This window comes from Macaca nemestrina, chromosome 9 (assembly GCF_043159975.1).
Source record: "Macaca nemestrina isolate mMacNem1 chromosome 9, mMacNem.hap1, whole genome shotgun sequence".
Lineage (NCBI taxonomy): Eukaryota > Metazoa > Chordata > Mammalia > Primates > Cercopithecidae > Macaca > Macaca nemestrina.
The window spans coordinates 19,955,700-20,012,903 of NC_092133.1; the positions used below are offsets into that span (position 1 = coordinate 19,955,700).

At 43.3% G+C, this 57,204-nt stretch overlaps 1 protein-coding gene across 2 annotated transcripts; it reads right to left on the bottom strand.

Moving 5' to 3' along the window:
• Window positions 1-253: 253 nt before the first annotated feature.
• On the bottom strand, window positions 254-51,298 carry LOC105466939 (caspase 7). 2 transcript variants are annotated; one of them, XM_071069098.1, is made up of 7 exons: window positions 51,062-51,298; window positions 33,550-33,659; window positions 9,655-9,791; window positions 9,045-9,173; window positions 5,297-5,472; window positions 4,486-4,615; window positions 254-1,499 (listed from the first exon to the last, which is right to left on the bottom strand). In XM_071069098.1, exons 1-7 carry the CDS (start codon window positions 51,281-51,283, stop codon window positions 1,270-1,272), a joined length of 1,134 nt encoding a protein of 377 aa, XP_070925199.1. In that variant the 5' UTR covers window positions 51,284-51,298; the 3' UTR covers window positions 254-1,269. The 2 variants fall into 2 exon arrangements, with proteins under 2 accessions (XP_070925199.1, XP_070925200.1); XM_071069099.1 differs by lacking the exon at window positions 51,062-51,298 and adding an exon at window positions 39,058-39,171.
• Between the last annotated feature and the right edge of the window lie 5,906 nt (window positions 51,299-57,204).

Genomic DNA, 57,204 nt, shown 5'->3' on the forward strand with positions numbered 1-57,204 from the left:
AAAGATAACACCACCTTGAAAATAAAGTGCCAAAAATCTTTGCCATAAATTCTTCCTCACTTATAGAACTAAAATTAACAAATATTTACTCAAAATAAGGCTTGGAATTATCTAAAAAGTTCCAGATATATTTTAAAGCTATAACAGATTTTGCACATAAAGCCAAAACAGATTGTTTTACACATACATAGACTATCTGACAACCCAATGAATAAATGATTGAATGGATGAATTGTTGAGCATTAGTGATTACTTATGTTCACATTATGGGCCAGGCTTACATCCATTTCTTGTTCTTCTCCTGCCTCACTGTCCCTTGCTCTTCCAAGGCCCTTGGTAAGGTGGCTTCCAGGTAGGCCTGGGCGGTAAGGTGCTGGTGGAAGATGTGAGGGCAGGAGAGGTGAGACCAAGGTATTCTCTGTATCTGACTCAGTTCAATCCATCTCAGGCAGTGGCTTTGTCCTTGTCATGGCTCCACTTTCCACAATCCATTAGTGGTCCTACCTCCCACTAGGCAGCCCCCACCATGGTTCCAGCTCCTCTGGATGATCCTACTACTAGACTCAGGAAACCAAATCTCTTCCCATTATCGTCACAGCCCTGGGTGTGTTAACAGCTTCTTGCTATTGGGCTTCTCTTTTATCATCTATGTAAGTCAATTTCCTGTATTAAATTCTCTCTGTTAAAACACCTAGAATGGTTTCTGTTTTCCAGACGGGATCCTGATGGATACATATCAGAATCATTTAGCTTTTTCTCCTCTTATCTGGAAATTTTTGCATGAAAATCTGCCCTAAGCCAGTGAAAAATCATTCAAATCACACTCAATACCCACATTCTGCAATAAAGGTCAGTAAATATCCCCTTGGCTGTGTTTTGTCAAATACTGGGATTCTCTTTGCCAAGTGCAAACATGACTCTGCCTACCACTGTTACCACCAATTACAGAGGACACAGCCACAAGCTTTCTCCAGAGGTCACTTTTGTTGCATGTATTAAGTCTAATAGGTAAAAGACATACAAAGAGAAAATTAATCTTAAGAGAAAGTTACAGTTACCAAATGAATAACATTATTTTAAAAGTCTCTGAAAATTCAGAGAACAAAAGACAGCACCAGAAAGTTTCTTCCCTGTTGAATCAATACATTTTCCCGAAATGAAAATTCTGGAGAATTTCTGAATACTTCAAGAGCATCAAAAAAAAAAAAAAATTCTGATTCATTAGTGAGTGATCCATTGCTTCTCAGCTAGAATGCAACCCTGATATGGCTAATGACTGAAGTAGAGTTCCTTGGTGAGCATAGAGACCACACAGGGGATCTGCTTCTTCTCATGGAAGCATGGGTCATCAGACTGAGACTCAAAGTGCCTGGCGACTCTGTCATTCACCCTGGTGAGGATCTGCATGATCTCCAGGTCTTTCCCGTGCTCCTCCAGGATGGAGCAGAGGGCTTGCACAAACCAGGAGCCTCTTCCTGGGCTCCTCCACGAGTAATAGCCTTCAACAGGAAAGAAAGGAGATAATCAAATCAGCTAATTCTGACAGCTGCTCCACTCACCAATGAGACTGACTCTATGGGGCTTTTACACCTGCTTTTCAGAAATGATTTCACTCTACTCTGCACACAAGTCATTAATGAGAATTATGCTGGTGTGCTCAGAGAGCAAACATCTGAGATTTAGAGGGTTGGCATGAAGATGCTAGAAAATGCTTTGGGTATTTCACTACGGAAATCCTATGACAGACAACATCACTAAGGGCCAGCCTTGGTGGATGGTGCCAGGGTACTCTCCTGTGTTAGCCTGATGGAGGTACCCACCTGATATATATCAGATACATGAGTGTGAAACAGATCTGCACATGCAGACTTCCAAAGGAAATGCTGGAGGTCTATTCCATAACTCTGGAACTCCTCACTACCCTTTGGGGGTCAGTGCTACTTTCGAATCCAAATCTACTAGAGAAGGAATTTGCAGGAACCTTGAAGAATTCTGAGATGTGTTCCTGCTGCTGGGGTACATGGGAGTAGAGTTGGACCTTGCTGAAGAAATCCAGAGGCACGAGGAAGCTGAATGCCCAACTGTCTGAGGGGCAGGGCCAGGAGAGCCTGATGCCCTGGGAGGACAAATCTCATCCTATAACTCCCTAACCTAAAACAGTTTGCTTGCACCACTTTATCTGGGTCAAGTTCAGGCTGCTTGACACAGCACACAGGGCCCGCCATGACAGGGCCACTTGCCTACCTGTCCTGGTTTGATCCTGGCCATGCCCTGTCACATCCAATGCTATGGACTGAACTATGTCTTCCCAAAATTCATTTATGGAAGCTGCACTCCATAATGTGACTGTGTTTAGAGGCAGGGTCTTTATGGAGGTAATTAAAGTCCGATGAGGTCACTAGGGTAGGGCTCTGATCCAAGGGGATTGGTGTCCTTATAAGAAGAGACACGAGAGACCTCACTCATTCTTGCTCTCAATCTCTGCCATATGAGGCTATAGCAAGAAGGTGACCATTTATGAGCTAGAAAGGGAGCCCTCACCAGAAAGTGACTTAGCCGACACCTTGATGTAGGACTTCCCAGCCTCCCTAACTTAAGAGAAATAAATGTCTGTTGTTTAAGCCACCTTGTCTAAGGTATTTTGCTATAGCAGCCCAAGAAGACTGATATACGCTGCGATCCAGCCCCGAGTTTTACCAAATGCACTGGGCTATCCGGCCCCTCAGTACTCCGTCGACAAGCCCTTCTCTTACCCATGTCGTTTGGAATTTTAGGCTCAGTTACAGCAGCTTCTTTTTTTATTGAGACAGAGTCTCACTCTGTCGCCCAGGCTGGAGTGCAGTGGCACGATCTCGGCTCACTGCAAGCTCCACCTCCCGGGTTCACGCCATTCTCCTACCTCAGCCTCCCGGGTAGCTGGGATTACAGGTGCCCGCCACCATGCCCCACTATTTTCTTTTTTTTTTTTTTTGTATTTTTAGTAGAGATGGGGTTTCATCATGTTAGCCAGGATGGTCTCAATCTCCTGACCTTGTGATCCACCTGCCTCGGCTTCCCAAAGTGCTGGGATTACAGGCGTGAGCCACCGCGCCCGGCCCAGCAGCTCCTTTTTAACATAGCTTTTCTCATCTGCCTCCTTGCTCAGAGCACCTACAACTCTACCACTGGGTTTGTTTACACAGACATAGCCCCCATTACACCTCCTCCCTCTCAGGAGCAGAAAGACCAAATTATTTTCTATCTTACGCCATCCTTAAAAACTTGTGAAGTTATCGCTCTCACAAAATCCCATCTGTAGATCCTGCCAGAGCTGGTTTTCCAAACACATCAACCTATTTACTGTAACCAGTACCCTGGTGCCAAATACTTGACACAACTACTATTACAGCTGGGAAAATTCTAACTTAGTGCTGGTTTGTACCCAAAACAAAGGAACGACTTTCATTGAACAGACTCAGTCAAATGAGGTGCTCGGTAAATAGTGAGGAGGTGTGCCCATTGCTGGCATTTTCTGGTACCTGTGTACAGGCTGCAGTGTAAAGGAACCTTGGCTGAGCCACAGCTCTACTGTGCACTGAAATCTCTCCCTGACCTTAGGCGTATCACTTAGGTTCATCCAAACTAAAAATTATTTTATTTTATCTGTAAAATCAGGACAGGAATAACACTTCCCCTAAATACTTATGGTATTATTGTATATGAGAAAAAATACATGCAAGACACTCTATATTGTAAAGTACTATAGAAATGTGTGTCCTTATAATTTCCAAAACACTACTAATAATAAATGAATAAATCATTTGTTTATGAATCATTCATTTATTAATGAACACATCATTCATTTATTTATGAATGAATAAATCATTCATTTATTTATTTATGAATGAATAAATCATTCATTTATTTATGAATAAATAAATCAGCTTTCCTGGAGAGAAAAGTGAATGCATTTCTGTGGTAGGCAGAATAATGGTGCCCAAAGATGTCCATGCCCTAACCCTGGAACCTATGAACATGAAACCTTATGTGGAAAAAAGGACTTTGCAGATGTGGTTAAGGGTATCGGACTGACATGGGGGAGATGAGCCTGGGGTATCCAGGTGGGTCCCATCTAATCACAGGCATCCTTTCTCAGCTGTGGTCAGGAAGCGAGCACTGTTAACGACAGAAGAGTCAGAGAGATGACAAGGTGCTGGCTTTGAAGATGAACAAAGGGGCCACAGCCAAGGAATGCAGGCGGTTCTAACATGCCACATAAAGGCTGGGAAATGGATTTTCCCTTGAGCGTCCAGAAGGAATGCAGCCCTGACAACCTGTCTCGGAGTTCTGACCTCCAGAACGGCAATATAATACATTTGTGTATTCTAAGCCACGGTGTTTGTAGTAATGCATTACTGCAGCAAGAGGAAACGAATACTGCCCCCAAGTCTGTGTTTTGATGACGGAATGGACTAAAGTATGCTTGGCAGACAATGGACGTGATACCTGGAACCGTGGAATAGGCGAAGAGGAAGTCAGCTTCCACTGGGATCTTATATCGAGGATTAGCATCTGTGTCATTGATGGGCCCCGAGTCAGCCTGGATGCCATCATCGAGCTCTGTCCCTCGGCAAGCCTAAGTATCAAAGTAGACATCATTCCACGCAGTTGGGAGCAGAAATGTATGTCCTGTTCACTGCTGTGTCCCAATACCTAGAACTGTGTCTGGCATACTTAGGAGCTCAATGATAATGTGATGAACAGATAAATGAATGAATGTGTGTCAAATTACTAAGCAAAGCAAATAAAAGTATTGCAATGTCTTAAAGAAACCTTCATAATTTGTGGCTGGGTATGGAGGCTTACACCTGTAATCCCAGCACTTTGGAAGCCTGAGGTGGGTGGATCACTTGAGGCCAGGAGTTTGAGACCAGCCTGGTCAGCATGGCGAAACCCCATCTCTTCTGAAAATACAAAAATTAGCCAGGCATGGTGGTGCGTGCCTGTAATCTCAGCTACTCAGGAGGCTGAGGCAGGAGAATCGCCTGAACCTGGGAGGTGGAGGTTGCAGTCTGCCGAGATCATGCCACTACACTCCAGCCTGGGTGACAGAGCGAGATTCCATCTCAAAGAAAAAAAAAGAAACTTTCATAATTTGTGATCCAGTGGAAACACATATGCTAACCATTCAGAGATAGAAAAATTAAACCCTAATTTGAATACGGAAACAGCATTTGGATTTGTAAAAATGATGCCATCCCTGTCACTCTATAATCTTTTCCCATTTTCAAGTGTAGTGGCATTGAAAAGAGGTTACCTGAATGAAGAAGAGTTTGGGTTTCTCTAAAAGGGTTTTGCATCTATCCCCCCGAAAATGGGCTGTCAAATCCTTTATTGGTGTGACACCATCTTTCCCATAAATTAAATTTTCTTCTCCGTGGCTTAAGAGGATGCAGGCGAAGCAGGCAGCATTTGTATGGTCCTCTTCAGAAGCTGCAGGCAAACAATACGAACATTGAAGAGTTAAGGTGTAAGTTCTGGGGGGCCTCAGATGCAGCATTTCCAGAGGCAGCCTGGCAGCTGCCTCTGACTACTAGAGGGGTACAAGGAGGGGGGAGGAGAGGAGCTGGGGACTGGGCTCCTTTCAAAGGATCAGACTTATCTAAGAAGTTAAGAGACAGGGATAGGTACAATGTATGGGGGCTGATAGGTGTGGCCCTGCTGTTGGCTAGTTTTGTGACATCAGGAGTGTTACTGAATCATTTTGTGCCTTGGTTTCCTTATCTGTACATTGAAACATAATAAGCATCATGCAAGTATTTGTTAAAGAGAATAAAATATTATACTAAGTGCAATAAGCCAGTCACTAAAGGGCAAGCACTGCATGATTCCACTTTCAGGAGGTACCTTGAGTAGTCAAGATCACAGAGAGAATATAGAACGGTGGTTGCCAGGGGCTAGAGGAAAGGGGAAATAGTCAGTTAGTGTTTAACAGAGATAAAGTTTCAGTTATGGAAGATGAAAGAAAGCTTGGAGATGGATGGTGGTGATGGTGACACAACCATGTGAATGTTGTTCTGATCTATACATTTAAAAATGGTTACAATGGTAAATTTTATGTTATATTGTATATTTTACCACAACTAAAGAAAATTAAAGAAAAATAAATAAAAATGCTAGATTGGCTGTCCATTTAGGATACTGAGGAGAGGAATCATAAACGATGTAGCCAGCTGGCCCAGCTAGAACTCACCAAAGGCTCTGTGATACTAACTAACCAGCTAGAGGGTAACTAACCATTACTTTTAATGCCAAAAACCACAATTACTTTTGCACCAGCCCATAACTAGCTAATATACATATCCTTTCTTCTTCTGTATGATTAATGAGGGGGAGGAATAATATTTAGAATTTCTTGAGCAAATACTACGTGCAGACACTGATCTAGGAACTTTACATGAGTTATTTTTAATTCCTACAGGACTGGAAGTAGGCCTCTTTTACCTTTATTTCACAGATTTAAAAAAAATGGAATCTCGGAGAGGTTTCATAACCTTCTCCAAAGGTGGTACGACACGTTGGAGCCTTGGGGCCGTTTTTCAAGCCCAGGACACTGTGAAATCCAGCTACCTCACCAGTTCCAGGCAGAGCAAGAGTGGCCTCTCCCATTCGAATTACCAAGACACTTTGCATCATCTGCACAGTGATTCTTGTATTAGTTTTGATAGTAGAGGTATAAGGCAATGGTGATGAAAGTTGGAGTTCTTAGCTTATTTTAAGATTACACAAATTAGGACAGTTAGAAAATGGAAGTTTTGTCTTCACTGGAACTGACTGCATGTAAAGTCAGAAAAAATAAATGCTTTACTAGTTTCATAGGACAATAAACAAGAATTCTCTGATTGTGACATGCCCTGGGCTTGGGCAGAATGAATCACCTTTCAAAAGAACAGAAACGGCCAGGCGCAGTGGCTCACGCCTGTAATCCCAGCACTTTGGGAGGCCAAGGCAGGCGGATCACGAGGTCAGGAGTTCGAGACCAGCCTGGCCAGCATGGCGAAACCCTGTCTCTACTAAAAATAAAAATAAAAATAAAAATAAATTAGCCGGGCATGGTGGCATGCACCTATAATCCCAGCTACTTGGGAGGCTGAGGCTGGAGAACTGCTTGAATCCGGGAGGTGGAGGTTTCAGTGAGCCGAGATTGCACCGCTGCACTCCAGCCTGGGCGACAGAGCGAGACTCCGTCTCACACAAAACAAAACAAAACAAAACAAAAAACAAACAGAAACTACAACTGTGACAAGTTCATATGCCTATCTGGGCCATTATACTTCTCGAAGCATGCTCACAAAATTCCTCTTGGCTCATATGCTTCCTCACTCCATCCCTAAGAAACAGCAGGAGCTGGTATCATAATCTGCCTTTCAGGAAAGCAAAAAAAAAAAAAAAAATCAGGACGATGTGGTTGCCTTGCCTGGGTTGCCTGTTAGAACCTGGGCCAGACCCAGATCTCAGACTCCTGACTTCTAGTCTGGTCTAGGACATGACCTACTAGGGTACAAAAGGTAAGCTTGTAAGAGTCAAGTTGGAGGAAATTAGGAAAAACACCTAGTTTAAAAGAAAAAAGATGGTGGGGACTTTTTTTGTTTTAGCTGCGACGTTAACAAAAACAGCAGTGATTTAGACTGTGTTCCTATACACTTCCTGTGGGTCTGTGTCTAATGAATTGATAGGATGTTACTTTCAAACACTTGTCCTAAATGCCAGAATACGCTGGGTGGCATCCATTAGAGACGGCGGTATAATAGGAAACGCGTTTGTCCTGGAGTCAGAAGACCAGAGTGTGGGTTTCAGTTATGCCCCTACTAACTGCACCCTTCAGTGTATCGTTCATCCTCTCTGAAGCTCCACCCCTTCTTTTATTTTTTATTTTATTATTATTATTTTTTGAGACAGAGTCTTGCTCCATCACCCAGGCTGCAGTGCAGTAGTGCCATCTTGGCTCACTGCAACCTCTGCCTCCCGGGTTCCTGGGTTCAAGTGATTCTCATGCCTCAGCCTCCCAAGTAGCTGTGATTACAAGTATATACAATGCCTTCCAAGGCCACACTCGGCTAATTATTGTATTTTTAAGTAGAGATGGGGTTTCACCATGTTGGCCAGGCTGGTCTCGAACTCCTGACCTCAGGTGATCTACCCATCTCAGCCTCCCAAACTGCTGGAATTACAGGTGAGACACCGCACGTGGCCCGCCCCTACATTGATAAAATAAGCATAATATTCTGTTGCCCAACATTGCAGGGCTTCTGTTAAAGATCTAATGAAATAACTTAGTGAACATGCTATATAAAAAATAACATAGTTCTAAAGTATATGGGAATTATTATTCTCTATCCACCACAAGGGAAAAGTTTACACTTACACTTCATTCTGGGAAGGATGACATGGATTTGTTACTTCCCAGGAATGAGTCTTTTGAAATTGTGACCATTCTGTACATAAAGAATCTATTTATCTTGCTGGACTTTCAGCTGATTTCATCTTTTTACAAAGAGACTGAAGGCTCCTGAAAGAAACCTGCCTACCCCAGGACAGGTATGGACTGGTCAAGAGGGAGGGAGGTTTCTCACACTGAAATTCCTCTGCCCTGCACAGGCATCCTCCTGAGATGGGCCTGGCCACGGTGGGAGGATCGCCTCCCTTGGGTGCAGGCAGAAGACAGATGGAGGGGCGGTAAGGGCTCAACTTTTCTTTTCTTGAGACAGGGTCTCACTCTGTCACCTAGGCTGGAGAGCAATGGTGTGATCATGGCTCACTGCACCCTTGACCTCCTAGGCCCAAGCAATCCTTCCACCTCACCCTCCCAAGTAGCTGGGACTACAGGTGCATGCCATCATGCCTGGCTAATTAAAAAACAAACAAACAAACAACCATTTTCGAGATAGGGTGTTGCCATTTTGCCCAGGCTAGTCTTGAACTCCTGGGTTCAAGGGATCCTCCCACTTTGGCTTCCCAAAGTTCTGGGATTGCAGACGTGAGTCACCACTCCTGGCAGTGCTTACCTTTTTTAAGCAGATCTTGCATCTTTGCACAAGAGCAGTCATTATGGACTATCACGTCAAAACCCAGACTTCGGAAGCACTTGAAGAGCGCCTCGGCATCTTTGTCTGTTCCGTTTCGAACGCCCATACCTGTGGGAATCAAGTATCGAGTCCACAGGTGAGCATCCCCTGGCTGAATACCACATGCGGGTACCAGTGGGCCGGGCGCTAAATGTACTGGCGCCAGCTGCAGCAGAAACACTCCAAGTATATGCAACGCCTTCCAAGGCCACAATTTAAATGAACTGAAGCAAACTCAAAGGGGAGGCTAACAGTGCAGGCTGCCACAACAGGTGAGCCTCCTGGTAACACTCAGCTCCCATCAAAGCCAAGGCTCTCCTGGATTCTCAGCCCTTTGGTCAAAGCCCCGCGTCAGCTAATACACATGGTGGGACCTTAGACTGAACGTTCTCCATTTCCACACAACCCTTTCCCCTGGATACAGCAACCCCGCCTTCAGAGGGGCTGTCTGCCACAGTAGGGGGGTGCAGCATTTATCCCATAAATGTTTGATACAAATAGGAGAAGATGAAAGGGAACCAGAAAGATTAACCCACGCCCACATACCTACCTGTCACTTTATCAAAGTTCTTGTTGTTTATTATGATGCATTTGCCCATCTTCTCAAAATTCATGTTGTACTGATATGTAGGCACTCGGTCCCGGGTGGTCTTGATGGATCGCCCTGAGACATTTTTCTTCTTCTTACTGGGGAAATACAAAGTTCCATAGTCAGGGGCTGTGGAAGTGTGTATAGTATCGCCTCTTCATTTTACTACTGGCATGAAAGGGGGGATGCCTAAGAAAACTGCAATATCCTTGAAGAAAAGACCTGGCGTGGACAGACGGCTCTGTTTAATTGTCATGTTTAAGTGGAACAGGGTCCCCTGGCAAATTTTATTAGATGCCAGAGAAATGCAAATTAAAATCACAATGTGACACCAGTACAAGCTGACCAGAATGGCTACAGTGTAAAAGACGCAAAATGTTCAGCCCCTTGGATTAACAAACATTGCTTGGTGGGAACCTACTTTGTACACCCATCGTGGAAAACCGGCAGAATTTACTGAAATAGAATGTATACATAACCTATGCCAGAGCAACTCCCCTGGGAAAAGTAAACACGTTCACCAAGACGGGTCCATTCACAGCAGCAATACCATTCAGCGATGGCCTCCAACAGAAAATAATCCGTACGTCCATTTGCAGTCAAATGTACACATTGTTGAATGTTCATCTAATGAAATACTACACGAGAAGGAACAAACCACCGCAATGTGAAGCAACGTGAATAAACCTCACAAATGTAACACTGAGTGAAAGAACTGACATACAAAAGGGTATACACAAAGTTAAAAAGAACAAAACTAACAGCTAGGATCAGAAATCTGGAGATAGTTTTCCCCACCGTGGAGATCAGAGACCAGACGGACACGGAGTCTTTCTTGAGGGTGAGTCATATTTTGTTTCTTGGTACGGGTGCTGGTTACACGTGTGTTTCTGTTGGTGAAAATTTATCAGTATATGCACGTTCTATGTGGATGTTATGTTTTAATAACATTTACATTAAAAGGGGGAAAAAGGCACAGAAGGATCACAACAAAAAAGTAGGCTCTTTCCAATCTCCAGACAACTGGTGGTCCAGTTTGCCAAAAGTCTGGCAGGTAGGCACTGTGGTGGGGCATGAGGCACTACGGAGCAGGCAGAGGGACACATTTCCAATGAGGGTGGGAAGCCATCTTGCCAGCCATCCATGCCAATGTGAGCTCCAGGAGGAAGACATTTCTCTGTTCCGAAAATCACTGAATCCCCAATAGGGAGAACGATGCCCAGCATATAAGTTGCTCAGTAAATATCTGTTATATAAATGAATGAATAGAATCATATCCACTTCATTTGACAGATATGGAAACTGAGGTCCACAGGGAGACGGGGTTGTCCCAGGTCACCCAGCTAGTGATGGGCAGGTCCAAGTCCGCAACCCTGTCCCCCAGAGTATCTGCTAGAATGATCTGCCTGCCTTTCTCCCACGGAGCCTAGCCAGAGTTAGAAGCAGCAAAATAAAAGTCAAAACCCAGCTTGTTACCTGACAAACATGGGGTCAAGGGTACTGCACTTGAGTTGTCATGGACTTCTATGGTTGGAGTTTCTCAGAATCTCTGAAAGGACACGGCCTTCCCCCTCTCCGCCCCCACTCCTATCTTACTCCAAATTACAGAGGAGCTCTGTATGTCTAAGCTGCAGATGCTGTATTGTTGTTTTTCCCCTTGAACATGACTTTATCCTCCACTTTTGGAAAGTCAAATTTCTTCCATGTGGCCATTTTACTTTTAAAAGAGAAATGGTCCTGAATCTGTTTTGCCTTCTCTGGGCTCCTCCGCTGTTTTGTGTTCCGTCTGGTTTACAGGGTGACGCTGGGTTTTCTTCACATTTCCTTCCACAAAGAAGCAACACAAAAGAGCGCTGGACTTGGGGCTAGTCGGAGCTCTGCGTCCACCTGCCCATGTGACCTGATCCAGTGAGTTGTTACCCTTTGCAGAGCACCAGCTTCCTCTCATGTAACGCAGTCAGTTGCATGCAGTAGGTGAAGCATTTCATGATCATCACAAAATTAGATGGGAGGTGCAATGGCAGCAGGTACTTCCTGTGAATTCTCCCCACCTCCTGCCCCTTGGAGATATATCAGCAAAGGGAGTTTCTGCACTGTTCAAGGACATATTATTCAGGCAGCAATAGGATTTCCTTATTGCCACCCTGTTAATGACTGCTATTGACAGTGTTCTCTGTACTTTTTAAAATATGTGTGCACAGCTTTTCAAACACATAAAATCTCTGGTCTTTGATAGGCATCTCAGAGGTAGGTAGAGGGGGGATAATCATGCCCATTTTACAAGTAACAATAATAATTAACATTTGTCAGTGCTTACTAGGGGCCTGGATATTGTTAAAACTCTCATCTGCATGTCCTCACTGAATTCTGACAGCAACTCAGAGAGGGAGGCAGATATCATTGTAACCCCCTTTAAGGATGAGCTGCGGAGGCTTGGGGTAGGGAAGTAACTAGCCCAGGGTTGTGAGAGGGCACAGCAAGTCCAAATCCAGGCAGTTGGCCATGGATTCAAAGAATTAAAATTGTTATAAAATCTCCATACTGCTCAAAGCAATCTACAGATTCCATGCAATCCCTATCAAAATACCAATGACATTCTTCAACAGAGATAGAAGAAAAAATTCTAAAATTTATGTGAAACCACAAAAGACCTAGAATAGCCAAAGCCATCCTGAGCAAAAGGAACAAAACTGGAGAAATCACATTGCCTGACTTCAGATTATACTACAAAGCTATACTAACCAAAACAGCATGGTACTTGCATAAAAACAGACACACAGATTAATGGGAAAAAAAAGAGAAAATCCAGAAATGAATCTATGCATTTACAGTAAACTCATTTTCAACAAAGGGGCTAAGAACATACATTGGGGTAAGGAAAATGTCTTCAATAAATGGTGCTGGGAAAACTAGATAACCATATGCAAAAGAATGAAACTGGACCCCTAACTATTGCCATATACAAAAATTAAATCAAAATGGACAAAAGATTTAAAGCTAAGACCTGAAACTATGAAACTACCGGAAGAAAATATTGGGGAAACTCTCGAGGACATTGGTCTGGGCAAAGATTTCTTGAGTAAGACCTCAAAAGCAGAGGCAACCAATGCAAAAATAGTACATAAGTCCAAAAGAAGTATATTTACGTAGCTATTTCTTATTAGTACCTGCCACCTATGGCCCAGGAGCTTTATAAAATCACTGCATGTTCTCACAGCCAGGCTGCCTTTGTGTAGATAAGAAAATTCAAGTTCAGAGTTGGTATGTGATTCCTGGTGATCTGACCCCAAAGGGTGTACTTTCTCTACTAGACTATTTTTTCTTTGAACAAACACTGTTTTTGATACTAAAATTCAGGACAGGACTTACTCATCTTCCAGGTTACTTTTGTGGAGGGTGGAATATAATCTGTGACCTTTCTGAAATTAGGTCTCCTAGCCCAGTTAACCCCTCTACCAAGGTAGTTTCAGGGTGGGCTTCAACCAGTGCTCTCCACAACCCTTCAGAAAACACTAGAATGGGATAAAAGAAAAGAACACTGAATAGGTAGAGTTTTTATTTATTTATTTATTTTTGAGATGGAGTCTCTTTCTGTAACTCAGGCTGGAGTGCAGTGGCACGATCTCAGCTCACTGCGACCTCCTCCTCCCAGGTTCAAGCGATTCTCATGCTCAGCCTCCTGAGTAGCTGTGATTATAGGCGTGCACTACCACGCCCAGCTAATTTTTGTATTTTTAGTAGACATGGTTTCACCATGTTGCCCAGGCTGGTCTTGAACTCCTGACCTCAGGCGATCCACCCGCCTTGCCCTCCCAAAGTATTGGGATTACAGGTGTGAGCCACTGTGTCTGGCCTAAAGTAGGTTCTTAACATGTCAACTGAATTTCAGAGCTAACTTCCTGGATCCTGCAGCTAATTCAAGGCTATTCAAAGATCCTAAGAGTAGCATGAAGTCTAGCAGGCTGGAAGTCACAGTTTATGCACTAAAATCCTTTCAGAGATAAAGTCCTACTTCTTTCTTCTGTGGGATGGATCTCAATGATGATATCAAAGTAAAAAACAAGCTGGGATTTTTTTTAAAGCTGTCATTAGCTCATCCTCAGTGATGAGCAAAACAAAACTAGCAAGCATCCTTTATGAGAAAAACAGAATTAGATATGTTATGTGAAAAATAAAAGGACTCTGGTTCTATCAGAATAAAATTTGGAAAATTAACTGGTTACATAAAAAGAACACAACAGAGGAAGAAAGATAAACACTTTAAGAAAACACTGTCCATGGTTATGAAAAGTACCTTAAAATTGAATATGAAATATGGTCCTCCGTCCTGGTAAATATCTAAAAAGGGTGATACCTAGCCTGCCCCTAAATTGAACTCCTATTTTTCAAAATGAACTTAATATCGGCTTCCTCCTTCTGGATTTGAGTCTGCCAATATTAATTTCTCCTTCTAAGCAAAAGAACTTAGCTAGTCTGCCCCTAAAATGAACTCTTATTTTTCAAAATGAACTTGGTATCTGCTTCCTCTTTCTGGATTTGAGTCAGTCAATATTAATTTTTCCTTCTAACCAGAATAGCTTTTTGTTAAACCCACATCTTCCCAGACCACAGATGTGTGTTTGTGAGTGACTATCAATTCAACCCCATTGAATTCATCTTCCTAAGAAGAGCTGGCTTTGGGAAAACTCTGTCCATAGCTTAACTTTGAAGAAGCAAACCCTGATGATTAGATTAAAGCATGTAACTGGAGACAAAGAAAAGGTGCAAATGATTGTCTAGAAGGCATCAGGAGGAAAGCATCAGAAAAAAAGGGGGAGAGGGACGAAAAGTCCACTGCTTATAGATATATTCAGCAAGAACGAGAGTCTAAGAGATTAGGTTTCCACCTAAGAGCTGTGTTGTTTTGGGGTACCTTCTTTCCCGGGGATTATATCCGTTTCATCCCCATTCTCCCTTTGAGGCTACAATGAGAGCCACCATATTGGTAGAAAGTGATTTGCCATCCGGCCCACTTGACCCTGCAGCTACCACTGATTGGTCCAGGGGGCACCTGATCCCCAGGCTGGGCCAATCAGCTCTCTTCCCTGGGAATTTGAGAACTGAAATTGAGAAAATGGGTCAGTCTCCGTCAAGGTGATTAAAATGAGAGTTGGTGACTGCCATGTTTTACCATGTGGCCTGAGGAGCCAAGAGGACAGACTGGCAAAGATTGGGCAGAACAAAGCCAATAGATAAGAGAAATGTGGGGATGGAGGAGGAGAGTGGGTAATGTTCACCCAAGATTCCTGTGACCCTGAGTGTTCCTTTAAAAAGAGAAATCAAGCTGGGCACGATGGCTCATGTCTGTATTCCCAGCACTTTGGGAGGCTGAGGCGGGCAGATCACCTGAGGTCGGGAGTTCAAGACGAGCCTGGCCAACGTGGTGAAACTCTGTCTCTACAAAATACAAAAATTAGCTGGGCGTGGTGGCGTGTGCCTGTAATCCCAAGCTACTAGGGAGGCTGAGGCAGAAGAATCACTTGAACCCGGGAGGCGGAGGTTGCAGTGAGCCGAGATCATGCCTTTGCACTCCAGCCTGGGTGACAGAGCAAGACTCTGTCTAGAAAAAAAAAAAAAAAAAAAAAAGGAAAAAAAAAAAAAGAGAAACCAGATCCCACCATCACCACTTAAAGCCCTCCCAGGGCTCCCTGTGAAACTCTGTTCCAGGGTTTCAGAAGCCTTCAGGGTGTCCCTGCTGGCCTGTTGGCCCCAGCTCTGGTGCAGCTCTCCCCTGCACAGCTCAGACCTGCTTGTGGAGGATCATAGGGCATGGCAGGACCCAGGGCACCAACGATGGTTCCTACCCAGTGGAGCTGGCCACTGTCCCTTGGTCTCTTGTTTCTGCACGCAACAACCCTAGTTCACTGGGCATCATGCTGCTTGCTCCCTCAGGCCAGGACCCTGGAAGGCTCAAGCTACGTCATCTTCTGACCTGATGTCCACCATTGCCTCCTAACTGGCTTCTCTCCAAAATGAGCTTTTAAAAATGGTAAGGCCAGGTGTGGTGGCTCATACCTGTAATCCCAGCACTTTCCAAGGCCAGCGTGGGCAGATCACGAGGCCAGAAGTTCGAACAACCTGGGTGACATGGAGAAACTTGGTATCCACAAAAAATGCAAATAAATAAATAAAGCCAGGCATGGTGGTGCACGCCTATGGTCCCAGCTGCTTGGGAGGCTGAGGTGGGAGGATCACTTGAGCCTGGGAGGCAGAGGCTGCAGTGAGCCGAGATCGCACCACTGCATTCTAGCCTCGGCAACAGAGACCCTGTACTTTAAAAAAAAAAAAAAAAGATAAATCCAGTCAGATTAGTTCCTTGCCCAGAGCCATCCAGTGGTTTTCTCACATGTGGGGAAGGAACTCCAGGGTCCTGACCACAGCCCGCAGGGCCTACATGAGTTACTGCCCTTATTATATCCACTTTTTCCTTCCCACTCCTGCCTCAGCCTCCGGAGTAGCCGGGATTACAGGCGCACACCACCATGCCCGGGTAATTTTTTTTGTATTTTTAGTAGAGATGGGGTTTCACCATGTTGGGTAGGTTGGTCTCAAACTCCTAACCTCAGGTCAACTGCCCGCCTTGGCCTCCCAAAGTGCTGGGATTACAGGCTGCGTGAACCACCGCACCGGCCCCTGCTTTAACTTTTAAATTCGTCACCTGATCTCAAATTAGAGCTATATTGTCTCCTGCTAGAGTATAAACTCTATGAGGGCAGGACCTGGACTACTTCACTGCAGTTCCCCAGCTTCTACAACAGTGCCCGACACATAGCAGGTGCCCAACAGTGTTTTGTGAATGAGTGAAGAGCGTTTCCTGCTGAAGACACACCACAGTCAGAGGCCCTGGGCCACCTCCAGTTTAGGTGGAGATCAGCTAAATGGAGCTGCCATCCTGCCTGGTGACCAGCAGGACATGTCAGGGGCAGGTGAGGGAGGGGCACACTGGTACCCGCACTTCCATTTTACCAGTTCTTGTTGCAAGGCTGCTGCAGAGACACTCATTAGGTACAGTCTCATTAGGCTCAAAGTTCACATATAGGAAGAGAACAGATTTCTGAGGGAGTTGATTCAGGGCAGCCGCTTCCTGCTGATTCTGCAGGAATGCAGGACAACTCTTTTGCTCGAGTATTTCTTTCAGGTGGGAGACCTAATACTACGTGGAAACATTTTTGGAGTAATAAGCTTTCTTCCCTCATTTCCCCCGACTCTCCCATTTCCAATGTTGAACCTTCATAGCACACCTCAATTACAAGAGCTATCTGGCAGACATAAGCTTATTCAATTAGTCACGCGCTCCCACAATAACCAGGTTGGATCATAAAGGGAGGGTTCTTTAATCAAAATCACATAGTACTGTAAACAAGAATGAGGAAGCTCTTTATGTTCTGATGCGGGACAATTTCCAATAACTCGTGTTAAGTGCAGAACAAAACCAAAGTGCAGAACAATGACAGCAGTGTGCTACCTTTTGAAAAAAACTGAGAGGAACAGAAAATATGTTTAGATTTGCTTGTATCTGCATAAAGAGACACTGGAAGGATGGTGCAGTAGATAAATCCATGACAGGGGCTGGACTGCGTGGATTTGAATCCCTGTTCTACCACATAGCTGTGTGACTGTGGGCAAGTTACTTAACCTCTCTGTGCTTGTGCTTCCTCATTTGTTAAAAGGACAAAATAACAGCATCTAGCTCAGAGCTTGTAAACAAGTTAATATTCACAAAGCATTTAGAACAGTGTGTGTCCTGTTGTAAGTGGTAAATAAACATCATGATTATTACTGTTATTGATACAGGAGATAGAAATTATTTAGGCAGATAGTAAGAGTATAAGAGTCCTCCACAGAATTTCCCTTTTAACAAAAAGCAGCCCCCAAATCATTTCTTTTTTTTTTTTTTAACAAAGAGCAGCCTCAAAAATCGAGCTGCAGACACAGATAGGCAAGCTAGAAGCTTGCACGGGTGAACGCCAGCAGCTGTGCCAACAGAAAAGGGCTACTTAAGGGCCAGGTATATTTAACAGGGAGGCTCCATCTTCCCTTTTCTTTGTCACCATGTGTACAGTAAGGAAACAGGTAACATGGCACTGGCCAGGTGGAGAAGCAGCTGTAATAAAAGATGAGGGTGGGGCGGCCAGCTTTTTCACACCCTATGCAAAAGGCACACCTGGTCCAACTAATCTTTTGCGCCCTATGTAAATCAGCCATCACCTCCTCAAGCTCATCTATGAAACTCCTTGCATTCTACTGTGGAACCAGCAACCCATTTCTCTTGGACCCCTCTCTCTGCAGCAGAGAGCTCTTCTTTTTCTTTTGCTTATTAAACTTCCACTCTGAACCTCAGTATTTGTGTGTCTGTGTCCTAGTTTTCCGTGGCCGTCAGACAACGAATCTTGGGTATTGACTTCCGACAATGACGCTGGTTCATTATTATGTCTGTCTTTCCGAGTGGTTATCTGTGTTACAGGGAGCTGGGAGCAGACAGCAAGCAAGAGTGGAAAGAACTCTGACTGTGTAACTTTTTCATTACACGCAAATAAGTTATTCAAAACGCTAAACTAATAATTACCATTTAATAGTTAAAAGTCACTTGCTTGCTATAAATGGATTTCAAGATCTGGCTTATTCTGAAGATCACTGGATTCATAATTTTTTGTGCTAATTAAGAGGGCTCCTTAGACGCCCCATTTTTCTATTTTTCACTGTGACTTTATCCCTCTGCCTAGTCTTCTAAATTTCTTACTCCTTTGTGTCAGCAATAACAACAAGAATCAATACATAATGTCACTTTTTCATCATTTACCGCTTTACATATATTATCTCATTTAATCTTCTATGAGGTATTAACTCCATTTCACAGAGAGATGAAATCAGCTTGTCCAAAATTACAAAGCTAGAGAGGAATAGAGCCTAGATTCATTCCGAGGTGTAACACCAAGTCTCCTATTCCAGAGTTTCTCATCTTTGTTAAAATTCGGATTCCTGTGCTTTGCTCTAGACCTACAGAATGAGTCTCAGGTCAGGCGTGGGCATTTTCCTGGGACGATCTCCAGTAAGCAGCTTTAAGCACAGAACAAAAGCAACGTGCAGAACAATGGCAGCAGCAGAGGGTCTGAGCATCTCGGACCCTCTGAAGCTTGAGGGTCAAGACAAAAGCCTGTCTGTCCACTGCATGGGCCCTCTTGGCTCTGACCTTTCATTGTTGTCTCTGATCTTGTTTCAAGCCCCTCACCTACTTCCAGAGCCCGAGGAAGCAGAGAAGTTGATGGAAGATGTTGGCCACACATTCCTGCACGGTGCCGATGTGCACTCCTGTGTGGGGCGGAGAACACCAGCTCATTCCACTGTATCAAACACCTCTCCAGCTGTGCACAGCCTTTTGGCTCCTTGGTTCCTGGACAGAAGATGGAACCTGACATACCTCAGGAAGCACAGACTCTGGAAGGTGCCCCTCTGCAGCACTGAGGTGTATTTAGGGCCACGGGGGCAATTTACAACTCTCCATGAAACCTGCAAGGTCTCCTAGCAGTGACTGCTGAGCTGAACGTTAAACTGAAATTCCTTTAATGCCACCACCAAAATCCTTCCAGGAAATGCCCCAGCAGGCAGTGTCATCCTTAGAGTCTCCTTCCTTTGTAACAAACTGTGTAGAGTCCCCGGGGCAGCCTGGGTGTGAGCAGTAATTCACTCTCAGCACAGTCAGAGGAGGCATGCTTTGTAATCCCAGTCCTAGCAGCAAACAGAGTTACTGTCTGTTTGGAAATCAGCTGCTGGAACCGAGCAGATCATCAGATAAACAACTGCTACTGGACAGCAGAAAGGGCCTCAAGGGCTCCCAGGAGACTGTGCTAATTAATTAGCCAATGGCACAAAGAAGACAACAGTCCATAGCTCAGCCCAGCAGGTTCTCCCAGGGGTGGGAGCTGGGGAGGAAGTAAGAAAGAAAATAAAATGCTTTCAAAGGTTCAGATTAGAAACTTCTTCAGCTGGCGATCATCCCCAAAGACATGATTTTCTAAAAGTGGCTGTTCTTGTTTCTCCAGGTTCCTAGGACCTCACAGCAGAAGATGTTGAAGCATGTGAGAACTGTTGTACCCTGCCAAAAGGGGAGGCAGGAGGAAAAGGCCGCTGAGATTCTTTCAAGTCCAGATCAATGGGAATAAGTCTTTCTTCGGAAGCTGATGAACGATACAAACGGTGGAGGAACCACTTCAGATATTTTTTAAGTCACCATGAAGAAGTACGAGTATTTTTATAGGCTTACGCTTTACAAATTGAATTAACAATCATTATCCCACTGATTCTGCAAAGTGCAGACGAGCGGCAAAGAAAGATAAGGCAAGTAAAACTGGTCAGGGTATTTTTTCCTCCAGAGTTTATCACTGCCCATTCTATCCATCCTCCTCTTTTTCCTCTCTTTGCTAACTGCTGATGCAACTACCTTTACTTTGGCCCTTTTTACATTCTGAAGGCTTTTACTAAGATTACTTTGTGAAGAAACATCTGATTCTTGTTTTAGAATCTGCCATTAAGTGCAAAGTCCAAGATAAACCAGAGCAGTGAATTCAAAGTTCTAAATCCGCTTAAAAGCTTCTGTGTTCCACAATTCACTGCAGATTTAAAAAAAGAAACCTGGCTGCTAAATCACTATGCTCAGGACCAGACAAGCAAGATCACAACACACTACAATATCATGGTAGAATGACTTATTCAGTGCACTTCAGTGTGCACTAAAATGCAAAGGAAAGTTAATTAACAGAGCAGGTTGAATCCAGTGCTTCCTAACCATCCCAACTCTTTCTTCATGTTGAGTTTTCTTGCCAATATGGGCAAGTACCATCATCTTTGTTTCCAGATGTGTTCAGATAAGCATAAATCTCTGCTAGGAACACAAATAATGCCAGCATCAACTATCAGGAAGGAACCAGACTGTCCTAACTTCTTCGGTAGACAGCCATTTCTTGCAACTTCTAATTTCACAGTGTGAGCTCAACTCAGTCATTTTCACTACAACAAACTCAAGAGTCAAAAAATTATAACCAAGCTCTCATGATTATTTAGATAAAAAGGCCTCCTTGAAGAGCCTACAGCAACTTGTATCAGAAAACATTATAGGATAAAAATATTCTGCCTACTTTACAAAGAAGTGAAAAACCTTAGAAAGAGTACAACGGATTTTTACAATCCACTCCGGGTGCAAGTATAATTTTCCCCATCACTGGAGTGGATAAATACAGGTTTTATCCTCTTATGGATCCCCCAGGCTACTCAAAATGTGAATTATGCCTTTCTATATTTGGAAAGGAATATAAGCATGCAAGAAGCCCACTGCAATTAATTTTCTAAAGCATCACCATGAATAGGATTCCCAGTAGCTCTATCTGCCTGCAGACATTCATCAGCATGAAAGTAAACACACCACCAGGCTCACATTTCCCCAGAGCTGTTTCATTCGGAACTAGAGCTCTGGTTTTCGTAGCCGCTTTGTCTAAATATTTTTGGGATGATTCATTCATGGTCTCAACATCTCAACAGAGGGCATCCCCACGGTCCTAACATACCAAGGCACAGAGCAAGACAGAGAAGAAAAGAAAGAGTGAAGGTAGTACCTAGTGTCTCCATCCGAAAACAGTTCCCTTTGCATCAGAACTAGGCTGTGCCCTGAGACGACAGGTAGTGAGTTTCCTTCTTCTCTGTAATAATAAAAACTCAACATGCTCGGAGCTCAGCAGGGGATAAGACTGGCACAGGCCGCCTGGCCCTGAAGGCCTGTGACTGAATCAGCAGTGAACTGCACGCTGGAGTTTTCCATAGGACCATTCAAACTCGGGCTGGGAAGGTCACACTGGCCTCTCCCTTCTCTGCTGACCGGCAGAAATGCCCCGGTTCCCCATTGTAGCACTCCCCAACCCTGGGATGGCTCCCTGTGGAAACAAGCAACTGTCTGTGCACATGGGGTCCAAAGGAAAAAAACAAACCAATTTTCATAAACATGCAGCCAGGAGCACAATCTTTAAGAGTGAAAAATCGGAAACAGGGGAATAGCTGAGCAAGAGACAGAGTGTCAACAGAACAAACCGTCATAGAGTTAAAGCGGATGAGCGTCAGTCACGGTCAACCCACTGAAGTGCCAAATCTACGACAGGCCGCAAAACAGCACTCACATGACAGCAAAACATGTCAAACTATATGTAAGTTAATCAACAAAAACAGGAAGTGGGTGGTGAAGTAAAGAGTTCAGGTTCGTTAGGTTATGTTTTTCCTTTAAAAGCACTCAAGTGAATAATAAAAATAATAGGAGACCATGGAAGCATACCAAAGCTCTTCATTTTCAAACGAGGCATACAAACATTTTTCAATGATCTTGCATAAAGTAAACAATCCAGGAGTTGCTGTATTTCCCCATCTCAACCCTCCAAACGTAACAAGGAAAATGAGAAGACATAAAAACAAAACACTTATAAAGTGAACTTCTCCGCAATGCTTTTCTCAATTTCTTGGTTCAGGACCACAGTCTACAAAGGGTGTGAAGCTGATAGAATGAGCTTATGACACCTGCTACTCTGCACAAGCCTCTCGAACATCTGCCATCCTCAGGTCTGTGAACAAGAGAGAAAATTTGCTCTATACATTTTTTCTCTGCAATTCAGTTGCAAAAATACAGACATGGGGAAGCAAACTCAGTTTAAAAGAGGCTAAGGAGAAGAATACATTCCCCTCACCAAAACATATCAACCTCCACATTTCCCTCCTTCCCCTAAAAAAAAAAAAAAAAAAAAAAAGTAGGGTCCCTGACAATAAAAATTGATAAATGACTTTAAAACAAATCATCCGGGGTAGGGGGAGGAAAAAGGCTGAATTGTCTTTAAATAGCCTAATAGACTGAGTGGAAGATACAATAGGTCTGTATTACGGCTACAGGGTCCAGCATTAGAATAGCTAATATACTTCAGTCCTTACTTAATCACTCCACCCATCTTTTCCCCTTAAAACTGACCACTGGCATGCAGGGTGGCTTATGCCCGTAATCCCAGCACTTTGGGAGGCCGAGGCAGGCAGATCACCTAAGGTCAGGAGTTTGAGACAAGCTTGGCCAACATAGTGAAACCCTGTCTCTACTAAAAATACAAAAAGAAATTAGCCAGGAGTGGTGGCATGTGCCTGTAGTCCCAGCTACTCGGGAGGCTGAAGCACAAGAATTGCTTGAACCTGGGAGGTGGAGGTTGCAGGGAGGCGAGATCACACCACTGCACTCCAGCCTGGGCAACAGAGTGAGACTCCGTCTCAAAACAAAACAAACAAAATTCCCACCATCATAGATCCTTGAGAGAAAGCAAGCCAGCAGCTCAGGGGTTAAACATGCAATGCCATGCTCACATTCCCTATCTGTGATCACATGTTCATGTGAGAAGCAACTGGTTATGTTTTCATAGTACTTTCTATTACTAGGTTTAATTTTTCTCTGCTAATAGTGTTCTAGGTTTCTATGACTGTGAAAAGCTGATGATTTACCTTACCTTTTCACTTTAGAGTTAATTTTTCCCCTCTAGAAGAGCAATAACTGAAAAGAACTGGAGGTATCCCACAGATGCAGAAGCTACAGCTTCGCCGTTCTTAGACCTCCACCTATGTTTTGGTGTCCTGCGCTTGCTGGTCCTGAAATGTGCACTTGGCCCTCTTCACTGGCCCACTGCTCACCCTCCTGGGACAGATGTCCCTATGTCATTCCTCAGCCACTGGAAAGTCCATTGCTCGCCCTGCTGGGACAGCTATCCCTATACCATTCCTCCGCCAAAGTGAAGCAGAGAGGAGGCTGTGTACATGAAGATAATTTGCTGACCCACTTGGGTGGAAGGAAACAACCACTCTGTGGGTGGATTAATGTAGATGAACAGCCTGATGCCACCACAGTCATGGGTGCCACCTGATGCTGGGGGGAAGCCCTGGACCACAAGTTAGGCCTGCGTCGCGGTCCTGGTCTTGCTGGGTGGCTACGCTTCACCTCTCTGGTCTTCCTTTCCTTGATTATAATGAAGGGAATTAGGTAAGTTACATTAGGGGTTCTCCCAGTGTTAAAATCATGATTCTATGGTTTCTTCCTCAGTAGGCACATTCAGGAAATTCAGGAAGCTGACAGTTACTCTGATTCTTATAACAATCCTGTGGGCAGAAATTAGTATCTCTATTTTGCAGATAAGGAAGCTGAGGCACAGGAAGGTCACGTGACTTGCTACAGTCTCTCAAACAGTAAGTGGAAAGAAGGGCCAGGATCTGAACCCCGGTTGTCTCACTCAACTTTGCTACTTCTATTATTTTACATAGTGCCATCACTGCTTCAAATACAGCATTAAATCTTTATCATTCTCTATGTACAAATTTGGGAGACAGGTCTCTAATTTTCTGGCAGCTGAATTTGAATCCTTCCTTTATTGAAAAGTAAATGCCCTGCATATATTTCAATGTTCATATATTTTTTTGTGGGCCCAGATCTGGCCCCTTTCAATCAATGGGCATCATGGCACAATTTTTGCTTAACTTGAAACATATTCTTTGGAATGAATTAAGGTCTGCCTTCTTTGTGCTTGTCTCTGATTCCAAAGCATTGTGTCTTCTAAAACAGTTTTTTAACCCCTCTCCAAATGAAAAAGCCTGCCACTTGGATCTTCCTTATAATTATACAAATAACATATTTTTTTATAGAGATGTGTTTACATATAACACTCACTGGTGAAGAGAAGCCCAAGATGCCTCCAGGAGAGAGAATTACAACCAAGTGGCATTTATTAGCCACCCTCCAGGGGACAAAGGCTGGAAAACACAGATGATGCCAAGGGTAAAACCCATGTGATCCGAGCCAGTGCCTGGAAAATAGGAAGTTTAGCAAATGTTGAGAATAGATCTTTTCTTCTGCGCTCTTCCACTGGGAAACCAGAAGGGTAAACAAACTCCTCGGCAGAGACACACGAGACTCCACGGAGGCCCAGGGGAAATCTGAGACTGCGTGAAACCTGTCTTCCCCGTTTTTTCCTTTTCCTAAATTCTGACCTTGAGCAGAGTTCAGAAGGGAGCCTCCGATTTCTCAGGTTCCTAGGAGAGAACATCTTCTAGGCTGCTGCTGGCCAGGGCTTGGCCTTGGACCTACAATGGCTCCTTGTGGCCTATGCTATGAAGACCAAACTCACCCTGACCAGCAGATTCTGCCACTTTCTGAGGCAGAAGCTATGTCGGTGGCCTTGCCTGAATCATCTCCACCCTGGCCCTGAGGTTCCACCGGTCCCCTGATACCCCCCTGCTTTTCCTGACAACTCCAGTTTCAGCTCCTCTTCCAGTCCTTCCTTATCCTTCCCTCCCCAACCTGCCACAGCTCCAAGGCTGTGTCCTACATTTCAGCAATTCGCTATTATTTTCTGTAGCTGCGCCTAGGCATTTGGTTAAAACTTTGACTTTATATCCGGGGCAAGGACGATAGGGTTATATTTACATCAAGAGAGAACCTTCTTCAAGTGCAAGGAGGACCCTAGACCCTGTTCTATAAACTATGGTTCATAAATGAATACGGACTGGCCTCATAATGATTTCCTCTAAATAACTAAAAACCTGAATGCTTTACTAATTTTAAAATATTTTGAATTTTTTGTGCTTCTACGTGTTTTCCACATGTTCTTCAATAATCAGAAAATTATAAAAACCTTAAATATTTTTTTTAAAGAACAGGCTGGATTTTTAGTGCCTACAGACTGGAGATAAAACAATGCTGTCCTGCCATCTAGTGGCTGCGAGGCAAAAAAAGGCCAAGACAAGTCTAGGGGCTTGAAACTATTAATATTTGAGACCTGTGAGTCCCACCCCGGCTTTCTGGGGAAGGGGATATTTCTTTCTGCAACCCAGGATCCTTCATGTCTCCAGGGGTGGGCAGGTGGGCAATCTGGTCCTTGATTAGAGACAGGTCAGAGATGCCACTGCCTCCTCCACTGCCTAACAGTGATCCTGAGCTCCTTAGAGAAGGAGGCTGGAATGGGGTGGGATGGGATGGGATGGGATGGGATAGGAGGGAAGGTTGTGGGGGTGCGGGAGGTACCATCAGCTGCAAGGAACATCCAGAGGAGCCAGTGGCATTCCCATGCACTGCACCCCACATCTGTCAGTGGGTGACATGGCACTCCTGAAACTTCAGGGAGGACCAAACTGCAGGGAGGACCTCGGGATACTGTTTATTTTAATGACATCAACATCAGTCGTGCTATGAAAAAGGTAGAGTGGACCAGAATGTCGACCCTCCAGGCTTATTTATCTTTCCAAACGACTTAAAGCTGAGGGGTGGGGGGGACATACCACAGACCACATCTATTTTTGCAAAATAAAAGGTCTTTCAGGCAGAAGACTTCCAGCAAGGTACTCAAAAACTTTCCCAGAGGTGCACAGTCTTAAGGGAAGAATAAATGGTCAGGTCCTCAACTGCCACTTACACTTTTTTTTCTAAAACTGGTCTATCAGAGATACCACTTTTCCCTTGCCCACCCTCCCATCTCCCACCGTGTAAAAGAAGGGCAGACGTCCTCACCCACCCTGAACCTCACGGGGTGAGGAAACCTCCGGGTCATCCACAAAGAGACAAATAAGATGTATCTGTGAGTCTCCTTGAATCAGGCACTGTGGTGGGGCTTCTTAGTTATACGTGGGTCTGATAAAGGTGAAGTATGTCATTAGTAATGGGGGTATGTGGGACCACATTGGGCTGTTCCAAATTCAAATACAGGCACAACTCAGATATACTGCCAGCTCGGTTTCAGACCACCACAGGAAAGCAAATATTGCAATAAATGGAGTCGCCTGACTTTTTTTGGTTTCCCAGTGGGTAGAAAAGTTATGTTCACACGATACACCAGTCTGAGTGTATGCAACAGCATTATGTCAAAAAATACATATCTTAATTAAAACATACTTTATTGCTAAAAAATGCTAACAATCATTTGAGCCTTCAGTGGGTTGTAATCGCTGGGCTGGTGGGGAGGGTCCTGCCTCAGCACTGATGCCTGATGACTAATCTGGTGGTGGTTGCTGAAAATTAGGGTGGCTGTGACAATTTCTTAAAATAAGACAGCAATGAAGTTCACTGCATCAAATGATTCTTCCTTTTATGAACAATTTCTCCGTAGCATGCCATTCTGTTTGACAGCACGTTATTCACAGCACAACTTCATTCGAAATTCAAGTCAACAGAAAGGTGATTGTTCCCTCGCCCATCACGCAATGCACATTCGTGAGGAACCTGGCACTAAACCATTCAAAGATGACCTGCTTCCGGGTTGGGGTTTTGTACGCAGCAGAGCAGCTCCCTCACTGCAATCTGTTGAAAGTCAGCCCTCAACAAAAGTGTTAAAAAAAAAATTAAAAGAAAATAAAAAAGAGTTAAAGCACACACAAAATTCAAGTCAATCCTCTCAAACTCTGTGGCTGCTTTACCAACTAAGTTTATGTAATATTCTAAATGTACATTTCAAAAATATATCAGCACATTCACCAGCAGTAGATTCCATCTCAGGAAACCACTTACTTTGCTTATTCATAAGAAGAAACTCCTTATCTGTTCAAGTTTTATCATGAGACTGCAGCAATTCAGCCACATCTTCAGGTCTACTTCTAATTCTAGTTCTCTTGCTATTTCCACCACAACAGGCACATCTGCAGTTACCTCCTCCACAGAAGGAAGTCTTGAACCCATCAAAGTCACCCATGAGGATTGGAATCAACTTCTTCCAAACTCCTATTAATGTTCTGACATCCTCCCATAAATCACAAATGTTCTTACTGGCATCTAGAATGGTGCATCCTTTCCAGAAGGTTTTCAATTAACTGCCCAGATCCATCAAAGGTAACACTATAACTATAATGTTATTCCCAACATTATTTATGGCAACTATAGCCTTATAAAATGTATTTCTGAAATAATATTTCTCAAATAGTAAGACATTATTTCTTAAGTAATAAGACTTGGAAGTTGAAATTACTCCTTGATCTATGAGCTGCAGAACGGATGTTTTAGCAGGCATAAAAACATTAATCTCCTTCTGCATCTTCACCAGAGCTCTTGGGTGACCAGGTGCAATGTCAATGAAAGGAATCTTATTTTAATTTGAGCAGCAGGTCTCAACAGTGTGCTTAAAATATCCAGTAAACCATGCTATAAACAGGTGTCATCCAGGCTTTGTTCTTCCATTTATAGGGCACAGAAACAGTAGATTTAGCATAATTCTTAAGGGCTCTAAGATTTCCAGACTGGTCAATGAGCATTGGCTTCAACTTAAAAGTCACCAGTCTGCCTGACAACAGAGTCAAGCGTCCTTATAAAGCACTGAAGCCAGGCATTGACTTCTCTTCTCTAGCTAGGACAATCTTAGATGGCATCTTCTTCCTATAGAAGGTTGTTTTGTCTACATTGAGAATCTGCTGTCTAGCGTAGCCACTCTCACCAATGATCTTAGCTAGATCTTCTGGATAACTTGCTATAGCGTCTACATCAGCACTTGCTGCTTCATGTTGAACTTTTACTTTATGGAGAAGGCTTCTTTCCTTAAACCTCATGGATCAACCATTGCTAGCTTCAGACTTTTCTTTTGCAGCCTTCTCACCTCTCTCAGCCTTCAAAGAATTGCAGAGTTGGGGCCTGGTTCTGGCTTGGGCTTTCGTTTAAGAAAAAGTTGGGTCTGGTTTGATCTTCTCTCCAGACCACTCAAACTTTCTCCAAGTCAGCAATAATAAGCATAATGTTATTATCCATGTGTTCACTGCAGTAGCACTTTTAATTTCCTTCAAGAACTTTCCCTTTGCATTCACAATTTGGCTGTTGGGCACAGGAGGCCTAGCTTTCGGCCTGTCTTGGCTTCGACATGCCTTCACTAAGTTGAATCACTTCTAGCTTTTGATTTAAAGTGACAGACATATTGCTCTTCATTTCACTTGACACTTAGAGGCCATTGTGGGGTTATTAATTGGCCCAATTTCAATAATGTCTCAGGGGATATGGAGGCCCAAGGAGAAGGAGAGAGACAGGAATGGCCAGTGGGTGGAGCAGTAAGAACACACTTAATATTTATCATTTAAGTTCGCTATCTTATACAGGTGTGGTTTGTGACACCCCAAAGCAATTACAATAGTAACATCAAAGATCACTGATTATATTTACAGAGATTATCCTGGGTTTGAACAACAACAACAAAAAAGATTACTCATCACAGACCATAGTAACAGATACAACACTAATTAAAAAACTGAAAATTACCAAAATGTAACACAGAAACACAAAGTGAGCATATGCTGTTGGAAAAATGGAGGCAATAGGTTTGCAGGGTTGCCACAAACCTTCTATTTATTAAAAATGCAATATCTGGGCCAGGTGTGGTGGCTCATGCCTGTAATCCCAGGACTTTGGGAGGCCAAGGGGGGTGGATCACTTAAGGTCAGGAGTTCAAGACCAGCCTGGGAAACATGGCAAAATCCTGTCCTTACTAAAATACATATAAAAATTAGCCAGGCGTGGTGGTGTATACCTATAGTCTGGCTACTTGGGAGGCTGAGGCAGTACAATCGTTTGTACCTGGGAGGTGGAGGCTGCAGTGAGCCAAATCACACCACTGCACTCCAGCCTGGCCAACAGAGTGAGACTCTGTCTCAAAAAAACAAAAAACAAAAAACAAACAAAAAAAACAGTATCTGCAAAGCACAATAAAACAAAGTATGCTTGTATACACTGAAAATTGTATTAAAAAATATATAATAGAATGAAATGGAAGTGATGATGGTTCTTGTTTAATGCCTTTGCCTTTTTCATCCCCTTAGTATTTCCAAAGATTTTTTATTGTTGAGCTGGACTCCTATGTATTAGTCTGTTCTCAAACTGCTATGAAGATGCTACCCGAGACTAGGTAATTTATAAAGAAAAGAGGTTTAATTGACTCACAGTTCCACATGGCTGGGGAATCATGGTGGAAGGCGAAGCATGGTGGCAGGGGAAGCAGACACGTCTTACATGGCAGCAGGAGAGACACAGTGTGTGTAGGAGGAACCGTCAAACACTTATAAAACCATCAGATCTCGTGAGAACTCACCATCACCAGAACAGCACGGGGGAAACCACACCCATAATCCAGTCACCTCCTACCAGGTCTCTCCCTCAACACACAGGGATTACGGTGATTACAATTTGAGATGAGATTTAGGTGGGGACACAGAGCCAAACCCTATCAGTCCTATGACAACAAAAGAAACACTGATTCCAGGAGGTCAACATGGGGCTGGGCTTGGTACCCTTTCATTCTTCCTTGCATCCTTCTTCCCTTCCCTCCATCCATCCATTCACCTATCCAAGAATAAGAATTCAGAATTCAGGACCGGGCGCAGTGGCCCACGCCTGTAATCCCAGCACTTTGGGAGGCCGAGGCAGGTGGATCATGAGGTCAGGAGATCAAGACCATCCTGGCTAAGAGGGTGAAACCCCATCTCTACTAAAAATACAAAAAATTAGCTGGGCGTGGTGGCAGGCGCCTGTAGTCCCAGCTACTCGGGAGGCTGAGGCAGGAGAATGGCGTGAACCCGGGAGGCGGAGCTTGCAGTGAGCCGAGATTGGCCACTGCATTCCAGCCTGGGAAACAGAGCGAGACTCTGTCTCAAAAAAAAAAAAAAAAAAAAAGAATTTAGAATTCAGAAACGAGATGACTATCACAAGGATGCCTAATAACATATTTATTGAACTGAAAAATGGTATCAGACATTTACTGACAGCAAACAAGTGTGGTACGGCTAACTGGTTTGACAGGGACTGGCTTTGTCAACTAGATTATAGAGCAGACAATTTTCATACATGAATGAGCTACATCAGCAGCTCCAACGTCTTGACAAAAATATATTTTAAATAGCATATGGTTTAAAAGCATTTTATCAAAAAAAGGATACTGACAAATGTTTATTAATGCTTAATTATCTTTTCTGGAACATTTTGAGTTAAACAGACTGCCTCTAAATAAAAGAGGAGCAAATTTAATTTACAACTGTTTGAAAAGTTTACGTACAAGTTTTTTGGTGTACTTCCCAGAAACTAAAAAAATTAAATACCTTGAAGGCTGAATAACAATTTCTTTTGTAAGTTAGGTAATTGCCAATTCTTTACTTCCAACATAATTAAGGACAGACCTAATCAAGTTGTCATTTTTTGGTCCAGAACTCAGAAGGAATTCAGAGAATTCAAAGAATTAAGTGACATGACTATAACAAACCTCCTACCATCTCATGTATTTATTCATGATTTCTCAGTGCTTCTTATCACTAAAAACGAAAAATAGGAAAAAGGTAATATCAAATTCTTTCTTATTCCAGCAATAAGTATTATTTGTCCATTTCTTTAGAAACTAACTTATTAAAAGCCCCTTCATTCCATTATAAGTTGAAACTTCCATGTAATTTCTATTTAATAATTATTTTGATGAATGACAATATATTAATGATATATTAACATTTATTTTTTAGATCAACTGTGAATTCATTAAAGCTGAAACAGTAACTTAGTCTAGGAGAACTTTCTTTTAATACTCATGATATCTGGAAAACTGTCTTAAAATGTATATGGATACACATACGCATACGTGTATATGTTACATAGGTATATGATGTGCTGTGATCAACAAGACTTTTAAGCAATTAAATCTATTACATCAGAAGAAAATGTGGAGGAAAAGAGAATGAAAAAACCAAGTTTGAGGGGAAAAAAGAAATATAAAAGTTCTAGCTGTTACAGGAGAGCTGTTCATGTATTTTTTTTAATGGATAAAGGTGGTTATAAAATCACTATGGATGTAGATTCCACTGGATACATTTAAAGAAATGACTTTGAAATGTCAGTATTTACAACGCACCATTTATTTTAATATTTTCTGGGAAGTACATCAAAAGGCTTTACTAAGACTTACAAAATGATTATTAAATGATTCCTGTTTCTCTTTCACTTGTAGACAACTTGCTGAAGTCAAATACTCAAAAAGGGTGGGGAAGAGTGAACTATTATTACATCTTTTGCAACTATCTTGACAAAAATGTGTATGTTACCTTAAAATACACAAGGGAACACACAGCTTTACATTATTTTGAGCACATATAAGCAAAGCCCCATGGCTCTAAGGGGCTTTCCCTGGGGAGTAAGTTGGCCTGTACCAATTTCTCAGGGTTTTGGAAAGTTCCAGGAGTCAGAACTGTATTTTCTGGTCATTTAATTGGATATTCTTGACTTTATTTGGCAAACAACAGAATCTGGGTCCACAGTGTTGGAGTTCTCCCACTTTTCCAAGTCCTAGGTTGGATGATATGACCCAAGGTCTGCTCTGAGGTGTTGGGAGCCTGGCTGCCCACCCCCCACCAGCTCTTCCCCTCCTGAGCACTGCCTGGGAGCACTCCCTAACCTCGGCCTTTATCCCCCTCGCTATCTTTCCTGGTAAGACGTGGCTTAGGGAATCCAAAGAAGTGTGATGCGTCTGACTCATGCTGCCTTCTGTCTCTCAGGAAGCTCCACTCACTGTCCATCCATGATCAAGGTTAAGGGAGGGTCTGGGGTTCCTCCAAGTCCTTGCAGTCCTACTTTTATTTTTTATTAAAAAAAAAAACTTGTTTTTTGAGACAGAGTCTCACTCTGTTGCCCAGGCTGGAGTACAGTGGTGCAGTCATTGTCCCGTGCATCCTTGATCTCCTGGGCTCAAGTGATCCTCCTGCCTCAGCTTCCCGAATAGCCAGACTACCAGCATGTGCCACCACACCCAGCTAATTTTCTTATCTTTTTTTGTAGAGACGGGGCTCTCACTATGTTGTCCAGTCTGGTCTCAAACTCCTGGGCTCAAGCGATCCTCAATCCTTGGCCTCCCACAGTGCTGAGATTACAGGTGTAAGCCACTGCACCAAGCTAGCCCTACTTTTAAAAGGCAAGCACACAGCAGAACCTTTAAGTGAGTGGTGCTGGCATTGTATAGTTTCTCAGCTTTATCATTTACTGTCAGCAAAAAGGCAAGTTATTAAACCTCACAGCACCTCAGTTTTCCTACCTGATAAATGGTGATAACAATAAAACTAAATGTGCAATTATGTAGACTAAATGCAATAATACAAAGCAGGCATACAAGAGTTTATCAATGAAGCTATTATATTATTAAATGCAAAATTTAGAATTTTAAAAGTGAACTCAAGAAAGGGGAAGGCAGGAACTAATGAACAGGATGCAATCCCCCTTCTATCAGTGGAATGAAGCAGGAGGCACAGGGTGGGCGTGAGTCACCCTAAAACCTCCTGTCTCTCAGCCCCTGGATTCTGTGTTTTTTGTCAAATTTGGTCCCACTGGTGGCAGCAGCCCAGGCTCTGTTCTGAAGGTGCCTGCAAATCGCCTCTAATGAGAACAGCCCCTGATTCCTGGGAACTGCTACCAGACACTCGGCCGCTGAGCAGGAGACTCCCAATGCTTGGTTTTGTCCATTCCTGGGCTTGGCCCACAGACAAGAGGGTGCACATGAGAACCCTAGCGTTGCTGCATACAGCCGCATGCAGGACCCTAGCGTTGCTGCATACAGCCGCATGCAGGACCCTAGCGTTGCTGCATACAGCCGCACGCAGGACCCTAGTGTTGCTGCATACAGCTGCATAGCCTTTGTATGTGGCTAGCAAGAACCTGTGCAAACCTCCCATGCTCAGCATGAACCTCCTTCCCTGAGTGTCCCCTCCCCATAAGTGGGTGGGGATGGCAGAGGCATGGCAGGCTGACGTGGTCCAGGGTCCCTGATTAAGCAAACCTACCTCAAGAGGAATGGTATAAACGAGGACCGGTCTGGCTTAGCATCCACTGAATCTTCATTTGCTGAATTCCCAACCCCCTGCTCTTCAACACAGCCCTGATCGTCTGCCATCTGGAAAGAAAAAAAAACAAGCCATGAGGTCAGTGGCATCACTGATACTGTGATATTTTTAAATGACACTCATTAGGTGACATGCTTTTCCATTATGCCTAGGGGTGAGCAGTTTTGCATATTTAAGATTCAGGGTTACTGCCCCATTAATGCATTCAAATATGTGAGTATGCTTACATCCCAGAGACTACATATGGCAGCAAAGAAAACAAAGTCCTTGCCCTCAGGGAGCTTCTAATCCAGCATCCACAATTTTGTTTTATGTTCACTGCATACAAGAAACAGTGGAAGGTCTGTCAACGTTTACAACCATGACAATTTCCCCCTAAATTCCTAGCAGGTCACGAAGTGCTCATACGCAGTTCAAAAGCAGCGACAACCTGGGGCATTAGGCTCTCTTTCCATCAGATGCTTTTACACAGTTCTAAACAAAATAGATTTCCATCAAATTACATTCCAGCTTGAAAATCTTCAAGAGATCCCCATTAACTACAAGTTCAAATCTAAAGCCATGTCCTCGGATTTTAAGGCCCCTTCTGATCTAGTCTGGGAGTCAGCACACTATGGCCCAACACTTGTTTCAGTAAATAGAGTTGTACTGGAAAACAGCCATGTCCATTCATTTATGTACTGCCTATGGCTGTTTTCTCTCTACAACAGAGTTGAGTGATTGCCACAAAGCCAAAAATATTTACTACCTGGCCCTTTCCCACCCCCACCCTCTGCCTTCATTTACTACATAGCCTTTGTATGTGGCTTGCTTATTTGCACTCTGCTGTTTGGCTCCCATAAGACGATATAAGTTCATCATGGCAGAGGTAGCTGGAACACAGAAGGTGCTTACTAAAATATTTAACTGAACGGAAGGCTGGATGAAACACACACCCCAAGGGAAAATAATTAGCTAAAAGTGATGTGGCTGGCCCAAGGCAGAGCCAGTATTAGATTCATTTTTTTTTTGTCTTTGAGATGGAGTTTCACTCTTGTTGCCCAGGCTGGAGAGCAATGGCGTGATCTCTGCTCACTACAGCCTCCGCCTCCCACGTTCAAGTGATTATCCTGCCTCGGCTTCCTGAGTGGCTGGGATTATAGGTGCCCACCACCACGTCTGGTTAATTTTTTTTTTTTGTATTTGTAGTAGAGATCGGGCCAGGCTGTTGGCCAGGCTGGTCTCAAACTCTGGCCTCCCAAAGTGCTGGGATTACAGGTGTGAGCCACGGCGCCTGGCCAGTATTAGAAGCATTTCTTCTAAATCAAGTCCCGTTTCCTTCCACATGAAGGGATCACAGATCAACTTTCAGGAATAAAGGGAAACTTCTCCAGACTCCAATTTCTACCTGGTCCCAACTGTTATTGGAAAAGGGTCCTGATCCAGACCCCAAGAGAGGGTCTGGACCTCGTGCAAGAAAGAATTAAGGGCAAGTCGATAAAGTGAAAGCAAGCTTATTAATTAATTAAAGTAAAGGAATAAAAGAATGGCTACTCCACAGGCAGAGCAGCAGCTTGGGCTGCTGGACTAGGGATACTCATAGTTATTTCTTGATTATATGCTAAACAATGGGTGGACTATTCACAAGTTTTCCAAGGAAAGGGTGCGAAATTCCAGGAACTGAGGAAGTTCCCCTTTTTAGACCATATAGGGTAACTTCCAGATGTTGCTATGGCATTTGTAAACTGTCATGGTGCTGGGGGGAGTGTCTTTTAGCATGCTAATGCATTATAATTAGTGTATAATGAGCAGTGAGGGTGACCAGGGGTCACTCTTGTCACCATCTTAGTTTTGCTGGGTTTTGGCTGGCTTCTTTACTGCAAAGCCTGTTTTATCAACAAGGTCTTTATGACCTCTATCTTGTGCTAACCTCCTACCTCATCCTGTGACTAAGAATGCCTTAACCTCCTGGAAACGCAGCCCAGTAGATCTCAGTCTTATTTTACCCAGCCCCTATTCAATATGGAGTTGCTCTGGTTCAAATGCCTCTGATACAATCTCTAAGCAACTTCACTGAGCAGGCCACGGTTGTCAGGTGCAGTTCTGTATTCCAGTTAGGGCTCACCGAGGGATGCTATCATTAAGTTGGAAAACAAGAAGGTATCTATTTTACAGAATATTTTGTGCCACTGAGCACAACAAGTAATGACTTTTGGAGGTGGAGAGAAGAAGGAATGCAGTTCAGAAGGAGGTGTCCCAGGAGGCAAAGCGACGATCTAGTGGCCTTGCACTCTGAATGGCATTATGGTTTCACCTTCCAGCTTATCTGAGGGTGAACTGGGAAGAAGGGAGGGAGCTAAGAAGAAGGGAAAGTCCTACTGCCAGGTCTCTACAATGACCAGGAGAAGTCAGATGGTCACCTTGTTTCTCAACACATCGTGAGCCTCCCTTCATCACCACCAATGTGTATCTGGTTGGGAGGCAGATTTTCCAGATTAGAACCCAAAGTTTCTCAAAATGGAGATAACCCACAGAGGAGATAATCGTAAGGCCACACACGTGGAAAACACCGGATAGCTTCTTTTGTCTCCTTTATGTAGACTTACTTTTCAACATAGATTGTTATTAACACAATACATACTCACATATTTTCAAAACTAATAAGTCAAAGTTTTTAAAAAAATTCACCAAAGACACTAACTTTGACATGTGGTGTTAACCAAGTTGGCCCTTTTCCAAAAGTTAATCTTAAAGGCTGAATTTAGGGTATATGATGACAAAACAATATAGCCACTATTTTTAAAAGACAGAAGAAACATCAGTGAGATAGCAGAATAGGAGATTCCAGTTTTCATTCTTCTATAGAAATACTGATTTTGGCAACTACACCTATAGACAAGAATACTTTTGTGAGGCCACAGGAGTCCACTGAGAGGTTTCAGCACACTGGCGAAGCAAAAAATCTAAGATTGGATGCATCAAAGAGTATAACAAGAGCAGTTCACTTTACCCACATCACCTCTCCCCTAAGGTGGCACAGCTCAGTGCCAGGCAGAGGTCCCTCCAGCTCACAATTCTCCCATGGGGGAAGTGAGAGTGAAGTGCGCACCCACCTTTCCCAGCCTAACAGGATGTTGTCTAGGAGACCCACTTCTGTCTCATCCCACCCAGAACACTGAGGGGAATAGCATGGCTGAATCATCTGGGGCAGCTAGGAGCAAGGAGAAAAAGCAGGAGTGCAAAGAGTGAACGGTTATCAACAGTCAGCTGTAGATTCTGCTACCCAGCTCATGCATTCTACCCTAAGACCCTCCCATAAACCCTGCTGGATGACTGGCCTATGGACCCCTTCAGCCAGCTGATGTGTACCTCAGTGCACAACAGTCTGTATACAACCACAGATGATGCATGGATCTCAACAGCAGGTATGGATACTAGCAGCCAACTCAACTTTGATGGATTGAGAGAAGACATGAAACTTTGAACATTTCAGGGTACTACCCTAAGGAATAAAGAGGAGGCTTTTAGCATGAGGTCTGGCTTTGCAGGATTGAGAAAATGCATATAATCCCAAAGAGGGATCAAGAGGTGTGGAGCAGGTATATCCATAGAAAAGGTGTGAGAGATCCCCAGAATCTCTAGCTGAGCTCACCGGCAAAGGTCTTTCTCTCCTAAAGCCAGTCAATAAAGATGGGAAGAGGTGACTGCTTCTTCAAGTGGGAACACACAATGCAAGGCTTCAAAGAACACAAATAATCAAGGAAATATGACACCACCAAAGGAACAAAATAAAGCTCCAGTAGCTGACCCCTCAAAAATGAATTACCTGACAAAGAATCCAAAATAATCATCTTAAAAAAGCCCAGTGAGGAACAAGAGAGCAGAGAGACAATTAAATGAAATCAGAAAAACAATAGATAAACAAAATGAGAAGTTCAACAAAGAAATAAAAACCATACAGACGAATGAAACAGAAATTATGGAGCTGAAGAATACAAGGTCTGAAATAAAAAATTCAATTGAGAGCTTCAACAGCAGACTTGATCAAGCAGAAGAAGGAGTCAGGTGAACTTGAAAACAGATCATTTGAAATTAACCAGTCAGAAGAACAAAAAGAAAAGGAGTGAAAAAGAGTGAAGAAAGCCTATGGATCTTATGGGACCATCAAATGAACGAATATATGCAGTATGGGTGTCTCAGAAGGAGCAAGGAGAGAAGGGTAGAAAGTTTATTTAAAGAAATTATGACAGAAAATCTGGAGAGGCAAATGAACATCTAGATTCATGAAGCCCAAAGAACCCCAAACAGATCGAGCATAAACAGGTCTACACTGAGACACATTACAAACACTGGTAAGAGTCAAAAAAGATAAGGAGAAAATTTTCAAAGCAGCAAAAGAAAAGCAACTGATTTTTTTTCCTAGATGGCAGATTGGAGGCATTGTTAGCATGCCTCTCTCACTTGGGAAGACAAAATAGTGTGTAGAGATTCATGCTGTGTACTTTTTTCCAAGAAGCAACACAGGAACTTAATAGGAAAGCTGAAAGAAACCACAGAGCCTTTGAAAGAAGTGGTGGGCTGCAGCCTATACCAGGTGGAAAATTCTAAGTCCCTGGAGTGTGAGGGGGATAAATTGTCTCTGGGACATACACTCCCACTGGAGAACTTGGCAATCCAGGCCATAGGGAAAGGTCTTAATCCCACCCAGCACTGAAGCTGACTTAGTGAGCACTGGGGAGCACACGAGAAGGAATAGCATTGGGATGTACGTTGCGTGTGCTCTCGGTCCCCAGCAGGGATAGAGGGAAGTCATTCCAGGTCCTACCTCACAGGTGACCTTGTGGATGTCTTCCAGCTAACTCAGTAGTCTGTCACAGGTTGAGAGAGGTTCCTAATTGACATTTGTGATATAATCTCGTGTGACGATGAACCCCCTTGGCCAGACCGAGGGGTGAGTGGGCAGTGGGTTATACTCACAAGCACAAGAGCTGGGTACCTTTGCTTCTCAGGCAGACCAGAAGGGGTGTGGCCTGAAAGCCATGGTATGTCTCAACTGGGAAGGCTTATGGCCTGGGGCAGTTTTGAGTTCTGAGAGCGGAATGCCTGGAACCTAGCTAGCTGCTACTAGTGGAACACTATGGGTGTGAGACCTATCTTGCCAAGTGCATGGGAACTGGGCAGGGCTTACTGTCACCTGCTACTCTGCACTCCCTGTGTGGACTTTCTGTGCAGCACAGGCAGCTGCGCTCCTCCCTGGAACATTACCCCTGCGGCAGGAGGACTGCCCTCTTATCCCCACTGGGGCCTCTGCTTGAGCCCCTACGTGGAGAGCCACAGCACGCACTTGCGTGACCCAGCCTCCACCTGGCTTTGCCTCTTTACCCCCTACTCCATAGCTTAACACAAAGAACAGAAACTTTGGGAAGCTCTATGGCCTCGCCCATTGTCTGAGACACCAGAGTACCTCACCTGGGTAACATGAGAAGCACAAATCCCACGGCTACCACCGCAGCTGGTGTTCTTTTCCAAGTGCCACCTCCTGCCTGGAGGCCAACAAACACGGTCCATTACAGCATCTGCTGGCAGAATAGCATAGCACTCAGGAAGGAGAAAACTTGTGCATGACCCCATCTGTCACCACTGCCTGCAATACCCCCAGCTAATCAGGAGGTCCTGAGTCTGTCCATATGATCAGTTCATTCCTACTATAGCTAGTGTTTGAGAAAGCCAACACACTAAGGCTATGTATAAGGAATCTCAGAGTCTACGTCACTCCCCTGCCATCCCCATCAGAACAGGTGCTGGTACCCACTGCTGGAAATCTGAGGGCAGGTCGCATCACTGGACCCCTTGCAGACTTTCCCCAGCACTTTCCTGGAGTGTGGCAGCCCCACTGGGTGGCTAGACCTAGAGGAGCAGCAGCATTCACAACAGTCTGGCCCTCAGGGCTCCTACTCCTAGGGGAAGGGGCAGTGTACCAAATCAAGGGAGTAACCCATGGGACGAAAGAATCCAGATGGCAAAGCTCGAGTCCCATAGCTTTCTGCTTGCGGGAAGTTTCTTTCAGCAGAGGCACAGGTGCAATGCTGAACTCAGCAGGGAAAGTCTGTGGCATTACTACAACAGTCAAGCAGCCCTGGTGCTTGTGACAGGTCTTGGAGAAGGAGACTTCTCCTCCTCACCCACCACTGCAGCTACAGCTTGGGCTTCTCCTACAGGAGCGTGGCATGGGTGCATCTGTAGACAGCCTTTCTGGAACACTTCAGGGTGACTGCATCCCCATAGGACAAGTGCCCTCAGGGTTCAGTCCTGCATGAGGGGTAGTCATAATCCCTTTCTACGTGGAATACCAGCATTTCTGCAGATGGAAAGTGGTGTCTGTCTGGTTTGAACAGACGGAACACTGGGTCAGGAGTGTGCATGGGAAGCAGATTTTTCTCCTGCTGGCCTGGCAGGGGAGCTGAGGTAGCCCCTTCCTTCCCTCTGAAAAGACCTCAGTGCTTTTCACTCCAGCTTCTCCAGCTGCCTATGTCAAGGCTGGGACCTCTGCCCACATTAGGTGTTGTATTTATCTACCTGTTTTAGCTACACCCAGTTTTTACCCATGGACAACTGCCATGCTGACCTGAAGCCTGAACTGTTCAACTCAGTAAATAAAATACTGGAGGAATGAATGAATGAATGAATGAATGAGTGTACACCACTGGGGATGAGCTAACCTTCAAGAGACTTTTGCCATCCTAACCCCATAAGAGACAGTAAACCTGCTCACACACCAAGCACATTGCTACTACATCTGAGAAAACCATCACACAAAGACTCTCTATAACCAAGGAACTCATACACAGTCTTCACCCCCAAAAGCACCCAGAGCCAAATTAGGTTACAACAAGCTATAATCATTGAAGTCACATCCATAAGGCAGAAGAAAGGAAATTAAAAAGCAACAGTTGAATAAAAAACAAATTAAAAAATAATTAGAAGAAATGGTCTATCCAAATGAGAAGGAACCAGAAAAATAATTCTGGCAATATGACAAAATAGGGTTCTATAACACCCCCAAAAGATCATATTAGCTCTCCAGCAAAGGATCCAAACTAAGATGAAATCTTGGAAATACCAAATAAAGAATACAAATGGTTGATTATTAAGTTACCCAAGGAGATACAAGAAAAAGGTGAAAACCAACATAAAGAAAGTTTTTTAAAAATTCAGGATACGAATGAAAATTTTTCTAAAGAGATAGATACTTTAGAGAAAAAAAAAAAACCAACAAAAAACAATCAGAACTTCTAGAAAGAAAGACACATTTAGGGACTTACAAAACACAGTGGAAAGTTTTAACAACAGACTAGACCAAGTAGAAGTAAGAACTTTAGAGCTCAAGACAAGGCTTTTGAATAAACTCAGTCAGACAAAAATAAAGAAAAAATAACTAAAAGAAATGAACAAAGTATCTAAGAAATATGAGATTATGTAAAATGGCCAAAGATAATAATCATTGGTGTTCCTGAGGGAGAAGAAAAAGTAAAAATTTTGGAAAATTTATTTGAGGAAATAATTGAGGAAGACTTCCCTGGCCTTGCCAGATATTTAGACATCCAAATATAAGAAGGTCAAAGCCCTTCTGGGAGATTCATGGCAAAATGGACATCTCCAAGGCATACAGTCATCAGGCTACTACTAAAGTCAACATGAAGGAAAGAATTCTAAGAGCAGTAAGACAAAAGCATCAGACAACCTACAAAGGAAAAGCTATCAGACTAACAGTAGACTTCTCAGCAGAAACCTTATAAGCCAGAAAGGACTGGGGCCCTATTTTTAGCCTCCTTAAACAGAATAACTCTGAGCCAAAAATGTTGCATACAGCAAAACTCAGTTTCATAAATGAAGGAGATATAGTCTTTCTCAGACAATCACATGCTGAAGGAATTTGTCACTACCAGATCAGCCCGACAAGAAATGCTAAAAGGAATTCTAAACCCTGAAACAAAAGGTCAGTATGCAACAGAATAGAACCTCTCAAAAACATAAAACTCACAGGGCTTATAAACCAATAACATAATGAAGAAAATAAAGTATCCAGGTAACAACATGATGAGTCGGTCACATCTCAATATTAATGTTGAATGTACATGGCCTGATGCTCCACTGAAAAGATAAAGATTGGCAGAATGGATTTAAAAAATCACAAACCAAATGTCTGCCCTCATCAAGAAGCTCAGCTAATACAAATTATTCTTATAGAATCAAGGTAAAGGGGTGGAAAAAGATACTCCACAGAAACGGAAATAAAGGCAAGCAGAAGTTGCTACTCTTATATCAGATAAAACAAATTTTAAAGCAAAACAGTTAAAAAAAAAAAGACAAAGAAAGTATTATAAAAGGATTGACCCAACAGGAAGATATTACAACCCTAAATATATATGCACATAACTCTGAAGCTCCTAGATTCATAAAACAATTACCACTAGACCTAAGAAAAGAGATAGACAGCAACATAATCATATTGGAGAACTTCAATACTCCACTGACAGTGCTAGACAGATCACTGAGGCAGAAAGTCAACACAGAAACACTGCATTTAAACTACACTCCAGAACAAATGGACCTAACGGATATTCACAGAACATTCTACCCAAGAACTGCAGAATACACATTCTTCCCATCAGCACATGGAACATTCTCTAAGATAGACCATGTGATAGGCCACAAAATAAGTCTCAATTAATTTTTAAAAATGAAAGTTATATCAAGTATCTTCTCAGACCACACCAGAATCAAACTAGAAATCAACTCCAAAAGAAACCCTTAAAACTATATAAAAACAAGGAAATTAAACAGTCTGCTCCTGAATGATTTTGGGGTTAACAATAAAATCAAGATGGAAATTTGAAAATTCTTCAAAACGAATAATAGTGACACAAGTTATCAAAAACCTTTGTGATACAACAGAAGCAGTGCTAAGAGGAAAGGTTGTAGTGCTAAATATCTACATCAGAAAGTCTGAAAGATCACAAATTCACAACCTAAAGTCACACCTCCTGGAACTCCAGAAGCAAGAACAAACCAAACCCAAAGCTAGCAGAAGAAAATAACAAAGATCAAGGCAGAATAAATGAAATTGAAACAAAAAAATACAAAAGGTCAATGAAACAAAAAGTTGCTACTTTGAAAAGATAAACTCAGGGGACCATTAGCTAGATTTACCAATAAAAGAGAGAAGATTCAAATAAGCTAAATCAGAACTGAAGATGTAGGTCAGGCACAGTGGCTTACACCCGTAATCCCAGCACTTTGGGAGGCCAAGGTGGGTGGATCATAGGTCAAGACTGAGACCATCCTGGACAACATGGTGAAACCCCGTCCCTACTAAAAATAGAAAAATTAGCTAGGTGTAGTAGCATGCGGCTGTAGTCCCAGCTACTCGGGAAGCTGAGGCAGGAGAATTGCTCCACCCAGGAGGTGGAGGTTGTAGTGAGCTGTGATTGTGCCACTGCACTCCAGCCTGGGTGACAGAGTGAGAGTCTGTGAAAAGGCTAGGCTAAGCTGTGAAAAGAAAAGAAGGAAAGAAGGAAAGAAGGAAAGAAGGAAAGAAGGAAAGAAGGAAAGAAGGAAAGAAGGAAAGAAGGAAAGGAAGGAAGGAAGGAAGGAAGGAAGGAAGGAAGGAAGGAAGGAAGGAAGGAAGGAAGGAAGGAAAGAAGGAAGATGGAGACATTACAATAATGTCTTTGTAGTAACCTAGATGGAGCTGGAGGCCATTATTCTAAGTGAAGTCAGTCAGGAATGGAAAACCAAATACCTATATTTTCACTTATAAGTGGAAGCTAAGCTGTGAGCATGCAAAGGCATTCGGATTGGTATAATGGATACTGGAGACTCATAAGAAGGGAGAGTGGGAGGACGATGTGGGATTTTAAGAAACTACATATTGGGTGCAATGTACACTACTTGGGTTACAGGTCCACTAAAATCTCAGACTTCACCACTACACAATTAATCCATGTAACCAAATTCTACTTGTACTCCAAAAGCTATTGATATGTACATATATATATGTATACACACACATGCGCACGCGCACACACACGCGGAAAAGCAACTCATTACATACAAAGAAATGTCCATAAGACCATCTGCGGATTTCTCACCAGAAACCTTGCAGGCCTGGAAAGAGTGGGATAATATAATCAAAGTGCTAAAAGAAGGAAACTGCCAACCACCAATGTTATATCCAGCAAAGCTGTCCTTCAGAAGAAAAGATAAATACTTTTCTGAGACACATGAAAATGAGGGTGTTCATCACTACTAGACCTGCCTTACAAGAAATGCTAAAAGGAATACTTCAGGTTGAAATGAAAGGACACTCTTTAAACTCACTGGTAAAGGTAAGTGTATAGTCAAATCCAGAATATGCAAATAATTTACAAGTGGTCTTTGACTTACAATGGTTTTACTCATCTTTTGTCTTTCCAATGCTGCAAAAGCAAAACACATCATGTAGAAACCATACTTCAAGTAACCATACACCCATTCTGTTTTTACTTTTAGTACAGTATTGATAAATTATATGAGATATCCAACACTTTATTATGAAATAAGCTTTGTATTAGATTCTCATGCCCAGCTGTAGGCTAACGTGACATGAGCATGTTTAAGACAGGCTAGGCTAAGCTCTGAAATTCAATAGATGAGTTGCATTAAATGCATTTTTGGCTTATGATATTTTCAACTTACACTGGGTTTATAGGGATGTAAATTCATGATAGGTTGGGGAGCACTTGTATTAATTGTGCATAAATCACTTTGAACTCTACTAAAGTTAAAAGACTAAAGTATTAAAAACAACTCTACCTTCAATAACTATAGATATATAGTTGTTAATGGATATACAATATAAAGAGATGTAAACTGTGACCAATAACATAAAACGTGGAAGGAGAGAATAAAACTGTAGAGTTTCTGAATGTGCATGAAGTTAAGTTGTTGCTATGGTCTGAATGTTTACATACCCCTCCAAAATTTATACACTGAAATCTATTCACCAATGTCATAGTATTAGGAGGGGGACATTTGGGGTATGATTAGGTCAAAAGGGTAAAGCTCCATAAATGGGATTAGTACCTTTATAAAAAGAGCTCTACCTTGCCCTATCTACCATGTGATAAGATATAATAAAGGAACAAGGAAATGAAACTTTGCTATACACTAATGCTGTTAGTACTTTGATCTTGAACATTCCAGACTCTAGAACTACGAGAAATATATTTCTGTTGTTTATAAGCAACCCAGTTTAGGGTATATTGTAATAGAATCCCAAATGGACTAAGTTGTTATCAACTTAGAATATACCGTTATAAGATGTTTTGTGTAAGCCTCATGGTGAAAACAAAGCAAAAACCTGTAGTAGATATACAAAATATATACAGAAAAGAAACAAAGCATATCACTACAAAAAATGATCAAATCACAAAGGAGGGAAGCAAGAGAGGAAGAGAGAAACAGATGAGCTATAAAACAGTCAGAAAACAATCACAAAATGGCAACAGTGAGCCCTTATCAATAATTTCTTTAAATATAAATGGATTAAATTATCCAATCAAAATACATACAGTGACTAAATAGAGTAAAAAAATAAGATCCAACTACATGATATTTACAAAAGACTCACTTTAGATTTAAGGACACACATAGGCTAAATGTGAAGGGATAGAAAAAGATATTCCATATTAATGGTAACCAAAAGAGAGCAGGCGAGGCTATACTTACATCAAACAAAATAGACTATAAGTAAAAAACTGTCGAGATAAAGAAAGTCATTATATTATAATTATAGATACCAATTTATCAAAGATATATATAAAAAAAAAAAAGATATAAAATAGTAAGGGACTTCAAAAGCTCACTTGCAACATCCAGACAGAAAATCAATCAGGAAACAGTGGACCTGAACAACACTACTCCAAATGGACCTAACAGACATATATACAGCATATCATCCAACGCAGCAAAATAGACATTCTTCTCAAGTGTACACAACATTCTCCAAGATGGATCATATGCTAGGCTACAAAACAAGTCTTAATTATTTTAGGAGGATTAAAGTCATATCATGTATCTTTCCTGACCACAATGGTATGAAAGTAGAAATCAGTAACAGGAGAGAAATTAGAGAATTCACAAATATGTGCAAATTAAGCAACACACGGGTCTTCTTTGAGCCAGAACAACAAAACTAGAAAACACTGATGAAAGAAATTAGACATAAATAAATGGAAAGATATTCCATGTTCATGGATTGGAAGAATTAATACGTTAAAATGTCCATGCTGCTCAAATTGATCACTGAACAGATTCAGTGCCATCCCTATCTAAATTCCAATGGCATTTTCACAGACATATAAAAAAATTCTAAAATTCATATGTAGCTACAAAAGACCCCAAATAGCCAAAGCAAACTTGAGCAAAAAGAAAGCTAGAGGCATCACATTTCCTCACTTCAAATGACATTACAAAGCTATAGTAATCAAAACCGTATGACACTGGCATAAAGCAGATACATGGACCAATGGAACAGAATAGTCTGGAAATAAACCCACACATTACAGTCAACTAATTTTTTGACAAGGGTGCCAAAAATATTCAATATGGAAAGGACAGTCTCCAATAAATGGTGTTGGGAAAACAGGATATCCCCATGATATAAAGAATAAAACTAGACTCTTATCTTACTCCATACAAAAAAATCAACTCAAAATGGATTAAAGACTTAAACATAAGACCTGAGACCTTAAAACTCCTAGAAGAAAACAGGGAGAAAGCTCTTTGACATTGGTCTTGACAATGAGTTTTTGCATATGATGCTAATGCACAGGCAACAAAGGCAAAAATAAACAAGTGGGATTACACCAAACTAAAAAGCTCTGTACAGCAAGGAAATTAAAAAAAAAAAAAAAAAAGCAAACTATGGAATGGGAGAAAATATTTACAAACCATATATCTGAAAAGGGGTTAATATCCAAAACACACAAGGAACTCACATAACACAATAGCAAAAAAAAAAAAAAAGACAACAACCCAATTTTAAAAATGGGCAAAGAACCTGAATAGACATTTCTCTAAAGACATACAAATAGGCAACAGGTATATGAAAAGGTGCTCAGTGTCCCTAATCATCAGGGAAATGCAAAGCAAAACCACAATAAGATATCATCTCACAACTGTTAGGATAGCTGTTTTAAATATGTATATATATTTTTAAATATATATGGTATACCATACACAATATGTGTATGGTATACACATACACATATGCATATATAATGTGTATGTGTATGTATATATGTGTGCGTGTATAAAGGTAAGTGTTAGCAAGGATGTGAAAAAAGGGAACTCTTCTATACTGTTGGTGGGAATATAAATTGGTACAGCCATTATGGAAAACAGTCTAGAGATTTCTCAAAAAATTAAAACTAGAAATTGCATATGATCCAATAATCTTACTTCTGGCTATATATCCAGAGAAACTGAAATCAGGATCTCAAAAAGATACCTGCACTCCCACATTCACTGTAGCATTATGGAAACAATCTAAATGTCCATCAATGAATGAACAGATAAAGAATATGTGGTATACACACACAATGGAATATTATTCTGCCACAAAAAGGAAGGAAATCCTCCATCTGTGACAAGATGGATGGACTTGAAGAGCATTATGCTAAGTGAGATAAGCCAGACACAAAAAGACAATTACTGTATGATCTCACATCTATGTGGAATCTAACAGAGTCAAACTCATTCAAATGGAGAATAGAATGGAGGTTGCCAGAAGTCGGGGGTGGGGGCAGCGAGGAGGAAATGGGGAAGTGATAGTTAAAGGGTACAAAGTTTCAGTTGTGCAAGATGAATAAATTCTAGAGATCTACTATACAGCATAGTGCCTATAGCTAACAATACTATATGGTATACTTACAATTTGCTAAAAGGGTAGATCTTATGGTGATTGTTCTTACCACACAAAAAATACTAGTATTGGCCAGGCGCAGTGGCTCACGCCTGTAATCCCAGCACTTTGGGAGGCCAAGGCAGGCGGATCACGAGGTCAAGAGATCGAGACCATCCTGGCCAACATGGTGAAACCCCGTCTCTATTAAAAATACAAAAATTAGCTGGGCATGGTGGCGCACACCTGTAGTCCCAGCTATTTGGGAGGCTGAGGCAGGGGAATCGCTTGAGCCCAGGAGGCGGAGGTTGCAGTTAGCCAAGACTGCACCACTACACTCCAGCCTGGTGACAGAGCGAGACTCCATCTCGGAAAATAATAATAATAATAAAAATAAAATAATAATAGTATTAAAGGGTGTGGGAGGAAACTTTAGGAGGTGGTGGCTTTGTTGAGGTGGTGATGATTTCATGGGTGTATCTCTGCTTATCCCCAAATTTGTTATGTATGCATGCATTAAATAGGCCTAGCTTTTTATATTTCAACTATACCTTAATAAAGTGGTTTTGAAAAAGGGGAAGGCCCTAAGCAAAATGGCTCCTAAGAAAGCCAAGCCTTTGTTTTGATAGCCCTAAGCAACCTATGGAATGGGAGAAAATATTTACAAACCATATATCTGAAAAGGGGTTAATGTCCAAAATACACAAGGAACTCACAACAGAACAGCAAAAAAGCAAATAACCCAATTTTAAAAATGGGCAAAGAACCTGAATTTTTGGAGACTTTTGGAGACTCCCACTAGGAATTAGGGACATACTTGTGAGCAAATTGAGCTTGTCCTGCCATGTTGATAAACAGACATGAAAAAAAGGATGGCGTCTAGGTTGAAATGCAACTGTGTTGTGTGCCTTGAGGGTGAACAATCTGTAACCATACCAGGGAAACTCAAGAACCTCACAGAAATTAGGGAAAGTTCTCAGGGGAGGAAATGTCTGACTTGAGAACCGAAAAGGTTCGGGAAGCAGGGAGGGTAGGTGGGAGCCATGCAGGCAGAGAGAACCGTGCACTCATTAAACATTTGAAATGTTCCATCAAAGGATGGGTATAAACTCCTCATCCTTCTCAGACACTAAGAGAGGGCTTTGGACTTAGCTACTGAGATGTAAAATTCAGGCTGATTTCTGTGGCTCAATGATGGGACACTTTCTAGAACTTTCCCTCCAAACAGTAGGCCATTAGGTCTTCTGTCTGAAACCTACAGTATCCTTCTAGGTTGATGCTAAACACTGTCTACAGTGACAGAAAGGGTCTCTTCTAACAATTCAAGTCAGCAGTGGTGGGACTTGGCTTTTTCAAATCTGTAAAGCTAAACAGTTACTTTCTTATTCCTATGAGACTGGGCTTGATTTTTGGAACCTCCAAAGGGCAATCATAGCCCAGGGTGGTAACCAGGTGGGGGTGTCTGATCTCAGACACTTCATTTCAGTCACACCAAGACCTGGTTTTGACCCCTTATTTCCTCCTTTCATCATCACAGTGCACCAAGAAAATCCAGACCTATCTCAGTTCTGCCAAGCTGCCCGGAGAGGGTACGCCTGGCATTATTTTCTCATATCTGTCCCCTTTTTAGGGTCCAGACTGCAAAGAGCAGCCATTTGAGGGAGACTGCTTATCCCACTGTTAAATATGTCTAACTTCTCTTTAAATGAAATATGTCTAACTTCTCTTTAAATAAATTAATACATGAGACACTCAAAGCGCTAACAATGCCAGGCACACAGTAAATCTCGGTTAGTCACTGTAACTCTTATTCTTACTATTCGTCACCAAGATTGTCGCTGTTTGCAGACTGAGACCTCATCTTAATCTTTTTTTTTTTTTTTTTTGGATCACAGAAAAGTGTCAGGTACATGACAGGCACCAAATCCATTTTTCTTTATAAACCTAACTTAAATGTATTTTCGAATCCTTCAGCCCCTTGAATAAACTACTGTCCAAACAACAGAACCAAGGAGACCCAAGAGGGTGGTTGAGAACCCTGAGATCTGGGGCTGAATCAGTTCTTCCACATATTAGCCATGGGACCTCAGGAAAAGTGTTCAACCTCTCTAAGTCTCAGTTTCCTCATCTGCAAAATGGGAAAACAATGGTACTTATGTCACAAGTGGTTGGGAGGATGAATGAAACAATGCACGTAAAATGCTAGGCACTGGGTGGCACATTCTAAATCGTCAAGAAATATTTCCATTATCACCAATGTCCACGAGACTAAGACGATTTACAACTGTCCACCTTCGCCTTTATTTCAAAACCACATCCATATTTTAAAAAAGATTTTGTAGAGACTGAAAAAAAATTCCTGCAGTGATTGTTTCCAAATATATTGACCAGGGGCCCACATGTTGGTACACAGCTGGCCAGGAAGTCACTGTCCAGCTATTGTCTGAACTTTTTACTTTCATGAAGGGGGAAATGGACTGCAGCTGCTTCCCTTGAAAAGTGACATCATACATTTGTGCCTCACTTCCTGCCCAAATAAAAACAATCTTCCTAAAGGGCACACAGAGAAGACCTGAAAACTTCCCCCTCCCTCTTGCCTCTAGCAGCTGGGAGGGGGAAAGGGAGGCTCTACTGGGCACTCAAGCGCTCCGCTGTGTCACCCGAAGCTCACGGCGCTGCTAGACCAGGGCCTTTACTTTGGTATTGCAGAAACTTCAGCTTCTTCAGAGATGTTAAGTAACCCGCCCAAAGCCACACAGTTTACAGGTGGGGGAAGGTGGACTGTGAATCTAGGCAATGGCCATACCAAGGGTGAAGGTCAGGCTGGCGAGACCCAAAAGGAGGAAATAGCCTGTAAATTGAGACAACAGGGAGGGCCACGTCAACTAGCCCGAGAGCCCAGAAGTTCAAGAGTTAAAGATCTGGAAATGATACACCCACAATCACTCACAAGTAATTTTACTGCTCCATAAACCGCAAAGCTGTCTCCTGGAGCCTAACACTCCACCCGTTTAAATGTCTCCTGCCTTGTTTCCACCTCCTCAAGGTCCCTCTAAGGGCCCTGCAGCAAGGACGCTCAGCTCCAGGGTACTCAGCCTTGACACAGCCACTGCCGCGAACCACGTACTATAATCAACTCTGTTCATCCCCGCAACAGTCAGCGGCGATCACCGTGGTTCCCATTTAACAGAGAGAGGGTTAAGGTCCCGCCGTCTGCAGGCAAGGGGCGGGGACCAGAACCCAGGTAAAGGAGCCCTGGCTGTTAGCCGCTGTGCCAGATCACGAACCCTCCTCTCCTAAATCTCGAGAGGGAAGGGAGGACAAGCTGAACAAGGCAAGCGATGGAGAGGGCAGAAACGGCTCTCTCCAAAGTTTCAGCGCAGGCCGTCGGGGCCACTCTCACTCAACCAGGCTCCCCTACACGCTGGGGGCAGAGAGGGGACTAGGAAGCCGACAGGAAGGAGGGAGGCCAGACGCGCACGGCCGGCGGGCTGGGGAAGCGCCGGCCGAGGCGGGGGCTCTAGTTACCGTTCCCACGGCGGTAGGGCGGCTGGGGCTGGCAGGCTCTCTCTGTCGCTCCGCAGCGAGGCTCTGGGGCCCCTTTAGCGAAAGCGAAACTAAAAGCCCTAGCGCCGCGGAGGGAGGGGCCGCCCCGGGTAGGGCCGGGCGGGGCTTGCGCCGCCCCTTCCTCGGGACAGAGCGCTCGGCAGGGGTGGAAGAGCCCAAAGCGACAAGCGCCGCCGCACGCATAATCCCTGGAGGGCGCCTCTGCAAAGCTGGCGCGCGCTCTACAAAGTTGGCCACTCGCTCTGCAAAGTTGAGCCTGCGCACGGGAGAGCGCGCACAGCAAAGTTTGCAGTTTTCCGGAACAGCCCAGCCACCGCGGGCTGTTCCGGGAAAAAAACAAATCTGCCAAACTGGCCGCGCTCCAAGTGACCCAAAGAGCGCAGACTTCGCGGCGGCGCTCAATGGTGGGGCGCTCATGTGGTCACCTCCACTTCCCTGCCCCCAGTGTAGACCTCGACCTGGGCCTTCGCATGAACTCGGAGACCGCTTTCCCATAGCCAGAGGCTCTTCCCTAGCGAAACTGGGATCCCAGCTGGAACTGCTCGCGTCCCCCCGGGGGACTCCGCGCCTGTTTCTGCATGCGTAGCCCCCAAGGCTGATCCGCTTCGGGCCAGCTGTGGCATCCGCTGTGGTCTCCTAGACGTTGCTTTGCGGGGGCGCCCTCCTGGGCGCGTGGGCGTAGGACGCTCTCCCAGCTTTGAAGGAAATACCCACCTGGCAGCCCAGCTAGCTGGTGGAGATGCTGCTCCCGAATCTTTCGGGAAATGTTTGTTGTGCGCCCCCATGTGTCAGGGACTGGGTGTGCGGCCGGGAGTCAGTCAAACAAGGGAGAGACCGAGCACTTCCACGGATTCTAGTTCACCCCCGGATTCTAGTTCACCCCAACCCCACAGCACACACATACACACACACACACACACACACGCACGGATTCCAGTTCACCCTGACCCCACAAAACACATACACACACACGCATTCCAGTTCACCCTGACCCCACAAAACACACATACACACACGTACACACACACGTCTTTCTTCACCCTGGCTCAAGGAAGCAACTAAACTCAATCACACTGAGGTGTAAAATATCTGAGAAGAAATTGTAGTTTTATTCATATCAGAGATACAGTATTTACTTTTAGGAACCACCAAATCCTTGCATGAATGGAGTACATGCTTAGTGGTCTGAAATCAGGCAAGAACGCCATCTTCTCTTTTTGTTTGTTTGCTTTCCTGTGGGCCTGAGACTTCAGTATTTGTCTCTCAAATCTCTCCAGGTGAGGACGCTTTCTTGGTTTGAAAAAAAAGACTGACCCCTGGCAAGTGTAAGGGAATAATTATAATTGATTAACTTATGGGAAAATCCTGAATCCCTGAATATTTTTAACCAGCAGTGACACAATTTCTAATGTGGCTGCCCTAGTCTTTTTTTTTTAATACCCAAGTTCCCGAAATGTTGGAGGTAAACTAAGCCATTCAGACACTAAGATAATTTGTTTTGTAAAGAAATTCAAGGCTGGGCACGGTGGCTCACGCCTGTAATCCCAGCACTTTGGGAGGCCGAGACGGGTGGATCATGAGGTCAGGAGATTGACACCATCCTGGCTAACATGGTGAAACCCCGTCTCTACTAAAAATACAAAAAATTAGCTGGGCGTGGTGGTGGGCGGCTGTAGTCCCAGCTACTTGGGAGGCTGAGGCAAGAGAATGGCGCGAACCCAGGAGGCGGAGCTTGCAGTGAGCCAAGATTGTTCCACGGCACTCCAGCCTGGGCGACAGAGTGAGATTCCATCTCAAAAAAAAAAAAAAGAAAGAAATTCGATTGTGAGTCATCTGAGAAACAAAGAACACTATTAGTAAAGCAATTAAGTTACTGTTTGATTTATCTAATTTGTAAATCTAGGATCTTGCAGATTATTCCTGAAATATAGTGAATCAGTGTTAGAGCTAAAAGAGGCTCTTACAACTGATCTCTGTTCATTTTTTAAAGAATTTGAGGCTCAGCAAAGTTGCTGATTCATAGATTTGCTAGTGGTAGAAGTAGAATCAAATTGCCTTTAAAAAATGAATTTTCCATCCACAAGAATGCTCTATCATAAATTATATCATGCAAATGTCACGATGTGTTGGCATGCAAGAATTCACAGCTGGCTCAAATGGAGAGGTGGTTCGAAAAGAAACTTTTTTCAGTTCCTTATTGTTGCAGGAAGTCAGGGACCCCGAATGGAGGGACCAGCTGGAGCCACGGCAGAGGAACATAAATTGTGAAGATTTCATGGACATTTATCACTTCCCTAATAATACTTTCATAATTTCTTATGCCTTTTTAATTTTAATCTCTTGCTGAGGATGTAAGTCACTTCAGGACCACTGTGATGATTGTGTTACCTGTACAAATTGATTGTAAAGCATGTGTGTTTGAACAATATGAAATCAGTGCACCTTCAAAACGAACAGAATAACAGCGATTTTAGGGAATAAGGGAAGACAACCATAAGGTCTGACTGCCTGCAAGGTCAGACAAAAACAGCCATATTTTTATTCTTGCAGAGAGCCTATAAATGGACGTGCAACTAGGAGAGATATTGCTAAATTCTTTTCCTAGCAAGGAATGTTAATATTAAGACCCTAGGAAAAGAATTGCATTCCTCGGGGGGAGGTCTATAAATGGCAGCTCTGGGAGTGTCTGTCCTATGTGGTTGAGATAAGGACTGAAATACGCCCTGGTCTCCTGCAGTACCCTCAGGCTTACTAGGATTGGGAACCCCCAGCCCTGGTAAATTTGAGGTCAGACTGGTTTTCTGCTCTCGAACCCTGTTTTCTGTTAAGACGTTTATCAAGACAATACGTACACTGCTGAACATAGACACTTACCAGGAGTTCTGATTTTTTCCTTGCCCTGTTTCCCCGGAAGCATGTGATCTTCACTCTGCTTTTTGCCCTTTAAAGCATGTGACCTACTCCCCGTTGGTGCACCCCCTCCCCTTTTGAAATTCTTAATAAAAACTTGCTGGTTTTGCAGCTCAGGTGGGCATCACAGTCCCACCGATATGTGATGTCACCCCCAGCTACCCAGCTGTAAAATTCCTCTCTTTGTACTCTTTCTCTTTATTTCTCAGACTGGCCAACACAGGGAAAATACAAAGAACCTATGGTGAAATATTGGGGGCGGGTTCCCCTGATACTTATTGTAGGCTGGCACGAGAAATTCCAAAGTTATTGCTCTAAAGCTGGATTATCACAGTATCAACAAGAAGGAAATACAGAAGGGAAGAAACCATTTTGAACTTTTCCGTCTGTAATAATTGTACTGACACTTTGGATCCAAATGATGTTTTCTTCTAAATGTACCTCGTTTGTCTCTCCAGCCTTGGGTCATGCCATTGTTTTATGTTTCCTTTCTATATTCACATGATTGTAGCATGTGCCTTCCCCCTTATTCCAGAAAAGTCCCCCAGCCTCCCCCATTGGGATGGTTTCCAAAGGGGCTCATAGGTGCTCTTGGGCCAGCCCCTCTGAATCTTCCCTCCAGCCCTCCCCTCTGGTTGCTGGTGAATTCCCCATCCATACCCTGCTGGGCAGAGCACCCCTGAGGGGTGGCACCAGTGATTGCTTCTCCAGTTCTCCACTGGACAGGTGAGGCCAGGCTATGACTTTATACAGGACTCCATGAAGGACATTGCAAGATTAACAGAAATGCCATTCTCACCAGCCAAAGCCCAAACCCAAACCCTGGCCCCTGCTGAGGTCCCAGCAGGCTTCTGCCAGGTGGAGAGAATAGGAAGCTCAGGGCCCAAGAGGAATTCCTTTCTTCCCTGGAAGAAGGAATTCATGTTGCACCTGTTACTGAATGATTGCCTCGCAACTTCAAATTCACCCTTTTTGTCTGCTCTGTGAAAATTGAACTGGGCCCTTTCAGTAGTTTTCCCTTGCCTGTGGCCTTTACCCAAAGCTTGGTGGGTAAATGGTGCTGCAGATTCATTATAGGATGGAAAGAGTTTTGCTTCCTGATTCTCATGTGTCTGGTGTGCTCCTTCAGAGGGCATGACTTCTCAGCACCTGGTTCTTGGAGTATAGCTGGTGGCCAGAACACCCAGCAGCCATCAGCTTCCCCTGGCACCTGCTTCAGGTGGTTTTGTAGAGAGTGCCTCTGTTACCACTAGGGGGTCTTGACTAGGAGTTTTCCAGGGTCTTGGTGTTTTGAACAAAGAATTGCACAAAATGCATAAACAAAGGAATGAAAGAATGAATCAACGAAAGCACAGATTTATTGAAATGAAAGTATACTCCACAGAGTGGGAACCGGGTGGAGCAAGTGGCTCAAGAGCACTGGTTACAAAATCTTCTGGGGTTTAAAGTACCCTCTAGAGGTTTCCCATTGGTTACTCAGTTACACCCTATGCACGTGAAGACTTAGCCCCTGACCAGTCTGACTGGTTGCAGTCAGGACACAGATACAGAGGGAAGACCATGGGAGGATACAGGGAGAAGGTGGCCATCTACAAGCAGAGAGAGGTCTCTGAAGAAATCAACCCTGCTGATACCATGATCTTGGATTTCTAGCCCCTGGAACTGTGAGAAAATAAATTTCTGTTGTTTAAGCCACCAAGCCTGTGGCACTTTGTTATGGCACACATACGTTATTTGCAAGGATATCTGCTATTGCCACAGTTTTCAGAGTTCTCTTTACTTCTTACTAGCCAACCTGTTGATATTCCAACTCACTGTTACAGTTTGTAATTTGTTATACAGTTGATCCTCCATATCCCCAGGTTCTGCATCTGAGCATTCCACCAACAGCAGATCAAATATACTTAAAAAAACAAACAAGCAAAAAATAACAATACAATAATACAAATGATATAAATAAAAAATACAGGGTAACAGCTACTTACATAGTGTTTACATTGTATTAGGTACTTTAAATAATGTATAGATGATTTAATGCATATGGGAGATTACACGTAGGTTATATACAAATACTATGCCATTTTATATAAGGAACTTGAGCACGCATGGATTTTGGTATCCTCAGGGGCCCTGGAACCAATACCCCCATGGATACTGAGGGATGCCTGTGTTCATTCAGCTTACTGTGTGGTTTCTGTCTCCTGAGTGGACCCAGATGGATACCAACCAAGCGCTGCCTCATTTCTGATTCTGTGGCCTTCGGCAGTGTGACCATCCATTTCCTGATGCAGAGGGGAACTTCCACCCCACCCACAGGGTGTGTCGTTGTTTCCTGGCCCAGGAAAAGGTAACCCCAGCAGTTGAATATTATTATTCACACCTGAATAAGATTCTACTGCAATCAAAGCCCAGGCCATATAGGGCTGAACTGATTCCTAATCTTTTCCTCTGCCTTCCTCTCTGCTCCCTCTCCCCAAGAGAACATCAAACATGGTTGCTCCTGATGTCCTGTGAGCAGCCCCTCAGACCAGGGGTTGCAAACTACCACCTGCAGGCCACCTGTGGTCTGTTTTTGTACAGCACACAAGCTAAGAATGGTGTTTACATTTTTAAAGGGTCGTAAAAAAAGAAAAGAAGAATAAGAAAAAGACGATGCAACAGAGATTGGCTATATATGGCCTGCAAAGCCTAAAATACTTACAGCCTGACTTTTTACAGAAAAAGTTTGTGGGCCCCTATCTTACACCAAATGACACAATCCCATCTTCAAAGCAAACAACGACTGTGATGGGTAACATTAGTTATCAACTTGATTGAATTGACGGATGCCTAGATGGCTGATGAAGCATTGTTCCTGGATGTGTCTGTGACGGTGCTGCCAGAGGAGACTCAGAGGAGTCGCAGGGAGAGTGCTGCCAGAGGAGTTGATGGTCTGGGAGAGGAAGGCCCACCCTCAATGTGGGTGGGTACCATCCAATGGGCTGCCAGCTTGGCTAGAGCAAAGCAGGTGGAAGAAAGGGGATAAGCTTGTCTGCTAAGTCTTCTCCCTCTTTCTCTCTTTCCATGCCTTTCAGGACACTAGGCTTCTTCTCCCGCCCTTGGACATCAGACTCCAGGTTCTTCAGCCCTTGGACTCTGGGACTTGCACCAGCAACCTCCCAAGGGCTCAGACTGAGGGCTGCACTATCAGCTTC

Excerpts from the sequence above, each read along its gene's own strand:
- LOC105466939 (XM_071069098.1), bottom strand. The coding sequence starts at position 51,283 with ATGCGTGCGGCGGCGCTTGTCGCTTTGGGCTCTTCCACCCCTGCCGAG. Across the intron at positions 5,473-9,044 it reads GCAAGATCTGCTTAAAAAAG|CTTCTGAAGAGGACCATACA; the intron begins GTAAGCACTGCC and ends GTTTGCCTGCAG. Across the intron at positions 1,500-4,485 it reads CGCCTATTCCACGGTTCCAG|GCTATTACTCGTGGAGGAGC; the intron begins GTATCACGTCCA and ends TTCCTGTTGAAG.